This window comes from Staurois parvus, unplaced genomic scaffold, assembly GCF_062004578.1.
Source record: "Staurois parvus isolate SC_StPar_1 unplaced genomic scaffold, SC_StPar_1.0 ptg000874l, whole genome shotgun sequence".
NCBI lineage: Eukaryota > Metazoa > Chordata > Amphibia > Anura > Ranidae > Staurois > Staurois parvus.
Window position 1 is genome coordinate 828793 of NW_028318670.1, and position 58881 is coordinate 887673.

Below are 58881 nucleotides of genomic sequence, written 5' to 3' on the forward strand. Positions count from 1 at the left end.
CGGATGCCGTGGTGTAAAGCACGCCACCACTGGACTCTAGAGCAGAGGAGACGTGTTCTCTGGAGTGGCCAATCATGCTTCTCTGTCTGGCAATCTGTCAGGGCAGGAACGATGGAATGGGCAGGCAGGACTATGGTACGGTCACGCTGCGACTGACGACAGCCACTACCCACAGACCAGAGTCCCTCAGGGCGCGGAGTCTAAGCCCCAGGCTACCCTTCACCAGGGCCCCTGATGGTGGGGATGGACTTGACGCAGCCTGAGACCAGGTCGCGGCCCCCGAGTGACCCCAGCTGCGATAACGACTGCCGCCAATGGCGTACAGCTGGTGGGAGCTAGATGGGATCACGAGTAGAGTAGTCAGACAAGCCGGGTCAATAACAATGGAGCAGACAGTACTAGACGGTAGGCAAAGAAGACTCAGGTCACGGGCCGGGTTCAACAACGGGAGGTCAGATAAAGGGTTAACGCAGAGAGTAGTCTTGTCCAAGCCGAGTCGGTTACCAGGAGAGCAATGGGAACAACACAAGAGCTTGCAACAGGGCAACATACAGGACACAAGTGCAGAGCACACTTGCAGACAGTAGGTTTAAATGTGCTCAACCACACCCTTCTGAGGAGGAGCCGCAGAAGCCTGAAGGCATAAAGGTTCCCACCATGCTTTGCAGAAAACCAAGATGGAGGCCAGCTCATGGAGATGCACAAGCTCTGAAGAAAGGTAGGACCTTGACACAATCCCATGGACGTGTCTGGGTTTGGTGGTTTGCAGAATGGTACTTGCCTGACTGCACTGTGCCAAGTGTAAAGTTTGGTGGAGGGGGGATTATGGTGTGGGGGTGTTTTTCAAGGGTTGGGCTTGGCCCCCTAGTTCCAGTGAAGGGAACTGTTAAGGAGACATTTTGGACAATTTCATGCTCCGAACTTTGTGGGAAGAGTTTGGGGATGGCCCCTTCCTGTTCCAACATGACTGCCCACCAGTGCACAAAGCAAGGTCCATAAAGACATGGAGGAGCCAGTTTGGGGTGGAAGAACTTGACTGGCCTGCACAGAGTCCTGACCTCAACCCCATAGAACTCCTTTGGGATGACTTAGAGCGGAGACTGTGAGCTAGGCCTCCTCCCCCGAAATCAGTGCCTGACCTGACAAATGTGCTTCTGGAAGAATGGTCCAAACTTCCCATAGACACCTTCCTAAACCTTGTGGACGGCCTTCCCAGAAGAGTTGAAGCTGTTATAGCTGCAAAGGGCGGGGCCAACTCAATATTAAACCCTACGGACTAAGACTGGGAGGTCATTAAAGGTCATGTGCGGGGAAAGGCCAGCGGCCCAATACTGCCAGCAATATAGTGTATTTCAACAGTATAGAATAATAATGCGAGAGACATAATTCTTTAGTGACACCTCTATATTAGACTTGTGCAGAAGAGAAGACCACAGAAACAATGGATTCAGGATATACAACCCCGATTATCATAAAGCAGAACACTGGTAAAGTAGAAATAATCAATTAGCAATGTTTATCAGATTATACAGTCATGAATAGTAAGCTTCAACTATTTAATTGCAGCACCAGCAGTGAGAGGCGGCAGAAAAGGTTTGTTGACTTTCTATCTTGCTGTAATGGGGGATGCAGAGAATTATATAAAAGGTATACTCTGGAATGATTAGATATAAGCACTCTGATCTCAATGGCAATGGCATAAAGGGAAGAGATTCCTTTAACTGAAGATTGCAACTTGAGTCCTGTGAGGTCTAAAGTTCCTGATATGGTGGTATCTATTGTCTTCTGCTAGCAATGGTGGGGCCCATAAACATTATTATTATTATACAGGATTTATATAGCGCCAACAGTTTGCTCAGCGCTTTACAATAGAATGGGAGACAAAAGAGCAACAATACAGTTCAATACAAGAGGGTTAAGAGGGCCCTGCTCCTTGGAACTTACAATCTAAGAGGGAGGGGCTAGAGGTATAAAAGTAACTGTGGGGGATGGACTGGTAGAAGGAGTAGAATATTCCATTATTAGCTGAGGGCAGGATAGTCTTCCCTGAAGAGATTGGTATTCAGATATCGCCGAAAAGTAAGCAGAGTAGGCGAATGATAAATTGGGGTAGAGAATTCCAGAGGATGGGGGAAGCTCTGGAGAAGTCCTGGAGATGAGCATGGGAGGAGGAGACAAGGGAGCTAGAGAGCAGAAGGTCATGGGAGGAGCAGAGAGGACGGTTTGGGTGGTATTTGGAGACAAGATTGGTGATGTAATTTGGGGCGGAGTTATAAATGGCTTTATATGTTATTGTTAATGTTTTGAATGTTCTCCATTGGGCAATTGGAAGCCAGTGGAGGGATTGGCAGAGAGGGGTGGAGGACACTGAGTGGAGGCCAGTGGAGGGATTGGCAGAGAGGGGTGGCAGATACGTAACGGTTAGTAAGGTGGATGAGTCTGGAAGCAGCATTCATAATAGACTGAAGCATTGATGAATACTGACAATTCAATGTAATTGATAGTCATGGTACTGCTCAAAGCAAAGATCTCCTGCTACTGAGGTTTAAGGCTACATTCACACTGAGCTGAGCATTTTTAGGTGTTTTTGAGTGTTTTTTTTTAGCAAATTTGCAGCTATTATAGGCGTTTTTCATTTAGGTGTTTTTGTTGTGGCCAACAAAAATAGCTGCTCTTTGACCTGAAAATACGCTTGAAAAAATGCTCACTGCCACTGTTCAGGCATTTTCTATTCAAGTCTATGGGGACAAAACGCTCAGATCCACCTGAAAAGTAGGGCGAGCACTTTTTTGAGCGACAGGCATTTCACCACAGGCGACAGATTGCTCCAGTGCGAACAGGGGCCGTTGGAATTAATAGGATTTTACTTGTACTGGGAGCTGAAAAATGGTTAAGTGTGAACAGAGTCTAAAGGAGTCTGCATGCAGTGTCTCTAGAGTGATGACTGAAAGAGGTTGGGCATTTGCCCGCTCATCAATCCTATAGATAGCACGGCCCCCCAGGAACACAGTCCTTGCTGAGGCTCTAGCCCACGGGTGTCAAACTGGTGGGCTTCCAGCTGTTGCCAAACTACAAGTCCCATACGACATTGCAAGATTGCCACTTACAAGCATGTTTCCCAAAGGCAGAGGCATGATGGTGTGATGGATTTGGTAAAATGCCTATTCAGTTTCCTGTTTAAAATATGCATTTTATATATATATTTACTTTTATACTTTTTCATATTTCTAAATATATGTGTTGAGCGTATATATATATATTTTGTCTGCTGGGCTTTGCAGTCCTCAACTTGTTTGTTCAGAGCGATGTTCTCAACCCCTCCCTTTGAGCTGAGGATCTTATACTTGGGCTTTGAAAATGTGAGGGGGAGTGAATAGATAACGGGCGAGAAGCAAGCATCAAGTTTCTGCACTTCTCCCATATTTCAGCCAAGCAAAATGTGCCTTTTAGAATGTGACTGTATTTACATAATAGTGACGTATACCCTATTGTTCTCCTTGTATAAAAGGTTAAGCACTGCCCTGCAATAAACAGAGATGATGTGAAAGTGGTTGTACTGGACAGTTGTCCGTGTAATTATTTTCTGGCGTGCACGCAATCCATATCTCAAAATTAGGAGCAGCAGCAGACATTCAACCCTGAGCCCAATTGTGGTTCCTGAAACCTTTTTAGCTGGCGCCCACACGGGGCCCCAGGTTCTGACCGACGGGAGACCGCGTGAGGGATTGAGCAGCTGGCTGGGACAGACCAAAGGGCCTGCGCAACCCTACGTACGGTAGGTACTTTTTATACTTACCACTGTACGATTTGTTTCTGTCCAGTCTGGCTGCCAGTCTTGTCGGTTTCCGGAGGCCATCGAGAGGCAGGTAATTTTTATTCCTCGCCTAGGGCTGTTTAACGAACCTGCCACTGGATCTCTGCTGAATGTGTATTTGTTCAGTGTCTGTCGTCCTGTGCGACTGTGATGACTCAGTAGACAGAAAGATAAGTTGCAATCGAGTTTTTGACCAGGTGAGCTGTTGGCCCCTGGAAGACGGAACCTTGCAACAAGCATCTACGGACGGTGACTCGGGGTTGACAGTGTGGGAGACCCCTGAGGGTTTAGCTCAGCTGCTGACGCTTCACGGAGCGAGGGGCAGCAGGTGTAATGTCCTGTTCTGAGTGTATTTGTGGATCACTGTTTGTTCTGAGATAAAACAGAAAGCAGCGGAGGAGGGATATTAACCTATTAGTTGTCCGCGCTGCCCCTGAAGCCATTAGCTGAGACTATGGTGAAAGAACAGAACAGAGCGAGAAAAGCTTGGATACGAGCTGGGTGACCCAGAGAGAGGGGGGGGACAGCCCTACCCTTCGTCTAACACCCACTTTATTCTCACTTCCTGCCCAGCCCAGTACACTTCCTGGTAGCAGCCACCTTTCTGCACCTGTATTGTCGCTTCCTGTCCAGCCCAGTGCACTTCTGCCTGGCAGCCATCTTGGCACACCCAGAAGGCCCAATCAAGACATATACCCAGTTCTCCCTTTTCTAAACCAGAATGGTTCCTACCACACTCCCCTATTTTTGGAGGACTCCTCTGCCTTGTGCTCCTTACCCCTCATGATGACATTACATGAAGCAATAACCCCAGGTGCAATACCACAGGAAGTACTTGATAGAATCCCTACATGCTTATGGTCCACAGGACCCAAAGACATTGGTCACTTGAAGGTGCCACTGGTTTCAGTCAAGCTCAAAGAGGGCGCAACATTGCCCCGAAAGCCACAATATCCACTCAAACTGGCGCAGTCAGAAGCTATATCTAAACATGTAGTTGCTCTAGTCCAGAATGGAGCCTTGGTCCCCTGCACCTTACCATGTAACACACCCCTATTTCCTGTGAAGAAGAATGCACCAAAGGGGGAATCAGACAGGTACAGAATGGTGCAGGATCTGCAAGCAGTTAATGAAGCCACGGTGTTGGATACTCCAATTGTGCCAAGGCTGAGTATTTCACAGTGCTGGACCTGGCCAATGCCTTCTTCAGTGTGCCTCTTGCCCAAGATAGCCAGTACCTTTTCGTCTTCACCCATGAGGACCGTGTAGCTGCAATCCAGGATATTCCCCAACCTAAAGCAGCTAAACAACTGCATGCCTTTCTTTTATCCTACTGCAGGGCATGGATCCCTGATGCATCGGTCCTCAGGCAACCACTCTATGATGCTCTCAAGTCTGTGTAATTTACCTTGTCAAGTGAGGCCATGGACAATTTTATTCTGCTGAAGCAAGCAATATCCACTGCTCCTGCCTTGGGACTTCCAGATTATGAGAAAAGCAAGGCCACACCACAAGGGTCCTAGCTCAAGTATATGGAGGGCAGACCAGACCCATTGGGTACTATTCTTGCCTCTTGGACCCTGTAGCTAGGATTGGCCCTTCTTGTCTCAGAGCTGTCTTCGCTGCTCAAGCACTGTTGGACAAAACTTCAGACCTCGTTTTAGCACACCCCCTGCTTCTTCTGGCACTGCATGACATTGCTGCCATCCTGAATCAGGTACAACCCTGACATCTGTCTACGGCCAGACATCTACGGTTGCAAATCTCCCTCCTCATTCCTGACAATGTGACCCTCCACAGGTGTCTTACCCTCAACCCGGCCATCCTTCTGCCATTTTTCGAGGGGGGAGAAGAAAGTGAAGAAGTAGACCCCTGCACTACTCCACATGACTGCCTCGAAATGATGCGCATGGAAACCACACATCTCTCTACAGTGAGTGAAATTCCTCTGGAAAACCCTGATTACACACTTTTTGTGGATGGCTCCAGATATGCAGATGAAGGAGGCAAGTACCACACAGGTTATGCTGTGACCTCAGAATTTGAAATTCTACAAGCAGGAGCATTACCACCAACTTTATCTGCCCAGGAAGCAGAGCTTCAAGCCCTCACTACAGCGTGTAAGATGGCAGAAGGTAAAATAGCCAATATTTACACAGACTCAAGGTACGCTTTTGGAGTAGCTCATGACTTCGGTATCATCTGGAAAGCCAGAGGGTTTCTGACAGTGGCTGTAACACCGGTGAAACATGGCCCAGCCATCAAGGATTTAATGGAAGCACTGCTCCTGCCTGACCAAGTGACTGTCCTGAAGGTTAAAGCACATGGCAAACTGAATTCCCAGGAGGCCAGAGGGAACCACTTGGCGGATATAGCTGCCAAAGAAGCAGCGAAAAACCAACAAAAAACGTCCGAGGTGGCCGAAGAGGAGAGTGAGGCCTCAGCACAGATACGTTTGGCGGTACATGTGCCATCTGACAAGCAATACCTGATCTCTATGCAAATGGCTGCTTACACAGAAGAAAGATTGGAATAGATTGATAAAGGAGCAGATTACGATGGAGAATTGTATTCGATGAAAGTAAAAACTTGTTTACCAAAACATATGTATCCAGCAGTTGTCCAATGGGCGCATGGACATGCACATCTCTCTAAGAACTTAATGAACTCACTGATCAGCAAGTATTACTGGACTCCAGGGATAACCACCTTAACCAGAAATTACTGCGCCTCGTGTGTAGTATCTGCAAAATGCAACCCGGGGAGGACGGAAAAGACACTGTAGAAACATCTGGCAAAACCCCTCTATCCATTCCAGAGGGTACAGATTGATCATATACAGATGCCAAAAAGTGGCCGATACGAATATGTTCTAGTGGTGGTGGACATGTTCTCTGGTTGGCCGGAAGCCTTTGCTGTTACAAACATGACAGCCAAGACCACGGCTAAGAAACTACTGAGTGAGGTAGTCTGTAGATTTGGGGTCCCAGAGGTGATAGAGAGTGATCAGGGTCCAGCCTTCACAGCAACCCTTACAAAAGAGATTTGGACAGCACTGGGGGTTCAGTTGGCCCTACACACCCCATATCACCCTCAAAGCAGTGGGAAGGTAGAAAGGATGAATGGGACTCTAAAAAACCCCAAAAAAACAGGATGCTAAAGATGGCCCAAGAGACTAACATGAGTTGGCTAGACAGTCTGCCAATTGCCTATTTAGTGTCAGATACACACCAAGGGGAGAACACTCCCTATCCCCTTATGAGATTTTGTTTAGCTCAGCCCCAGACTTGGCTGTTACTTTCCACAACAGTTGCAATTACAATCTGATGTGTTAACTAATTATGTGACTGCATTATCACGTGAATTAACCCGTATCCATGTCCAAGTGTTTTCTACATTCCAGATTCTGAGTCAGATACAGGAACTCACAGCCTATTACCCGGAGATTGGGTATTAGTAAAGACATTTATGAGGAAACATTCCCTTGAGCCAAGATATGATGGTCCATTCCAAGTTTTGCTGACCACAGCCACTTCTGTCAAAGTGGCCGGGAAGAACACTTGGATACACACCTCCCACTGCAAGAAAGTCCCAACCCCTGAGGAAAAGGTGTTATCTACACCATGACAACTATGTTGTATATCCTTTTTCTTATGAGTCTGAGAGAGGCTCAACAGGTGGATATCACTGAAATAGGCAACACCACTATATTTTGGTACAACTCATCCAACACTCATGTAGCTATTTTCACCTTTGATTTCTGTAGTATAGATCCCATGTGGTGCTATGACCATGATCCATATGATCTTGACACAACGAGCATGTTCTGATAGTAGTGACCAGGTATATATATGTGTCATGGATGATTACTGGGGACCAAAAGATTAGAACCAGATTGGAAGGGATTTGGACTGGTGAGTATGCTCTTGCAAAGGCCATTATGCCTCTCCACATCCTAGCAGAAAATACCCCTGACCCAACGCCTGGCCATAGGAGGAAACGAAAAGCTCCTTCTGGTAGTTTTGACCCACATGTGTATATAGATGCCATTGGAGTCCCAAGGGGGGTGGCTAATGAATTTAAAGCCAGAGACCAAGTAAAAGCAGGCTTTGAATACCTGATTCCCATGATAACTGTGAATAAAAATGTAGATAGGGATAACTATACTAATAATTTTGATTCTCCTGGTCCTGGTTGTATGGTGTGTTATACCATGTGTGGGGAAAGTGATGAGCAAAGCTGTAGACAACAGTACACCTATCTTCCTGAACCAGGAGCAAGGGGATCTCCACATGATAGATGAAGAAAAACCTTATACCCCATTACGGTCCCTCCCGGCCAACAGTAATCTCACAATTTTGTAGGGATAGCATCTGACTTCCTTATGTACAAAGTCTGTGGCAAGGGGGGTGATGAAATAGTCATCACCTGTCTAACGTACAGCATAAAAGAGTTCCAAGGTACATAAGGACAGATGAGCTAGGTTTTATAGGGACAGAGGAAAATAGAAATTTTAAGGGGGGACTGTGATGGATTTGGTAAAATGCCTATTCGGTTTCCTGTTTAAAATATACATTTTATATATATATTTACTTTTATACTTTTTCATGTTTTTAAATATATGTGTTGTGCGTATATATATATTTTGTCTGCTGGGCTTTGCAGTCCTCCTTGTTTGTTCAGAGCGATGTTCTCAACCCCTCCCTTCGAGCTGAGGATCTTATACTTGGGCTTTGAAAATGTGAGGGGGAGTGAATAGATAACGGGCGAGAAGCAAGCATCAAGTTTCTGCACTTCTCCCATATTTCAGCCAAGCAAAATGTGCCTTTTAGAATGTGACTGTATTTACATGATAGTGACGTATACCCTATTGTTCTCCTTGTATAAAAGGTTAAGCACTGCCCTGCAATAAACAGAGATGATATGAAAGTGGTTGTACTGGACAGTTGTCCGTGTAATTATTTTCCGGCGTGCACGCAATCCATATCTCAAAATTAGGAGCAGCAGCAGACATTCAACCCTGAGCCCGATTGTGGTTCCCAAAACCTTTTTAATGGGACTTGTAGTTTTGCAACAGCTGGAGGGCCACCAGTTTGACACCCCTGATCTAGACTGTTTGTTCGTCTCCAGAGAACGGCTATAGGACTACAAGTCCCATGATCCTCTGCTGTCAGAATAATGGAATCCACTCTAACAGGAAGTGATGTAGAGGTCCCAGTACTGGGCACTAGGGGGAAAGGGATGAATCATAGTCTCATCTGTAGATGTCTTTGGATTGTAGAATGATAAAACCGGCTCCTGGCTACATTATAATACAAAGAAAACAGGAATGGATTTACAGGTGGAGGCCACTGACATTTTTTCCCTCCTCTTTTCTGTCTTTTCACTGGTTTTGCATTTGGTTAATGTCTGTGTCACTACTGGTAGCATGAGGCCATACCTGGACCCTACAGAGGTTGCACAGGCAGTCCAACTCCTCCAGGATAACACATCAATACATGCCATTGCCAGAAGGTTTGCTGTGTCTCCCAGCACAGTGTCAACAGCATGGAGGAGGTTCCAGGAGACAAGAGCATGGAGGAGATACCAGGAGACAGGCAGTTCCCCTAGGAGAGCTGGACAGGGCCATAGAATTTCCTTAACCCATCAGCAGAACCGGTATCTGCTCCTTTGTACAAGGAGGAACAGGATGATCCCTGCCAGAGCCCTACAATATGACCTCCAGCAGGCCACTGGTGTGAATGTCTCTGACCAATCAGAAACAGACTTCATGAGGGTGGCCTGAGGACCCGACGTCCTCTAGTGGGCCCTGTGTTCACTGCCTGGCACCATAGAGCTAGATTGGCATTTGCCATTGAACCCCAGAATTGGCAGGTCCACCACTGGCACCCTGTGCTTTTCACAGATGAGAGCAGGTTCCCCCTGAGTACATGTGACAGACGTGAAAGGGTCTGGAGAAGCCGTGGAGAACGTTCTGCTGCCTGTAACATGGTTCAGAATGACCGTTTTGGTGGTGGGTCAGTGATGGTCTGGGGAGGCATATCCATGGAGGGACGTACAGACATCTACAGGATAGACAATGGAACCCTGACTGGCATTAGGTATGGGGATGAAATCCTTGGAGCCATTGTCAAACCCTACGCTGGTCCGGGGTTCCTCCTGGTGCAGGGGGTCCTGAGTTCCGGGTTCCTCCTGGTGCAGGGGGTCCTGGGTTCCTCCTGGTGCAGTGGGTCCTGGGTTCCTTCTGGTGCGGTGGGTCCTGGGTTCCTCCGGGTTCAGGACAATGCCTGGCCCTTATGTGGCGAGAGTAGACAGGTAGTTCCTGGAGGATGATGGAATTGATACCACTGAATGGCCCCCACGCTCCCCTGACCTAACTCCAATAGAACCCCTCTGGGATGTCATGTTTCGGTCTATCCGACGCCACCAGGTTGCACCTCAGACTGCCCAGGAGCTCCGTGACGCCCTGGTCCAGATCTGGGAGGAAATCCCCCAGGACACCATCCGTGGTCTCATTAGGAGCCTCCCCCGATGTTGTCAGGCATGCATACAAGCACGTGGGGGCCACACAGACTACTGAGGACCATTCTGAGTTGCTGCAATGACATTTCACCAACATGGACTCACCTGCTGCATCATTTCTTCACTTTGATTTTCGGGGTGTCTTTGAATTCAGTCCTCTGTAGGTCGATCATTTTTATTTCCATCAAACGATGGGGCATCCTTACGTTCCTCACCCATCCCCCCGTCCATGCCAGTATAGAGATCCAGCAGGAGATTTCTCCCCATTGGGATCTGATGGGTTTTCAGAGTCTTTCCCTCATTGGTGGAGCCGTGTATATAGACACTCCTGATGATCCACAACTAAGAATACTGAAACGTTTCGATCTAATGAACTGCACCAGGGGGAGGAGCACAGCCAAAGGTGGGATTTTCCATTTTAGATCATTGGTTGGTTGTTTACTATTGGTTCAATTAATGTTTGTCCTTCAATGTCTGCGGTACTGAAGGTGTATGAAGATGAGCTCAGTGATTTGTAGGAGACCATGCCTGACCAAGGAAAGTAAGAGTTCGATTTTTAAATAATCAGCTGCACCATAGAGAAGTATTCACCCAGCCGTGACAAATTCTGGCCCCATTTTAATAATGACAGCGATTTCCTATGATCACCAGCTGCATCTACTGGCCATAGGGCAGTATTTTTCCTAAAATACCTCAATCAGGAAGAATAGTGCATTATATGGAATCATTGTATGAAATAAAATACTACCAAAATTCGACATGGTCGGCCACATTTCTCTGTGAAATCTTCCAGCCAATGCCAGGTCAGGACACCATTTTTATTCTTCTCCTCCCATCGATGGCCAACTCGGTCCCACACTTCATCCACGTCTTGGTGACCTCTGACCTCCTTATGATGAAGATCAGCCATGGAGTATATCTGAGGTGTATATCAGGGTATGCTTCTTCCCCACATGAGAGCTGGGATGTCCAGCAACATTCATCTAGAAGACATTTCCCGCACTCAAGGCACTAATACACCTCCAGAGTTGTGTGGGACCCTGGGACTTCAGTGAGGAACATTTCCCTAACTTGGGACAGGGAAGAGGCTTCTCCCTTGTGTGTGATCTCTGATGTCGGGAAAGATGGGACTTCAGTGAAAAACATTTCCCACACTCAGGACAGGAATACGGCTTCTCCCCCGTATGAGATCTCTGATGTCTGTAAAGATTGGATTTCTGTGAAAAACATTTCCCGCACTCAAGATAAGAGTACGGCTTCTCCCCTGTGTGCAGTTTCTGATGTTTGTAAAGACTGGAAATATCTGAAAAACATTTCCTGCACTAAGGGCAGAAATATGGCTTCTCTCCTGTGTGTAATGTCTGATGTTTATAAAGACTGGACTTCTCTGAAAAACATTTTCTGCACTCAGAACAAGAATACGCTTTCTCCCCTGTGTGCAATCTCTTATGTCTGTAAAGACTGGACATATCTGAAAAACATTTCCCGCACTCAGGACAGGAATATGGCTTCTCCCCCGTGTGCAATCTCTGATGAGTAACAACTTGAGACTGTAGTAAAAAATATTTCCCGCACTCAGCACAGGGATACGGATTCTCTCCTGTGTGGGATCTCTGATGTATGGAAAGATTGGACTTCTGTGAAAAACATTTCCCGCACTCAGGACAGGAATATGGCTTTTCACCTGTGTGAGTTCTTTTATGCTCATTAAGTTTGTTTTCAAAACGGAAACATTTCCCGCACTCAGTACAGCAGAACCTCTTGTCTGTTGGAAGGCCGGCCCGGTCCCACACAGTCTGAGGTTCCTCAGGATACGAGGAATCCGATGGTCCATCTACACTGGGTGGTGCCGGATGGACATTGGAGGGAGCCAGGTTTTCTCCTGGACTATACTGTGTGATGTCCTCATCTTCTACTTTCCAGTCTGGAGACAAAGTGAGACAATCCTCAGAGGTTTTCCTCATCTCCCGGCCATGGACTAAAATACAAAGACAGAGAGGATTTCTAGACAGGAGCTGATTGGTTCCCCCTAACCAGAAAGACAGAGAGAGACCCAATGAGAACTTTATCATCTGGACCAATCAGTGAGCAGTATGGGTGGAGGAATGGATTTAGTGTTCATGACCCACCTGTGCTGATCTCTGTAGGAATGTCCTCTATAAATGTCCCTGTTATTCCATCCTCCTCCATAGACTGCTGATCATCCCTCACATACGCCTCTTCTTCTTCTTCTGATTTCACCTCAACTTTTATATCTGTCACATCTTCACCCTAAACCAAGAGAAGGATCAACATCAACAAAATCCACATCATCACTCCCCAAGTCCGTGTTCTAGATGCTCCATCCCACCAACCTTGTAACAGTGAGGGTTGGTGTGACCTTCCTGTGTGGAATCCCAGGAATACAGAGGACGGGGACATCTCTCTGGTGGGTTCCTGTAGCTGGATGACTCCACCATGGTGTCCTGGTGCAGTTCTTTGTGTCCTTTTGGATATTCTGACTCCTCCATCACTCCATCCTCATCTTCCTCCTCTTTTATCTCTTCCTTAATATTGACCTGTGTGGAATCCCGGGAATACAGAGGACGGGGACATCTCTCTGGTGGGTTCCCATGACTGGATCCATCTACCTGATGATGGTGAGGGATGGTGTGACCTTCCTGTGTGGAATCCCGGGAATACAGAGGACGGGGACATCTCTCTGGTGGGTTCCCATGACTGAATCCATCTGTAGGAAACACACACACTGACTGAATCCATTGTTTCTATGTGTTTATCAGATGATGGGGGATCTAGGTGGACCCTCCGTACTGCTCTCTCCTTTCCAATAAAGTCTCCTCTTACCCGGTGATGTGAGGGGCGGCTGATTGTCCATCATGACGTCCTTGTAGAGGTCCTTGTGTCCTTCTAAATACTCCCACTCTAGAATCTTCTTCTTCTTTCTCTCTTCTATCGGGGAGGGAGGTGATGTCAGATGATCTCCAGACTTCTCAGGAGGAAAATTCTAGACTGAAACACAAAATTTTAAATTCAAATGATATTCCCAGAATCCTCCTCACCTCCCCAGTCAGGTATCCCTTTTGTCAAAGCCCCACTTCAGGCTGAGGTATAATTTACCCCCACAGGACCCCCCAATCCACAGATTAAATGCTTGTCGTAAGCAATTCTGGTGTTCTTATATACAACACAAGTCCTGCCTTGCCACTGAGAATGGCAACGGTCCACCCACATTCCAAGGGTATCAGAAGAAAAAAAAAGAGCTGGATGGAGGGACATTGGGAGGAGGAGCTGTGAGATCACAGTGATGTCATAGGATTCTCTGACTCTGGTTGGAGGGACATTAGAAGGAGGAGCTGTGAGGTCAGTGTGATGTCATAGGATTCTCTGACTCTGGTTGGAGGGACATTAGGAGATGATCTCAGCAGGACTAAACAATGAAGGGTGTGAGGGTCGGGAAGGAAGACACTTCATGTGTCCATAGATACATCACAATATAGCGGGTGTGGCAGGGATCAGCCGAATTGTGATCCCTATGTGGTCACTGTTGGATAAAAGCCACTCCATCAATGGCTCCATCAGTGATCTGTGTATTCTGAGGCACAGGAGTCCCTCCATTGTTCCAATAAAATAGCACAGCGGAAGGATTCCCCCATCGACCTAAACCGTGTGGATCGGGGAATTATTTTAATTATTTTTCACTCGGCCTGCTGGTTGAACAATAAAACTGAACCATGTATGGCCAGCTTTATACACCAGATACAATAATCATCAATTTATATTCCAACCCCCCCATCCCCCGCCACTAATACAAGTCATATAATGGGTCAGTATAGACCAGCAATGGGCAAACTATGGCCCGCGGGCCGTATACGGCCTGGCGGACCTTTTAATCCGGCCCGTGGAGCGTGATACTGTCAGGATGGCTGTCAGGATGTGTGTAGGCGGGGCAGCGTGACGAACGTGAGGGGAGCTAGTCTCCTCTCACAGTCCGCCCTGCAGACCGGAACGGCACGGGAACACGGCGAGAGGAACGCGCGGAGCAAAGGTAAGTGAATTGAATTACTATAGGGGGGATGAATTACTATGGGGGATGAATTACTATATGGGGGATTAATTACTTTGGGGGATGAATTACTATGGGAGATGAATTACTATGGGGGATGAATTACTATATGGGGGATTAATTACTATGGGGGATGAATTACTATGGGGGATGAATTACTATATGGGGGATGAATTACTATGGGGGATGAATTACTATATGGGGGATGAATTACTATGGGGGATGAATTACTATGGGGGATGAATTACTATGGGGGATGAATTACTATATGGGGGATTAATTACTATGGGTGATGAATTACTATGGAGGATGAATTACTATATGGGGGATTAATTACTATGCTTACTATGGGGGAATATTACTATACTTACTATGGATGACTCATACACATCATTCATCTACTCTTGGTCCGGCCCCCGGGTCCAATATATGAACCCATTGCGGCCCTCAAGTCAAAAAGTTTGCCCACCCCTGGTATAGACTGAGGAGGTGAGAAGGTGATTGGTGGGAAAGGTGACATCTCCACAATGAGGAGAATGTTCCGGCCCCGGAAGTGGGGGAATGTTCTGCCCCTGAAGGGGTTAATCTGGGTTCCCACACTATATATGTGTGTATCATCATCTGCTGAAGATAAAAGACGTCACAGTGACTATGGAGGAAGAGGACGGACGTGACGGTGGGGGAAGAGGACGGGCGCGGCGGTGGGGGAAGAGGATGGACTGTCAGGGATCTCCTCGATCCCCGCCGCGATGGTCCCGGTGCAGGCGCAGTGCACCGCCCTGTGCAGGGACACGGGCACTAGGTCTGGGCCGGCCGCGGCGTTCGAGTTCGCGCATGCGCAGTAGAAGTCGCGGCCGCCCGCTGGGCACCAATTGCAGCGCAGGGCGGGATATTTAAATGGCCCTGAGCTGTCATTCAGTGCCTTCTGGTCTTCCCTGCATCCTGTGAAACCTGTGAACCTGTACCTTGTAAGTTTTTGACCCGGATTGTACCTGACCTTGCTGCTTTCTCCTATTCTGACCCTTGCTTTGCCTGACCTCTCTCCTGAATGCCCCTAATTGGATTTGACCTGCTGTTGCTGACCTGGCGTGTGACCCGACCATTCCATGCCCGCTGCCTTGTACCTTGCCGTCCTCTCTGTTACCGACCCGGCCCGTCTGACCTTGCTCATCCATCCATCCATCCCTTGCAGTGGGGTCTTCTGACCTCCTCACATCAGACTCTTCCCCGTGGGAGCCCTTGGCGCATACCACTACCACTGACGGACGCACCCAGTAGCCACGACCTGGTCTCGGGGGGCTCCAAGTCCATCCCCACCATCAGGGGCCCTGGTGAACAAGCACCCTGGGACTTAGATTCCGTGTGCTGGGGATGCCTATTCAGTGGAGTGCTAGTGGTACTGCCAGGCGGTCCCTTACAGTACCAGAAGGCCATGACTGAGTCTAGAGGAGGGCCCTCGCCGCTTGAGGAGATCTGCAGGCACCTGTCTAATTTGACACAGGCCGTATCGGCCCTGCAGGATAGATGTCAGCAGATTGAAACCCATTTCCAGACCTGCACTATATCCGTTCCTGCCCCACAGGCCGCGGTCCCCGCACCCCCAGCTGTAGCAGCCCCTGTGCTGGTTTCTGGGGCATCCGCACCACTCCCGGCGGCCGAACCCCGAGTACCCTTACCGGAACGTTTTCACGGGGACCGCACACGCTTCAGATCATTCCGCGAGTCCTGTCTTCTCTATTTTGAGTTACAACCCCGGACCTTCGTGACTGAATCCGTGAAGGTGGGGTTCGTCATCTCCCTCCTGCAGGGTGAACCCCAAGACTGGGCCCACCGATTACGGGGAAAAAATGACCCTCACCTTAGTTCGGTTGACAATTTTTTTGATGCAATGGCCATCCTTTATGATGACCCACAGCGGGCAGCTTCTGCTGAAGCTACTTTGTACACACTCTGGCAAGGCCGCCGAGCGGCGGAGGAGTACGCGTCTGAGTTTAGGCGCTGGATGGGGGACACACGCTGGAACGAGTTCGCACTCCTGCATCAGTTCCGTATAGGCCTATCAGAAGGCCTGAAAGATGAGCTCGCCCGGGTGGAGGTGCCTGAGACTTTAGAGGACTTAATAGCACTGACCATTAAAATTGACCGTAGACTGCGGGAACGCAGGTTTGAGAGGTCCGGCCAGGGTCATGGAAATCCCTGGGAGTCATTTCAAGGTCCCAGTCAAGCACCTAGGCCAAACATCCAGAACCGGCCACCTGGAGATATCCCTGAACCCATGCAATTCGGCCTGGCACGGCCTAAACTATCTCCAGAGGAACATCAGCGCAGACGATCCCATAACCTGTGCCTCTACTGTGGTGAAGCTGGTCATATGGTACGATCCTGCCCGCAGAAACTGAGTAAGTGCACCTCTTCGTCCTTATCCATTGGCAATGTTGGTCCATCCCAATACTTAGTGGTGCCCCTTTCCTTTCAGCTTCCAGAAAGGACCGTGGAAGTATCGGCCATAATTGATTCGAGGGCATGCAGCTGCTTCTTGGACATTAATTTTGCTCACCAGCAGGGTATTCCTCTCCAATTTAAACAGAAGGGGTTCAATATTTATTTGGCCGATGGTTCCCGAATAAAATCGGGGGTAGTGAACCAGGAAACCCCCTCCATCACCACTGTCATTGCCGGCCAGCACCAGGAACTCCTCCGCCTGGATGCTATAGCTTCACCCCTCTTCCCAGTCATTCTGGGGCTCCCATGGTTACGGGCCCATAACCCCCAGATTGACTAGGAGACCGGAGTAATCTCGTTCCCTTCCCCATACTGTCGGGTATACTGCCGCACTTCGGGCCCGGGGGTCCCCCAAATCCTCCTGTGCTCTGAGGTGGAAGCTGAATTAAAACAAGTAATCCCTGCAGTCTACCATGAGTTTCTAGATGTGTTCAGCAAACGGGGAGCCGATACTCTACCCCCCCACCGCCCTTATGACTGTACCGTTGACCTGTTACCCGGTTCAGAAATTCCTTTTGGGCGAAATCTTCCCCCTTTCAGAGCTCGAATTGGGGGCCCTAAAGGAATATATCGAGGACAGCCTCCAGAAGGGGTTCATCCGCCCCTCCACTTCACCGGCGGGGGCGGGAATTTTCTTTGTAGAAAAGAAAGACAAAACCTTAAGGCCGTGTATCGATTACAGGGAATTGAACAGGGTCACGATAAAGAACCGTTACCCACTGCCATTGGTACCAGAGTTGTTCCAAAGTTTAAAAACAGCAGTGGTTTTTACAAAGCTGGATCTGAGGGGGGCGTACAACTTGATTCGCATAAGGGAGGGGGACGAGTGGAAGACGGCCTTCCGCACCCGCTTCGGCCATTTTTAATATCTGGTCATGCCGTTCGGGTTGTGTAATGCTCCGGCCACGTTTCAACACTTTGTGAATGATATTTTTAGGGACTTTCTGGATGTCTTTGTTATCGTTTATTTAGACGACATTCTGATTTTCTCCCCGTCTTTGGGGGAACACAGAATACATGTAGCAAAGGTATTGGGGCAATTGCGGCAGCATGGGTTGTACGCCAAGGCAGAGAAATGTTGTTTTGAACAATCCAGCATTGCCTTCTTGGGCCTGATTATCTCCACCGCGGGGGTCGCGATGGATCCCCAGAAAGTCGCCGCAATACTGGATTGGCCTGAACCCACGGACAGGAAAGGCGTCCAACGATTCATCGGTTTTGCAAATTTTTACCAGAAGTTCATCAAGAACTTCTCGGGTCTGGTCTCCCCCATTACTCAGCTAACCAAGCTGGGAACCCGGTTCAGATGGACACCAGAGGCGCAGGAAGCTTTTGAAGCCTTGAAGAAGCTGTTCACCTCGGCACCCATTTTGGGTCACCCAGACGCTGCCCTGCCCTATATCTTGGAAGTAGATGCATCGGAGAATGTGGTAGGTTCCATCCTCTCCCAGCGGAAAGGCACCAAGGAACTGCTCCATCCTGTAGCATTCTTCTCACGGAAGCTTACCCCAGCGGAGAAGAATTATGATATCGGTGATCGAGAGCTACTGGCGATCAAAACGGCGTTAGAGGAATGGAGGTACCTGCTGGAAGGTGCGGTGCACCCCATCTTAATATTTACTGACCACAAGAACTTAGAATATCTGAGAACCGCCAAGCGTCTACGCCCGCGACAGGCAAGATGGGAACTATTCTTTTCAAGATTCAACTTCCACATTACGTACCGGCCTGGATCAAAGAACACTAAGCCAGATGCGTTATCACGTATGTACGAGGACGCCAAGGAGATCCCAGTACCCGACACCATCCTGTCCTCGGGTAACTTCTTGGCCCTTCAGTCGGACCTTCGTTCCAAGCTAATGGAGGCATCCACAACCTTCTCTACCCCAGGCGGAGGGCCGCTCCAGAACAAGGGGGGACTCCTATGGAGGGAAGATCGAATTGTGGTGCCGGAGGAAGCCCGAACCCTGGTCTTGGGGCATTGCCATGACCACCCGATGGCGGGACACTTTGGCCCAGAAAAGACCCTGGAACTTCTCCGACGCTCATTCTGGTGGGCAGACATGGCTAAAGATTGTAAGGGCTATGTAAGGTCCTGTATCACCTGCCAGAAGAACAAGCCAGCAAGAAACAAAGTTTGGGGTCTGCTGCGACCCTTACCTATTCCTGAACGGCCTTGGCAAAAGATCTCGTTAGATTTTATAGTCGAGCTTCCGCCATCGCTAGACCACACGGCAATCCTGGTGGTCGTGGACCGCTTGTCCAAGATGGCCCACTTCATCCCGTTGAAGAAAACCCCCTCGGCGGCCGAGACTGCGCGAGTCTTCATTCGTGAGGTAGTAAGGCTGCATGGGGTCCCCGAAGACATTGTCTCGGACCCGGGGGTCCAGTTCACGTCAAGATTTTGGAGAGCACTGTGCAAAGCCCTGGACATCAAATTGTCTCTCTCCTCTGCGTTCCACCCTCAAACTAACGGTCAAACCGAAAGGACCAATCAGACCCTAGAGCAGGGGTCTGCAACCTTTAAGACATAAAGAGCCACTTGGACCCGTTTCCGAGAGGGAAAAAAAGACTGGGAGCCGCAAAACCATTGCAACATTTAAAACAAATCCGACACTGCATATATTGCAAAAAGCGCTCTGGTCATGAAGGGGGTTTAAGGGCCCGGTAAGCAAAGGGTTAATCAGGGCCACAGTGTATCGTCATAATCACAATCATAGCCTTAGACCAGTGGTGGGCAACCTTTTTTTTCAACTGAGCCAAATCTCGCCAAAACCACGATTGAAATTTATTTTGAGAGCCACATTTTTAAAACTGAAAATACATCCCCCATATAGTAATTCATCCCCCATAGTAATTCATCCCCCATATAGTAATTCATCCCCCATATAGTAATTCATCCCCCCTATAGTAATTCATCCCCCAAATTAATTCATCCCCCATATTAAGTCCCCAAGTCCCCCCTGTGTCAATTCACTTACCTTTGCTCCGCGCGTTCCCGCGCTGTTCCGGTGTAGCATGGAAATCTGTCTCCTATGAGGATCTGTCCCCCTCGACGTATCTGCGCATGTGCCAGTTTCAGGCATTAGCAGCCGATCGGCGATCTCTGGCACATGCGCAGATACGTAGAGGGGGACAGATCCTCATAGGAGACAGATTTTCATGCTACACCGGTCTTCAGGGCGGACTGTGAGAGGAGCCTAGCTCCGCGGGCCGGATTAAAAGGTCCGCCGGGCCGTAGTTTGCCCATTGCTGCCCTATTGCCTGTCACCTGGTGGGCAGTGTGCTCCGGAGCCGCAGCCAAGGTGAAAAAGAGCCGCATGCGGCTCTGGAGCCACGGGTTGCAGACACCCGCCCTAGAGCAATACTTAAGATGCTATACTTTGTTTACTCAAGATGACTGGATGCCACTTCTACCCCTAGCGGAATTTGCGTACAACAACGCCCGCCACTCAGCGACGGGACAGTCCCCGTTCTTTGCCAACTATGGCTTTCACCCAGTCTTCCTCCCGGATTTGGTCTCGGAAAGCCCAGTACCAGCAACGCAAGATGTGGTAACGTTTTTCTCCGCGAACAATAAGAAGCTTCAAGAGGCCATCAGTCGGGCCCAGGAAGACTACAGGAAGGCATTCAACAGGAAACGGAGAGGAGATCTGGTGTTGCGGCCTGGGGAGAAGGTTTGGCTAGCGACGTCCAATTTAAAGATGCTTTGCCCGTCAAAGAAATTGGGACCCAAATTTATAGGCCCCTTCTGCATCAAACGGATGGTTAACGAAGTGGCCTACGAACTCGTCCTTCCTGACACGCTCAAGATCCACCCAGTCTTCCATGTGTCCCTGCTGAAGCCAGTGGTCCCAGATGCCTTCCCTGACCGGGAATCTAGACCCCCGGAAGCCATAACGGTCGAGGGAGAAGAAGAATTTGAGGTTGAGACAATCCTGAAGTGTCGAAGGAGGGGAGGCCAGACCCAATTCCTTATCAAATGGAAGGGCTATGGCCCTGAGGACAATTCTTGGGAACCAGCCCATAATGTCCATGCACCCAGACTTGTCCGGAGGTTTTTTCGCGATCACCCGTGGTGGAGAGATCGGGTGGGCATCCGGAGGCTGCCCGTAGGGGGGGGGGCAATGTCAGGGATCTCCTCGATCCCCGCCGCGATGGTCCCGGCGCAGGCGCAGTGTACCGCCCTGTGCAGGGACACGGGCACTAGGTCCGGGCCGGCCGCGGCGTTCGAGTTCGCGCATGCGCAGTAGAAGCCGCGGCCGCCCGCTGGGCACCATTGGCAGCGCAGGGCGGGATATTTAAATGGCCCTGAGCTGTCATTCAGTGCCTTCTGGTCTTCCCTGCAACCTGTGAAACCTGTGAACCTGTACCTTGTAAGTTTTTGACCCGGATTGTACCTGACCTTGCTGCTTTCTCCTATTCTGACCCTTGCTTTGCCTGACCTCTCTCCTGAATGCCCCTGATTGGATTTGACCTGCTGTTGCTGACCTGGCGTGTGACCCGACCATTCTATGCCCGCTGCCTTGTACCTTGCCGTCCTCTCTGTTACCGACCCGGCCCGTCTGACCTTGCTCATCCATCCATCCCTTGCAGTGGGGTCTTCTGACCTCCTCACATCAGACTCTTCCCCGTGGGAGCCCTTGGCGCATACCACTACCACTGACGGACGCACCCAGTAGCCACGACCTGGTCTCGGGGGGCTCCAAGTCCATCCCCACCATCAGGGGCCCTGGTGAACAAGCACCCTGGGACTTAGATTCCGTGCGCTGGGGACGCCTATTCAGTGGAGTGCTAGTGGTACTGCCAGGTGGTCCCTTACACGGACGTTACGGTGGAAGAAGAGGGCGGACACGACGGTGGAGTGAGATCCCCACCTTGTGGAGCTCAGAGGAACTGCAGCCCCGAGACACGGTAGTGTGGCCCTGGCCGTGTGCTGGGTGTGTATGGATTGTATGTGAAATAAATGGAGAGAGGTTTTTGGATCTCCCTCTACTTCAGGTACAGTTGCAAGAAAAAGTATGTTAACCCCTTGGGATTACGTGGAGTTTTGCATGAATTGGGCATAAAATGTGCTCTGAACGTCATCTAAGTCACAACAATAGAAGAACACAGTCTGCTGAACATAATACTACACAAACATTAGATGTTGCCATGGTTTAATTGCACATAACATGTAAACATTCACAGTGCAGGGAGGAAAAAGTATGTGAACCTTTGGACTTAATAATTGGTTGACCCTCCTTTGGCAGCAATAACCTCAACCAAACGTTTCCTGTAATTGCAGATCAGACCGGCACAACGATCTGGAGTAATTTTGGACCACTCCTCTTCACAAAACTGTTTCAGTGTAGCAATATTCTTGGGATGTCTGGTGTGAATCGCTCTCTTAAGGTCATGCCACAGCATTTCAATCGGGTTGAGGTCAGGACTCTGACTGGGCCACTTCAGAAGGCGTATTCTGTGCTGTTGCAGCCATTGTTTTATTGAATTACTTGTATGCTTTGGGTCATTGTCCTGGTGCATCACCCATCCTCTGCGGAGCTTCAGTTGGCGGACAGATGGTCGTACGTTTTCCTGCAAAATGTCTTGATAAACTCTGGAATTCATTTTCCCATCAATGACAACAATCCGTCCAGACCCTGAGGCAGCAAAGCAGCCCCAAACCATGATGCTCCCTCCACCATGTTTTACAGTGGGGATGAGGTTTTGATGTTGGTGTGCTGTACCTTTTTTTCTCCACACATAGTGTTGTGTGTCCTTCCCAAACAACTCAATCTTGGTTTCATCTGTCCACAGTATATTTTGCCAGTAGTGCTGTGGAACATCCAGGTGCTCTTTTGCAAACTTCAAAGTGCTGCAATATTCTTTTTGGACAGCAATGGCTTCCTCCGTGGTGTCCTCCCATGTACTCCATTCCTGTTTAATGTTTTCCGTACTGTAGATGTGTCAACAAAAATGTTAGCATGTGCCAGAGATTTCTGTAGGTCTTTAACTGACATTCAGGGATTCTTCTTTACCTCATGCAGCATTCTGCGCTGTGCTCTTGCAGTCATTTTTACAGGACAACCACGCCTAGGGAGAGTAGCAACAGTGCTAAACTTTCTCCATTTGTAGACAGTCTGTCTTACCATGGACACATGATCATCAACGCTTTTGGAGATACTTTTGTAACCCTTTCCAGCTTCATGCAAGTCAACAATTCTTGATTGTAGGTCTTCTGAGAGCTCTTTTCTGCGAGGCATGGTTCACATCAGACAGTGCTTCTTGAAACCAGTAAACCCCAAACAGGTGTGTGTTTTTTAAGGGCAGGACAGCTGTCAGCAACACATCCAATATCACACTGATTGGAGTCAAGGTTGGCTCACTCCTGGCTCCAATTAGGTCTGGGAGAAGTCATTAAGCTAAGGCCTCACATACTTTTTCCTCCCTGCACTGTGAATGTTTACATGTTATGTGCAATTAAACCATGGCAACATCTAATGTTTGTGTAGTATTATGTTCAGCAGACTGTGTTCTTCTATTGTTGTGACTTAGATGATGTTCAGAGCACATTTTATGCCCAATTCATGCAAAACTCCACGTAATCCCAAGGGGTTCACATACTTTTTCTTGCAACGGTATATATATGTACTATCTTGTTAGTCCTTATAATTAGCTGGTATAGCATTATGAACACCTTGCACCAAGTGCCAATGTGAGCGCCGCCTGCAGGATCCAATGCCTGAAGCAACATTGCAGGGAATTCTCAGAGCGAGGGGTTCTGGGTATGACTCCCAAGGTTTTATTGAGGTTACACCGATCCGCATACACTGCTTCTATGTAGACAGTAGAAGAAAGTGAAGGCTGATTGGAGAATCAGGAGATAAATAATAAACTAGAGACCATAAACCACAAATATATGCTGTTCTAGGTTGGTCCACATTATTCTGCCCATGAAATCGATGCAAGTCCAGCTGGAGGCATGAAAAAAAAAACTTGAATGGACAACTGCACTCCAGCAAATTACTTCTCTATTACTGTAGCATTACCCCCACAGGGGCCACTTGATAATGGTTGCCCCAACCTTGCAGGCCTCCTGACACTCTGGGTTCAGACATACGCTATATTGCCAAAAGTATTGCCCCGCCCTCCCAATCATGTGATTCCGGTGTTCCAATCTTCTCCCAATCATGTGATTCAAGTGTTCCAATCCCTTCATAATCATGTAATTCAGGTTTTCCAATCCCCTCCATATCATGTGATTCAGGTGTTCCAATCCCCTCCAATCATGTGATTCAGGTGTTCCAATCCCCTCCCAATCATGTGGTTCAGGTGTTCCAATCCCCTCCAATCATGTGATTCAGATGTCCCCGCCCCCTCCCAATCATGTGATTCCGGTGTTCCATTCCCCTCCATATCATGTGATTCAGGTGTTCCAATTCCCTCCATATCATGTGATTCAGGTCTTCCAATCCCCTCCATATCATGTGATTAATGTGTTCCAATCCCCTCCATATCATGTGATTCAGGTGTTCCAATCCCCTCCATATCATGTGATTAATGTGTTCCAATCCCCTCCATACCATGTGATTCAGGTGTTCCAATCCCCTCCTCATAATGTGATTCAGGTCTTCCAATCCCCTCCATATCAAGTGATTCAGGTCTTCCAATCCCCTCCATATCATGTGATTCAGGTGTTCCAATCCCCTCCACATCATGTGATTCAGGTGTTCCAATCCCCTCCATATCATGTGATTCAGGTGTTCCAATCCCCTCCATATCATGTGATTCAGGTGATCCAATCCCCTCCATGGACACAGGTGTATACAATCAAGCCCCTAGGCATGCAGACTGCTTCTACAAACATTGGTGAAAGAATGGGTCGCTCTCAGTGAGCTCAGTGACTCCAAGCGTGGTCCCGTGATAGGTGGCCACTTGGGCAATAAGCCCATCCGTGACATTTCCTGGCTACTAAATATTCCACGCTCACGTGCCAAGTGTAAAGTTTGGTGGAGGGGGGTTGTTCCTCAGGGGTTGGGCTTGACCCCCTAGTTGGGAGCATGAAATTGTCCAAAATGTCACCTTAAGAGGGAACTCTTAAGGTGACATTTTGGACAATTTCATGCTCCCAACTTTGTGGGAAGAGTTTGGGGATGGCCCCTTCCTGTTCCAACATGACTGCCCACCAGTGCACAAAGCAAGGTCCATAAAGACATGCAGGAGCCAGTTTGGGGTGGAGGAACTTGACTGGCCTGCACAGAGTCCTGACCTCACCCCCATAGAACCTCTTTGGGATGAATTAGAGCGGAGACTGCGAGCCAGGCCTCCTCCCCCGACATCAGTGCCTGACCTGACAAATGTGCTTCTGAAAGAATGGTCAACCTTCCCATAGACACCCTCCTAAACCTAGTGGACGGCCTTCCCAGAAGAGTTGAAGCTGTTATAGCTGCAAAGGGCGGGGCCAACTCAATATTGAACCCTACGGACTAAGACTGGGGGGCCATTAAAGGTCATATGTGTGTGGAAAGGGCGGGCCAACTCTATATTGAACCCTAAGGACTAAGACTGGGAGGCCATTAAAGGTCATGTGCATGGAAAGGCCGACGGCTCAATACTTGGGGCAATATAGTGTATTTCAACAGTATAGAATAATAATGCGAGAGACATAATTCTTTAGTGACACCTCTATATTAGACTTGTGCAGAAGAGTAGACCACAGAAACAATGGATTCAGGATATACAACCCCGATTAACATAAAGCAGAACACTGGTAAAGTAGAAATAATCAATTAGCAATGTTTATCAGATTATACAGTCATGAATAGTAAGCTTCAACTATTTAATTGCAGCACCAGCAGTGAGAGGCGGCAGAAAAGGTTTGTTGACTTTTCATCTTGCTGTAATGGGGGATGCAGAGAATTATATAAAAGGTATACTCTGGAATGATTAGATATAAGCACTCTGATCTCAATGGCAATGGCCTTAAAAGAGAAGAGATTCCTTTAACTAAAGATTGCAAGTTGAGTCCTGTGAGGTCAAAAGTTCCTGGTGGTATCCGTTGTCTTCTGATAGCAATGGTGGGGCTCATAAACATTATTATTATTTTACAGGATTTACATAGTACCAACAGTTTTCTCAGCACTTTACAATATAACAGGAAACAATACAGCAACAATAAACGGGATTAGGAGGGCCCTACTCCTTGGAGCTTACAATCTAAGAGGGAGGAGCTAGTGGTACAAAAGGTAGTATCTGTGGGGGATGGACTAGTAGGAGGAATAGAAGATTTCATTATTAGCTGAGGGCAGGATAGGCTTCACTGAAGAGAGATGTTTTCAGAGATTGCGTACTTTTAGGCGGAGTAGTCGATAGTCTGATAAATTGGGGTAGAGAGTTCCAGAGGATGGGGGAAGCTCTGGAGAAGTCCTGGAGATGAGCATGGGAGGAGGAGACAAGGGAGCTAGAGAGCAGGAGGTCGTGGGAGGAGCGGAGAGTACGGTTTGGGTGATATTTGGAGACAAGATTGGTGATGTAATTTGGGGCAGAGTTATAAATGGTTTTATATGTTATTGTTAATGTTTCGAATTTTATCCGTTGGGCAACGGGAAGCCAGTGGAGGGATTGGCAGAGAGGGGTGGAGGACACTGAATGGAAGCCAGTGGAGGGATTGGCAGAGAGGGGTGGAGGACACTGAATGGAGGCCAGTGGAGGGATTGGCAGAGAGGGGTGGAGGACAATGAGTGGAGGGATTAGCAGAGGGGTGGAGGACACTGAATGGGAGCCAGTGGAGATTGGCAGAGAGGGGTGGAGGACACAAAATAGAGGCCAGTGGAGGGATTGGTAGAGAGGGGTGGAGGACACGGAATGGAAGCCAGTGGAGGGATTGGCAGAGAGGGGTGGAGGACACTGAATGGAGGCCAGTGGAGGGATTGGCAGAGAGGGGTGGACACAAAATAGAGGCCAGTGGAGGGATTGGTAGAGAGGGGTGGAGGACACTGAATGGAGGCCAGTGGAGAGATTGGCAGAGAGGGGTGGAGGACACTGAATGGAGGCCAGTGGAGGGATTGGAGGACACTGAATGGAGGCCAGTGGAGGGATTGGCAAAGAGGAGTGGAGGACACTGAATGGAGACCAGTGGAGGGATTGGCAGAGAGGGTGGAGGACACTACACAGAGGCCCGTGGAGGGATTGGCAGAGGAGTGGAGGAAACTGAATGGAGGCCAGTGGAGGGATTGGCAGAGAGGGGTGGAGAACACTGAATGGAGACCAGTGGGGGGATTGGCAGAGAGGGGTGGCAGATACGGAACTATTAGTAAGGTGGATGAGTCTGGCAGCAGCATTCATGATAGACTGGAGAGGGGATAGCCTATGATGAAGTAGGCCAATGAGGAGGGAGTTACAATAGTCTAAAGTTCCTGATATGGTGGTATCTGTTGTCTTCTGCTAGCAATGGTGGGGCCCATAAACATTGATGAATACGGGCAATTCAATGTAATTGATAGCCGTGGTACTGTTCAAAGCAACGATCTCCTGCTACTGAAATTTAAGGCTACATTCACGCTAAGCATTTTTCAGGTGTTTTTTGAGCAAATTTGCAGATATTATAGACCTTTTTTTCTGGCGTTTTTCATTTATGTGTTTTTTTACTGTGGCCAACAAAAATAGCTGCTCTTTGACCTGAAAATACGCTTGAAAAAATTGCTCACTGTTCAGGCATTTTCTATTCAAGTCTCTGGGGACAAAACGCTCAGATCCACCTGAAAAGTAGAGCAAGCACTTGTTTGAGCGACGGCCATTTTGCAACAGGAGACAGAATGCTCAAGTGCGAACAGGGGCCGTTGGAATTAATGGGATTTTACTTGTACTGCGAGCTGAAAAATGCTCAAGTGTGAACAGAGTCTAAAGGAGTCTGCATGCAGTGTCTCTAGAGTGATGACCGAAAGAGGTTGGGCATTTGCCCACTCATCAATCCTATAGATAGCACGGCCCCCCCAAGGAACACAGTCCTTGCTGAGGCTCTAGCCCACGGGTGTCAAACTGGTGGGCCTCCAGCTGTGGCCAAACTACAAGTCCCATGAGGCATTGCAAGATTGACATGTTTTCCAAAGGCAGAAGCATGATGGGACTTAAAGTTTGGCAACAGCTGGAGGGCCGCCACTTTGACACCCGTGCTCTAGAAAGTTTGGAGGGATGTGCTAAGTTACCGCCTGGTGGCCTGTCAGCGCGACAAGCAGAGATGTCTGTGTGAAGACTGGACAGTGACAATCCTGATGCAGAGAAGTCGATGTTATCTCAGTGCAGCGATTGGTGTCCCGGATGTGCTGATGTGCAGAGTCCAGCAGCAGTAGGCCACAATTCATCTCCGGAGGACAGCAGTCCCCGTGTTCAGCTCTGGATCCTGCACCAAGAGAGAGAGACAGTCCCTTGCTGTAGAATATATCTGCTTTCCCAGCATCCTTCTCATCTGTTAGCTCTCTGGCAGTTGTAGTTCAATTAGCACTTAAGAATACAGGATGTATTGGCTATAGGACTACAAGTCCCATGATCCTCTCCTGTCAAAAGCATGGCATCTACTCTAACAGGAAGTGATGTAGAGGTCCCAATACTGGGCACTAGGGGGAAAGGGATGAATCATAGTCTCATCTGTAGATGTCTTTGGATTGTAGAATGACAAAGCCGGCTCCTGGCTACATTATAATGCAAAGATACACGGCTCCAAACATGAAAGGACGACTTTGTAATCCGAGTCTGGAATCGAGTCCATGAACCTCCTGGGATATGGATCTGGTCAGGTAAGTCGCAGAGGGGGTTGTTCATCAGTTTCAGCTGCTTTGGTGTTATTGAAAATTACCAACAGGTGCACTAGATGAGCAACAATGAGACGACCCCCAAAACAGGTATGGTTTTACAGGTGGAGGACACTGACGTTTCTTCCCTCCTCATCTTTTCTGACTGTTTTTCACTCGTTTTGCATAGGGTCAGTGTCACTACTGGTAGCATGAGGCCATACCTGGACCCTACAGAGGTTGCACAGGCAGTCCAACTCCTCCAAGATGGCACATCAATACATGCCATTGCCAGAAGGTTTGCTGTGTCTCCCAGTACAGTCTCAAGAGCATGAAGGAGATTCCAGGAGACAAGAACATGGAGGAGATTCCAGGAGACAGGCAGTTCCTCTAGGAGAGCTGTAGAAGGTCCTTAACCCATCAGCAGGACCGTTATCTGCTCCTTTGTGCAAGGAGGAACAGGACGAGCACTGCCAGAGTCCTACAAAATGACCTCCAGCAGGCCACTGGTATGAATGTCTCTGACCAAACAATCAGAAACAGACTTCATGAGGGCGGCCTGAGGGCCCGACGTCCTCTAGTGGGCCCTGAGCTCACTGCCCGGCACCATAGAGCTAGATTGGCATTGGCCATTGAACACCAGAATTGGCAGGTCTACCACTGGCGCCCTGTGCTTTTCACAGATGAGAGCAGGTTCACCCTGAGCACATGTGACAGACATGAAAGGGTCTGGAGAAGCCATGGAGAACGTTCTGCTGCCTGTGACATGGTTCAGCATGACCAATTTGGGGGTGGGTCAGTGATGGTCTGGGGAGGCATATCCATGGAGGGACGCACAGACCTCTACAGGCTATACAATTGCCCACTGACTGCCATTAGGTATGGGGATGAAATCCTTGGACCCATTGTCAGACCCTACACTGGTGCAGTGGGTCCTGGTTTCCTCCTGGTGCAGTGGGTCCTGGGTTCGTCCTGGTGCAGGGGGTCCTGGGTTCCTCAAGGTGCAGGGGGTCCTGGGCTCCTCCTGGTGCAGGGGGTCCTGGGCTCCTCCTGGTGTAGGGGGTCCTGGGTTCCTTCTGGTGCGGTGGGTCCTGGGTTCCTCCTGGTGCGGTGGGTCCTGGGTTCCTTCTGGTGTGGTGGGTCCTGGGTTCCTCCTGGTGCGGTGGGCCCTGGGTTCCTCCTGGTGCAGACAATGCCCGGCCTCATGTGGTTAGCGTATGCAGGCAGTTCCTGGAGGATGAAGGAATTGATACCATTGAATGGCCCCTTACCTAAATCCAATAGAACCCCTCTGAGATGTCATGTTTTGGTCCATCTAACGCCCCCAGGTTGCACCTCAGACTGTCCAGGAGCTCAGTGATGCCCTGGTCCAGATCTGGGAGGAACTCCTCCAGGACACCATCCGTGATCTCATTAGGAGCCTCCCCCGATGTTTTCAGGGATGCATACAAGCACGTGGGGGCCACACAGACTACTGAGGACCATTCTGAGTTGCTGCAATGACATTTCACCAACATAGAGTCGCCTGCTGCATCATTTCTTCACTTTGATTTTCAGGGTGTCTTTGAATTCAGTCCTCTGTAGGTCGATCATTTCCATCAAATGATGGGGCGTCCTTACGTTCCTCACCCATCCCCCCGTCCATGTCAGTATAGAGATCCAGCAGGAGATTCCTCCCCATTGAGGTCTGATGGGTTCTCAGAGTCTTCCTCTCATTGGTGGAGCCGTGTATATAGACACTCCTGATGATCCAGAACTAAGAATACTGAAACGTTTCGATCTAATGAACTGCACCAGGGGGAGGAGCACAGCCAAAGGCGGGATTTTCCATTTTAGATCAATGGTTGGTTGTTTACTAATGGTTCAATTAATGTTTGTCCTTCAATGTCTGCGGTACTGAAGGTGTATGAAGATGAGCTCAGTGATTTGTAGGAGACCATGCCTGACCAAGGAAAGTAAAGAGTTCGATTTATAAATAATCAGCTGCACCATAGAGAAGTATTCACCCAGCCTTGACAAATTCTGGCCCCATTTTAATAATGACAGCGATTTCCTATGATCGCCGGCTCCATCTAGTGGCCATAGTGCAGTATTTTTCCTAAAATACCTCAATCAGGAGGAATAGTGCATTATATGGAATCATCGTATGAAATAAAATACTACCAAAATTTGTCATGGCCAGCCACAGAGTTTGCGAAATCTTCCAGCCAATGACAGGTGAGGACGCCATTTTTATTCTTCTCCTGCCATCAATGGCCAACCCAGTCCCACACTTCATCCAATTTTTTGGTGATCTCTGACCTCCTTATGAACGGTTTCTTCCATGATGAAGATCAGCCATGGAGTATATCCAAGGTGTATATCAGGGTGTGCTTCTTCCCCACATGAGAGCTGGGATGTCCAGCAACATTCATCTAGAAGACATTTCCCGCACTCAAGGCACTAATAGACCTCCAGCGTTGTGTGGGACCCCAGGAATACAGGACTTCAGTGAGGAACATCTCCCTCACTCAGGACAGGGAAGTGGCTTCTCCCTCGTGTGTGATCTCTGATGTCTGGAAAGATGGGACTTCAGTGAAAAACATTTCCCGCACTCAGGACAGGAATACGGCTTCTCCCCCGTGTGAGATCTCTGATGTCTGTAAAGATTGGATTTCTGTGAAAAGCATTTCCCGCACTCAATACAAGAATACGGCTTCTCCCCAGTGTGCAGTTTCTGATGTTTGTAAAGACTGGAAATATCTGAAAAACATTTCCCGCACTCAGGGCAGGAATACGGCTTCTCTCCTGTGTGTAATTTCTGATGTTTGTAAAGACTGGACTTCTCTGAAAAACATTTTCCGCACTCAGAACAAGAATACGGTTTCTCCCCCGTGTGCAATCTCTTATGTCTGTAAAGACTGGACATATCTGAAAAACATTTCCCACACTCAGGACAGGAATACGGCTTCTCACCAGTGTGCAATCTCTGATGAGTAACAAGTTGAGACTTTAGTAAAAAATATTTCCCGCACTCAGCACAAGGATACGGCTTCTCTCCTGTGTGGGATCTCTGATGTATGGAAAGATTGGACTTCTGTGAAAAACATTTCCCGCACTCAGGACAGGAATATGGCTTTTCACCTGTGTGAGTTCTTTTATGCTCATTAAGTTTGTTTTCAAAACGGAAACATTTCCCGCACTCAGTACAGGAGAACCTCTTGTCTGTTGGAAGGCTGGCTCGGTCCCGCAGAGTCTGAGATTCCTCAGGATACGTGGAATCTGATGGTCCATCTACACTGGGTGGTGCCGGATGGACATTGGAGGGAGCCGGGTTTTCTCCTGGACTATACTGTGTGATGTCCTCATCTTCTACTTTCCAGTCTGGAGACAAAGTGAGACAATCCTCGGAGGTTTTCCTCATCTCCTGGCCATGGACTAAAATACAAAGACAGAGAGGATTACTAGACAGGAGCCGATTGGTTCCCCCAAACCAGAAACACAGTGAGAGATCCAATGAGAACTTTATCATCTGCACCAATCAGTGAGCAGTATGGGTTGAGGAATGGATTTAGTGTTCATGACCCACCTGTGCTGATCTCTGTAGGAGTGTCCTCCTCTATAAATGTCCCCGTTATTCCATCCTCCTCCATAGACAGCTGATCATCCCTCACATACGCCTCTTCTTCTTCTTCTGATTTCACCTCAACTTTTATATCTGTCACATCTTCACCCTAAACCAAGAGAAGGATCAACATCAACAAAATCCACATCATCACTACCCAAGTCCGTGTTCTAGATGCTCCATCCCACCAACCTTGTAATGGTGAGGGATGGTATGACCTTCCTGTGTGGAATCCCGGGAATACAGAGGATGGGGACATCTCTCTGGTGGGTTCCTGTAGCTGGATGACTCCACCATGGTGTCCTGGTACGGATCTTTGTGTTCTTTTGGATATTCGGATTCCTCCATCACTCCATCCTCATCATCCTCCTCTTTTATCTCTTCTTTAATATTGACCTGTGTGGAATCCCGGGAATACAGAGGATGCGGACATCTCTCTGGTGGGTTCCCATGACTGGATCCATCTACCTGATGATGGTGAGGGATGGTGTGACCTTCCTGTGTGGAATCCCAGGAATACAGAGGACGGGGACATCTCTCTGGTGGGTTACCATGACTGGATCCATCTGTAGGAAACACACACACTGACTGAATCCATTGTTTCTATGTGTTTATCAGATGATGGGGGATCTAGGTGGATCCTCCGTACTGCTCTCTCCTTTCCAATAAAGTGTTCTCTTACCCGGTGATGTGAGGGGCGGCTGATTGTCCATCATGACGTCCTTGTAGAGGTCCTTATGTCCTTCTAAATACTCCCACTCTAGAATCTTCTTCTTTCTCTCTTCTATCAGGGAGGGAGGTGGAGGCAATGTGATGTCATACGATCTCCAGACTTCACAGAAGGCAAATTCTAGACTGAAACACAAATATTAAATGCAAATGAAATTCCCAGAATCCTCTTCACCACCCCAGTCAGTTATCCCTTTTGTAAAAGCCCCACTTCAGGCTGAGGTATAATTTACCCCCACAGGACCCCCCAATCCATAGAATAAATGCTTGTCATAAGCAATTCTGGTGTTCTTACATACAAGTCCCACCTTGCTAGTGAGGTTGGCAAAGGTCCACCCACATTCCAAGGGCATCAGAAAAAAAACAGAGTCGGATGGAGGGACATTGGGAGGAGGAGCTGTGAGGTCAGTGTGATGTCATAGGATTCTCTGACTCTGGATGAAGGGACATTGGGAGGAGGAGCTGCAAGGTCAGTGTGATGTTAAAGGATTCTCTCTGATTGGAAGACATTGGGAGAAGCTGTGAGGTCATTGTGATGTCATAGAATTCTCTGACTGGTTGGAAGGACATTGGGAGGAGGAGCTGTGAGGAGAGTGTGATGTCATAGGATTCTCTGACTCTGGATGGAGGACATTGGGAGGAGGAGCTGTGAGGTCATTGTGATGTCATAGGATTCTCTGACCCTTGTTGGAGGGACATTGGGAGGAGGAGCTGTGAGGGGCACTCTGTGAGGTTTCTGTACACTGAATCATTCCTCCTGGGTGCGTCCCACCTCTCCTAGACTGGCAGATGAACGTTGTGTTTGGGCTTTGCCAGGACACATGGTATTCCTATGATCTCTGTGTACTCCGGAGACTTTACTCATCACATTTAGGAGGAATATCTGAGGCTGGGATCATGGTGGACACATTCGTTTTCAGGACATTTACTACAAATGACATTTTCCTTCTTTCTTCCTATTGGAATCTTATAAAATAAAGACATTTATATTCCAATCGCCCTAAATACCCCCCATCCCCCGCCACTAATAATGGTCGTATAATGGGTCAGTATAGACTGAGGAGGTGAGAAGGAGATTGGTGGGAAAGGTAACATCTCCACAATGAGGAGAATGTTCCGGCCCCAGAAGTGGGGGAATGTTCTGCCCCTGAAGGGGTTAATCTGTGTTCCCACACTATATATGTGTGTATCATCATCTGCTGGAGATAAAAGACGTCACAGTGACGGTGGAGGGAGAGGACGGCACGCGACGGTGGAGGGAGAGGACGGCACGCGACGGTGGAGGGAGAGGACGGCACGCGACGGTGGAGGGAGAGGACGGCACGCGACGGTGGAGGGAGAGGACGGCACGCGACGGTGGAGGGAGAGGACGGCACGCGACGGTGGAGGGAGAGGACGGCACGCGACGGTGGAGGGAGAGGACGGACGTGACACGACGGTGGAGGAAAAGGACGGACGTGACACAATGGAGGAAAAGGACGGACGTGACACAATGGAGGAAAAGGACGGACGTGACACAATGGAGGAAAAGGACGGACGTGACACAATGGAGGAGGAGGACGGACGTGACACGACGATGGAGGAAGAGGACGGATGTGACACGACGATGGAGGGAGAGGACAGCACGCGACGGTGAAGGGAGAGGACGGACGTGACACGACGGTGGAGGAAAAGGACATACGTGATGACGATGGAGGGAGAGGACAAATGTGACGATGGAGGAAGAGGACGGACGCGACGATGGAGGAAGAGGACGGACGCGACGATGGAGGAAGAGGACGGACGCGACGATGGAGGAAGAGGACGGACGCGACGATGGAGGAAGAGGACGGACGCGACGATGGAGGAAGAGGACGGACGCGACGATGGAGGAAGAGGACGGACGCGACGATGGAGGAAGAGGACGGACGCGACGATGGAGGAAGAGGACGGACGCGACGATGGAGGCAGAGGACGGATGTGACGATGGAGGAAGAGGACGGATGTGACACGACGGTGGAGGAAGAGGATGGGTGTGACGGTGGAGCAAGAGGACGGACGCGACGATGGAGGAAGAGGATGGACGCGACGATGGAGGAAGAGGACGGATGTGACACAACGGTGGAGGAAGAGGACGGGTGTGACGGTGGAGGAAGAGGACGGGTGTGACGGTGGAGGAAGAGAACGGACCTGACGGTGGAGGAAGAGGATGGACATGACGGTGGAGGAAGAGGACGGAAGTGGTGATGGAGGAAGATCACGGATGTGGCGATGGAGGAAGAGGACAGACATGACGATGGAGGGAGAGGACAGGTGTGTCGGTAGAGGAAGAGGATGGGTGTGCTGGTAGAGGAAGAGGACGGACATGACAATGGAGGAGAAGACGGACGTGACGATGGAGTAAGAGGAAGGATGTGATGGTAGAGGAAGAGGACAGACATGACGGGGGGTTACTGGGTGTAAATAGAAAATAAGATCTTATCACCTCCTCTGCTGCCACTTCCAGTAACATCGCCTCTCAACTTCGTACCTCATGAAACTTCCTGTCTTTATCAGATCACTTCCTGTCTGTACCTGACATCACTTCCTGTCTGTCCCTGACATCACTTCCTGTCTTCCATAGAGACTTCCTGTCTGGGTAGAAGTGAGATCCCCACCTTGTGGAGCTCAGAGGAACTGCAGCCCCGAGAACCGTCTGGTAGTGTGACCCCGGCCTTGTGCTGGGTGTGTATGGACTGTATGTCCTCATAGAGAGGTCACCTCCACTCCCACCAAGGGGGACAGAAATATATGACTGCCTAGTCCAGCCTTTTTCAGCCGGGGGTCCTCCAAAGGGTTCTAGGGGTTCCTCCAAAGGAACTAATATAGAATTACACTCACCGGCCACTTTGTTAGGTCCACCTGTTCAATTGCTTGCTAACACAAATTGCTAATCAGCCAATCACATGGCAGCAACTCACTGCATTTAGGCATCTAGACATGGTAAAGACGACTTGATGAAATTCAAACTGAGCATCATAATGGGGAACAAAGGGGATTTAGGTGACTTTGAATGTGGCGTGGTTGACAATGCCAGATGGACTGGTATTTCAAAAACTGCTTAAGGCAGGATATGATCACAGTGTACAGTCACGTGAAAGGTGATTCCCCAGGAAGTGATTTTAGCTGATTGGTAATGGTATGGTAAATGAGGCAGGTCATTGCTTGCCAAGGACTGATTTTGACTTTTGAGTAGGCTATCTGGACCTGGGCTTTACAGCTGGGTGGGCTAACTGGGTCTGAACTTGACCACTGGGGTGCTAGATAGGTTTGGGCATGACAGTTGAGTGGGCTAGGTGGCTCTGAGTTTGACAGCTGGGTGGGCTAGCTGAGCCTTGGCTTGAAAGTAAATGTGCTATCTGGGACTGGGCAGTTGGGTGGGCTTGCTGGGTCTGAGCTTGACAGTTGAGAGGGCTAGTTGGATCTGAGATGGAAAGCTAGGTGGGTCTAAGCTTGACCGCTGGGTGCACTAGCTGGGTTCTCAGCTTGACAGTTTAGTGGGTAGCTGGGCCTGGGCTTAAAACCTGAGTGGGTTAGTTGGGCCTGAGCCTGACAACAATAGGTGAGCTAACTGAGCCTGGGCTTGACAGCTGGTTGGGTTATCTGGGTCTAAACGTGACAGCTTGGTGGGCTATCTGGGTTTGAGCTTGACAGCTGAGTGGACTAGCAGAACCTGGGCTTGAAAGCTGAGAGGGCTAGCTGGGCCTGAGGCTTTACAATTGGGTGGGCTACCTGACCCTAGGTTTGACAGCTGGGTGGGCTAGCTTTGCCTGGGCTTGAAAGCTGAGAGGACTAGCTGGGCCTGGGGCTTTACAATTGAGTGGGCTACCTGAACCTAGGTTTAACAGCTGAGTGGGCTTCCTGAGTCTGGCCTTGAATGCTGGATGGGCTAGCGTGGTCCGTGCTTGAGAGATGGGTGGGTTAGCTGGATCAGAGCATGACAGCTGGGTGGGCTAGCTGGCTATGGGCTTGACAGCATGGTGGAGTAGCTGGACTGGGGCTTGAGAGCTGAGTGGGATAGTTTGGGTCTGGCTTTTAAGTAGGAGTGGGGTGGCTGAGCCTGGGCGTCATTGCTGGCTGGACAGCCTAGGCATAGAGGCTGTGACTGTGGGCTGTTAATAAGTGACAGTTGGCACTGGCTAAGCACAGACAAGGAAGAGAGACAGAGAAGTTAGTAGATAGGACTGTGATCCACCACGGACCACGTTTTTCTCACTTTGCCACAGGCTCACATTGCTCTTATCCTGACCCACCACCAATGTGGAACCACTCCCAGTAAAGGTCCAGGGGTCAGCCAATGTGGAGAAATCCCCAGGAAAGATTCAGGGTGCGGCCAATGTGGAGCTGCTCCTAGGAAAGGTTCAGGGTGCGGCCAATGTGGAGCTGCTCCTAGGAAAGCTCCAGGGTCAGCCAATTTGGAGCAGCTCCCAGGAAAGGTCCAGGGTGCAGCCAATGTGAAACCACTGCCAGGAAAGGTCCAGGGTGCAGCCAATGTGGAACCACTCCCAGGAAAGGTACATGGTGCAGCCAATGTAAAAGCACTCCCAGGAAAGGTTCAGGCTGCAGCCAATGTGGAACCACTCCCAGGATAAGTCCATGGTGTAGCCAATGTGGAACCACTCTCAGGAAAGGTCCAGGGTGCAGCCAATGTACAGCCACTGCCAAGCACACTCTCACTGAGAAGAGGAACAGTCTAGAGGCAGATCCATACACATAAATGCCTCCATAGGAGGTTGCTCTGGGCACAAATCACCATGTAAACGATGTGACTATCTGGGGCAACTCCAGTTGAATGGCAGCTTGTAACTGCTATGCTGTCCAGAAAAATCTTCTTATTTATTTCAGGCATTTCAATGAGTGCCATTAATTTACTCAGCTCTTCACGTATCCTACAACCACAGCAGTTCCTGCCTCCAAGGAGCTTACAATCTAAGGTCCATATCTCACATTCACAAGAAGGCCAATTTCGACAGGAGCCAGTTAGCTGATCAGAATGTCTATGGAGTGTAGGAGGAAGCCTGCAAGCTCAATGCAGACAGTGTCTTGGCTTGGTTTCAAACCAAAAACCCCAGTGCTGCAAGCTAACCACCAAGCCACATAAAAATGGAAAAGTTTATATAGATAGGAAGTCTGGAGGAGGCTGGAAGGTGGTAGGTGACCCTGAACTGATTCCTGATGACTGGTGGGCTCCTTGTGGATATAGGTGCCGGAGACTGCTTGGACTGGGACCACTCTCATAGGGTTTCAGATACTTGCCATTCCCATCCTCAGCAAGAATCTAAAAAAAGAGCGGCCTCCTTCATTGAGCAGTGTTCCTGGGATTGGACTGGATGCCAATAACTGTGCCATTCTGCAGGGTAACCGGATGCCACAAAGAAACGTGCCTCAAGGTCCCCAGCGGTGAGGGTGTTGACTATCCTCTCATTAATGTTCCTAGCCATTTTGGAGTATCCCAAACCCAAAGTTCTACAAGCAATAAATGACAAACTGCTTATTGGAGCCGGGGTGAATGGACTGTTGCTCGGGTGACTGGTGGCCTCTATACTGCTTGGGAAAGAACCAATCAATATCAGTTGCTCCTGCGATACACAGCACAAGGCCGGGTCATACTACCAGACGGTTCTCAGGGCTGCAGTTCCTCTGAGCTCCACAAGGTGGGGATTTCACTTCTACGCAGACAGGAAGTCTCTATGGAAGACAGGAAGTGATGTCAGGGACAGACAGGAAGTTCTTTGTGATACAAGTTAGAGGTGACGTTGCTAGAAGTGGCAGCAGAGGAGGTAATAAGATCTTATTTTATATTTACACCCAATAACCCCCCGTCATGTCCATCCTATTCCTTCATCGTCATGCCGTCCTCTTCCTCCATCATTGTGCCCATCCTCTTCCTCCATCGTCACATCCATCCTCTTCCTCCATCGTAGTGTCTGCCCTATTTCTCCATCGTCACATCCATCCTCTTCCTCCATTGTCATGCCTGTCCTCTTCCTCCATAGTCACGTCCATACTTTTCCTCCATCATCGTGCCCATCCTCTTCCACCATCGTCACGTCCGTTCTCTTCCTCCATCATCACAACCGTTCTCTTCCTCCATCATCACGTCTGTCCTCTTCCCCCATCGTCACGCCCATCCTCTCCCTCCATTGTCACGCCCGTCCTCTCCCTCCATCGTCACGCACGTCCTCTGGAGGGATTGGTAGAGACGGGTGGAGGACACTGAATGGAAACCAGTGGAGGGATTGGCAGACAGGGGTGGAGGACACTGCATGAAGGTCAGTGGAGGGATTGGCAGAAAGGGGTGGAGGACACTGAATGGAGGCCAGTGGAGGGATTGGCAGAGAGGGGTGGAGGACACTGAATGGAGGCCAGTGGAGGCATTGGCAGAGAGGAATGGAGGACACTGAATGGAGGCCAGTGGGGGGGGGATTGGCAGAGAGAAGTAGCAGACATTGAATGGATGGTAAGGGGTGGAGGACACTGAATGGAGGCAAATGGAGGGATTTGCAGACAGGGTGGAGGACACTGAATGGAGACCAGTGGAGGGATTGGCAGAGAGAGATGGAGGACACTGAATGGAGGCCAGTGGGGGGATTGGCAGAAAGGGGTGGAGGACACTGAATGGAGGCCAATTGGGGGATTGGCAGAGAGAGATGGAGGACACTGAATGGAGGCCAGTAGAGGGATTGGTAGAGATGGTTGGAAGACACTGAATGGAGGCCAGTGGAGGGATTTGCAGAGAGGGGTGGAAGACACTGAATGGAGGCCAGTGGAGGGATTGGCAGAGAGGGGTGGAGGACACTGAATGGAGGCCAGTAGAGGGATTTGCTGACAGGGGTGGAGGACACTGAATGGAGACCAGTGGAGGGATTGACAGAGAGGGGTGGAGGACACTGAGTGGAGTCCAGTGGAGGGATTTGCAGACGGGTGGAGGACACTGAATGGAGACCAGTGCAGGGATTGGCAGAGAGAGAGGGAGGACATTGAATGGAGGCCAGTTGGGGGATTGGCAGAGAGGGGTGGAGGACACTGAATGGAGGCCAGTGGGGAGGGATTGACAGAGAGAAGTATCAGACATTGAAGTATCAGACATTGAATGGATGGTAAAGTGGATGAGTCTGGCAGCAATATTCATAAAGGACTGAAGGGGGGGGTGGCCTATGTAAAGGTAATGTTGGAGATTAGAGATGAGCGAATCGAACTTGGCGAAGTGGAATTCGTTTTGAATATTAGGAAAATTTCGATTCGCAACGAATCCGAAGATTAGCAGACTTCGGATGCGCGAATCGAAATTTTTCCAAAAATGGCGGCGACATGTGCGGCCACGGAGCGGGGATCTCTGGGAAGGCGCGCAGACAAGGCGCGCTGACCCATAATGCATTCATTCATGACATGTAATCGCATTAGCCAATCAGCAGCCAGCCAGCCAGCACTGTGTAATGGTCGAGCTATAAATTGCGGCCATTTTAGAATTCTCCATTTGCCTTCAGTCATTCAAGAGAGGCAGACCTGGCTGTATTGAGGGAGAGAGTTAGGGACACAGAAACGTTACTTAGGGCCACAGAATCGTTACTTAGGGCCACAGAAACGTTACTTAGGGCCACAGAATCGTTACTTAGGGCCACAGAAACGTTACTTAGGGCCACAGAAACGTTACTTAGGGCCACAGAATCGTTACTTAGGGCCACAGAAACGTTACTTAGGGCCACAGAATCGTTACTTAGGGACACAGAACCGTTACTTAGGGCCACAGAAACATTACTTAGGGACACAGAATTGTTACTCAGGGACAGACACAGAATTGTTACTGAGGGACACAGAATTGTTACTCAGGGACAGACACAGAATTGTTACTCAGGGACAGACACAGAATTGTTACTCAGGGACAGACACAGAATTGTTACTCAGGGACAGACACAGAATTGTTACTGAAGGACACAGAATTGTTACTCAGGGACAGACACAGAATTGTTACTCAGGGACAGACACAGAATTGTTACTCAGGGACAGACACAGAATTGTTACTGAGGGACACAGAATTGTTACTGAGGGACACAGAATTGTTACTCAGGGACAGACACAGAATTGTTACTCAGGGACAGACACAGAATTGTTACTGAGGGACACAGAATTGTTACTGAGGGACACAGAATTGTTACTGAGGGACAGACACAGAATTGTTACTGAGGGACACAGAATTGTTACTGAGGGACACAGAATTGTTGCTCAGGGACACAGAATTGTTACTCAGGGACACAGAATTGTTACTCAGGGACAGACACAGAATTGTTACTGAGGGACACAGAATTGTTACTGAGGGACACAGAATTGTTACTCAGGGACAGACACAGAATTGTTACTCAGGGACAGACACAGAATTGTTACTGAGGGACACAGAATTGTTACTGAGGGACACAGAATTGTTACTCAGGGACAGACACAGAATTGTTACTGAGGGACACAGAATTGTTACTGAGGGACACAGAATTGTTACTGAGGGATACAGAATTGTTACTCAGGGACAGACACAGAATTGTTACTGAGGGACACAGAATTGTTACTCAGGGACAGACACAGAATTGTTACTGAGGGACACAGAATTGTTACTCAGGGACACAGAATTGTTACTGAAGGACACAGAATTGTTACTCAGGGACACAGAATTGTTACTCAGGGACAGACACAGAATTGTTACTGAGGGACACAGAATTGTTACTGAGGAACACAGAATTGTTACTGAGGGACACAGAATTGTTACTCAGGGACACAGAATTGTTACTCAGGGACAGACACAGAATTGTTACTGAGGGACAGAGAATTGTTACTGAGGGACACAGAATTGTTACTCAGGGACACAGAATTGTTACTCAGGGACACAGAATTGTTACTCAGGGACAGACACAGAATTGTTACTGAGGGACACAGAATTCTTACTGAGGGACACAGAATTGTTACTCAGGGACACAGAATTGTTACTCAGGGACACAGAATTGTTACTGAGGGACACAGAATTGTTACTGAGGGACACAGAATTGTTACTGAGGGACACAGAATTGTTACTGAGGGACACAGAATTGTTACTCAGGGACACAGAATTGTTACTCAGGGACACAGAATCGTTGAATTAAAGAGTATGTCAGACAACATGCAGAGGAGTGGCAGAGGAGGCAATGTTTTAGGAGCGAGCAGACGTGGCAGCAGAGGAAGGGGTCGAGGCAGCACTAGTCGCAGCCAGAGGCCAGTGCTCCCGGTGTCATCCAGCGGTCGTGTCTCCACCGACAACCCTGCCGTCATCGATTGGTTGGCTCGGTCGTCTTCCTCTTCCCAGGTCACCTCTGACACCTACAGCCAACGATCGGTGGGTACGTCAGACACAACCGTTAGTTGGCATGGCCCGGGAGCAAGCCCACTGAAATCACGTGTCCTCTACCTGCCCCTGTCCTTTGGTGTTCCCTCACCAAGCGAAGTATCGCATGCTGTGGGCTCAGCCCCACTGTACAGTGAGGAAGAGCTAACAGAGGGCGGTCAGGAACGGGGGGAGACATCCGCCTCTTCAGCAGCCAGGCGAAGTAGTGGCGAGGAGAGTGGCTCGGTAGCCGGTCTAGAGACAGGTCTGTCTCCTGACCCACACGCAGCCGAGGGGGCTAGTAGTGAGGCGGAGACCCTAATTGATGATGATGAGGCTGATCGCACTTGGCAGCCTCGTCGTCATCAGGCTATTGCTTCCGCATCATCAGGAGAAGAGGGTGGCAGCTTGGCAGCGAGCAAAACAGTCGGTGGGTTGCCCAGGAGGCAGCAGGGTCACAGCAGTGTCAGTGGAGGCAAACGGCCACGGAGTAGAGCACCAGCTCCACTGCAGCCTACCACCACGGCCAGTAGTGGTGCCGGTGTGCACGGAAGAAGTAGCAGTCAGCCAGTGAGGAGTATCGGGGGCAAAGTTTCCTACTCGGCGGTGTGGCAATTTTTCGTCAAGCTGCCCGAGGAAGTAAACGTAGCCGTATGTCGACTATGTGGCCAGAAAGTCAAGCGTGGCCAGGGGGCCCATGTTGGGACTACAGCGTTGCGTCAGCATATGCAGCGTCGCCATTTGGTGGCCTGGGAAAACCGTGATAAAGATACGGCGGTTCTGCCTGCCCCAGCCCCCGCTCCATCACCCGCTCCGTCACCCGACGTCAATCGCCCTCTATCAGCCAGACAAGGCTCCAACACCTCTGCTGAGGGGAGTTGTCGCTCGTTGGCATCTTCCGCTCGTTCAGATGCTCCTTCTCCTGCTACTCCTCTTCACGGATTCCGTCAGCAGTCTTTCTTGGAATCCGTTTCAAAGAGACAACAGTTTGCGAGCACACACCCGACGGTGCAAAAGCTGAACGTCCTCCTGTCCAAGTTGCTGGTGCTGCAGTCCCTCCCTTTCCAAGTGGTGGACTCAGCACCTTTCCGAGAAATGATGGCTTGTGCCGCGCCGCGGTGGAGAGTGCCAAGCCGTCATTTCTTCGCCAAAAAGGCAGTGCCAGCCCTGCATTCACATGTAGAAGAGATGGTGGGCCAGTCTTTGAGCATGTCGGTCTCTGCCAAAGTGCACGGCAGCGCCGACGTGTGGAGCTGTAACTACGGTCAGGGACAGTACATGTCATTTACGGCCCACTGGGTGAACGTGGTGCCGGCACAGCCGCACCAGCAACTTGGACAGGTCACGCCGCTTTTGCCTCCACGTTTGCACGTCCTTGGTCCACAAAAGATGTCCGCCTCTACCACCTCTTCTTCCGCCGTGTCCTCAGCCGCCACCCCCGTGCCAAGTCCCATTACCCGACCGGCATATCACATGTGCAGGGCGCAACGGTGTCACGCTGTGCTGCACCTGGTATGCCTTGGCGAACGTAGTCACACAGGGGAGGAACTTCTGAGTGTAATGAACAGAGAAATCGACAGATGGCTGTCTCCGCGCAAACTGAAAATCAGAACCATGTTGACCGACAACGGAAAGAACATGGTGTCTGCTCTGCGTCAAGGAAGGTTGTGCCATGCGCCATGCATGGCTCACGTGTTCAATCTGGTTGTCAAGCGGTTCCTAAAATCCACCATCCCACTGCAAGACATCCTTAAAATGTCACGTAAACTTTGCATGCATTTCAGCCATTCCTATACCGCAAAGCACACCCTCCTTGAGCTGCAGCGGCAGAACAGAATTCCACAGCATCGCCTGATCTGCGACGTTGCAACAAGGTGGAATTCAACCCTACACATGTTAGACCGCCTTTACGAACAGCGAAAGGCCATCACCGATTCCTGATGTTACAAGCGGATAAAGGTACTCCCCTGTGTAACTTAGATGTCAGTCATTGGCAGCTCATGCGTGACACCTGCCGCTTGCTCAGGCCCTTTGAGGAGGCCACGCTATTCGTGAGTCGGCAGGACTATGGGATGCACGACGTCATTTCTCTGTTGCATGTCCTGGAACAAATGCTGTTAACAATAGCTGGTCAGGGTGCGGTAGACGTGGCGCACAGATCTCAACGCCACATGACCCCTGTGGGGGCAGGACAGGAAGAAGAGGAAGAGGTAGAGGAGGACATTGGTGCTCAGGAATTATTGAGTGAAATGGGTGGTTTTTCCACTCAGCGGACAGGAGTGGAGGAGCAGGAACATCTGGTAGAGGAGGAGGAGGAGGAGACAGAGGACCCAGACGCACCGTGGCAGTATGCTGTGGAGATGGAGGCAGGGAGTCCCTCGCATTCCTTGGCACAAATGGCCCATAGCATGCTCGGTTGCTTGTGTAGCAACAGCCGAATAATAACCATCAGGCAGAGGGATGACTTTTGGCTGTCCACCTTGTTGGACCCTCGCTACCGTTCAAAAATGGTGGCCTTTTTCACACCTGCTGAGAGGGAGGCCAAAATAACGTACTATAAAAACCACCTATGTAGTCAGTTGGTCTCTGCCTTTCTGCGCCAACGTCCATCCTCAGACACTGTGGGCCCTGTGCGCTCGCGTTCCGCTGCCATGGCAGCAGGGGAGGGGTGGGGTGGGGTGGTAGGAGCAGTGGCAGCTCCACCAGCAGCGGCTGCCTCAGTCTGCAGTCGATGATGAGTAGCTTTCTTCACCAGCGCAGTGAGGAAACTACTAACCAGCCGCAGCAGCAGCAGCATCAGGTGGACCTGGAGCAGGACCTCAAACAACAGGCTTGGGCCTACTTGGACAGCACCCTGCCAACCGAGGTAGACAATCCCCTTGACTACTGGGCAACGAAACTTGACCTTTGGCCCCAACTAGCTGAATTTGCCCTTGAAAGGCTGTCATGCCCGGCCAGTAGCGTGGCATCGGAGCGCGTGTTTAGTGCGGCAGGTGGTATTGTAACTCCGCGGAGGACACGACTGTCCACCCAAAGTGTGGAGAGACTCACGTTTGTGAAAATGAATCAGGCGTGGATTAGTCTGGATTTCAAACCACCAGTTCCTGACACAACTGACTAAATCCGCCATGAATCATGCCCCAAACATGTGCCACTTTCAGGTCTCCTTACACTGCTGGTGTGTTCCATTTCTTGTCATAGGGTGCTGGCAGATTACGGGCCTCCCATTGCTGCTGCCAGGCCCGTAATCTGCCATGGGCCCCCGTACCGCCTCCTCATGCTGCTGCCAGGTCCAGAGTGTGTCATGGGTCCCTGTACGGCCTCCCATTGCTGCTGTCTCCATCGCCACACTCTGTCATGTGCCACTTTCAGGTCTCCTCACACTGCTGGTGGGTTCCATTTTTGTCATAGGGTGCTGTATGGCCTCCCATTGCTGCTGCCTCCACCGCCACACTGTGGCTCCAGACTCTGGTTTTGGCCCCGTGACTGCCCAAATGAGTGAAGTGTGCGGTGATTCTAAGATCGACGGCACTCATCTGCATGTCATACTGACTGACAGTATTATTTCTCTTCCCCAGCAGACTCCAAGGGCATTTAAATTAAAGGTACAGTGTTCTGCACTAATATGAAGGCTCTCTGAAGCCTAGAAACACCCTTTTATAAGTTAAATTCGCAGCGAATATATTCGCATCGAATCGAATTTATTCCTCGAATTCGCCGAATTAGCCGAATCGAATTTTTGAATACTTCGCTCATCTCTATTGGAGATGTTTCGGAGGCATGCAGGGATGGGTTGATGATTGTGCCTTCAATCTTTACAGAGAAGCCAGGGGAAGGAATATTATGGGCTCAGTTCTGGATAGACTGAGATTGAGGAAGTGGTGTGACATCCAGGCTGATATGTCTGTTAGTAGAATAGTGATACGTGAGGAGACTGATAGGGGTGAGCTAAAGGATAGAGAGATAGATTTGGGTGTCATCTGAATAGAAATGGTATTAGAAAGCCATGGGAGGCAATCAGCTGGCCCAGGGAGGAGGTGTAGATCGAGAATAGGAGGGGTCCAAGAACAGAACTTTGGGGGATCCCAACGGAGAAAGGAAGAGGAGAGGAGGAAGTAAAGTTGAGACACTGAAGGTGCGGTGGGATAGGTAGGATGAGAGCCAACGAAGAGCACAGTCATGGAAACCAAAGGAGTGGAGTTTTTTGAGGAGGAGGAGGAAGTGGTCCTCTGTGTCAAAGGCAACAGAGAGGTCCAGGAGTAGGAGTACAGAATAGTGTCCATTGGTTTTTAGCTGTTAGTAGATCGTTTGTGAGATTTAGGAGAGCAGTTTCCGTGGAGTGTTGAGAGCGAAATCCAGACTGAAGGGGATCAAGAAGGTTGTCCTCGGTGAGATGTTTGCTCAGGAGTTCAAGGAGTCTGGAGGAAAAGGGGAGCAAGGCGATAGAGCGCAAGTTGTTAGGATTGGTGGGATCCAGTGAGGGCTTTTGAAGTATGGGGGTGACTAGTGCATGTTTTAGAGAACTGGGAAGATGCCAGAAGAGAGGAAGAGTTTGAAGATGTGGGTTAGAGAGTGTAGGATAGAGCCAGAGGGTGACTGCAGTATTTGAGAGGGAACAGGGTCCAGGAAACAGGTGGTTAGGTGACGTTAGAAAAAGATTTATCAACCTCGTCTATAATGGCGGGGTTTGAATGAAGGAAGTGTTGATTGTGCCTGTGGATTTGGAGTGGTACGTGTGTAGTGGTGGTGGTGGTGCGGGGGTGGTATCTGCACAGCTAAGCTCTTCTCACAAATTGTATCTGTGACGGGAGTCACGTTGGGTGGGGGGCCCATGGAACACAGCTCACTTTGGAGGGGTGGGGAGACCCCTGTCTCAGCTCCCCATATCCCTCTTATGTGTAAGTCGCCCTTGTGCTTGTTAGGGGTACAGGGTGAAATGTTCTAATATTGGTGTGGTGGGTTGTTCATTGTTTACTGCCATGTGGTCCCATTGTTCTATTGTGTCCTGCTTGGGAGCAAACTATTATGGGATGTATATTTGTGTATTGGCTTGGTGGTGGGGTGTCTCCAGCAGCCCTCCTGATGGGACTGTCTGTTGGTGTGTGTTTCTTGTTGCTAAGTATAGATTGCCTCGTCCTGTGTCATTATGCAGGGAGGGGGGATTTGTCCCCTGAGTGTATAAAAAGCCAGTTCGAGTTTCAAATAAAGAGTTCCATGTTTATACAGACTGGTGTCTTGTAGTCTTGTGGTGTCCGTGGATCTGTGTTCGGACAGGGAAGCGGGAGTCTAACGGAAATACCTTAGCGCAGTCCGGGTCCGGTTCCGTTACATTGGTGGCAAGTGGTGGGATTGTGCTTCCTGGCTGTGAACACATCCAAACCACCACCAGGATTCAAGATCAGGAAAGGAGACATCGGTCACCCCAGTGGAGATATGGACCTGGCATCAGAGTTCCCAGGGCTGCTGCAGACCGTTCTTGCAACATACCCTAGGACTGTCTACGGATGAGTACCTGGAGCTCAGGCAGCGGATTTGGGGGGTGCTTTGGAGAGGAGCCCTCCAGGTTGCTGGTATGGGCAAGGGCAAGTGCTATCCAACATGCAAATAAAAATGGCCACCTGCCCAAGTCTATAACTAGCTTATGAAGCAAGGACACATAAACAGGCATCACATAGTGAATAAAGGGGAGAGAACAATGTTCTTGGACAACTTGCCAGCCAGCTTGCTAACAACCGAATTAACCTGTCTAACAGTATGCGTTTACAACAGGGGTTTAGTTAGCACACATTTGCAAATACATACGTAAGCCACAGAGCCACGTCACGGCTCCCTGTTAATCTGTGGTCCTAACTGTACAATTGGATGTGTCCTAGTGCACCCACGTACCCTGGCTGCCATTGTGCTACATGCTGGGGTCCTGTGCACTCCTTTGCCTTTAAGAGGGGTGGGCTCCCTCAGGTTCACCTGCCCTTGATCTATCCATTAAATGCATGTGCCTCTACTATGGGGACTCTCAAATTGTACAGTTAGGACCACAGATTATCAGGGTGCCGTGACGTGGCTCTGTGCCTTATGTATGTATTTGCAAATGTGTGCTAACTAAACCTCTGTTATAAACGCATACTGTTAGACAGATTTATGCGGTTGTTAGCAAGCTGGCTGGCAAGTTGTCCAAGAACATTGTTCTCTCCACTTTATTCACCAAGTGCTATCCAACCCCAGGGGAACGGGTCAGGGACCATTGGAAGTTACGGATGCCATTCTTGGGATAGCAACCCCAGGAGAAATGGGTGACTGAGTTGGACAGGCTGGTCCAGCAGGAGATAGAGCTGGACAACCAATATTGGGCTCTGCAATGGTACGCAGAGCAGGAATATTTAGGGGTGACAACAGAATGCTCTCCTGAGGGATATGACTTTGGTGGACTGTTACAGTATCAATCTCATTTTTGAAGTGATTGGCGATCTCCTGGGCAGTGAGTGAATTAGTAGGTGGAGGCAGTGGAGGACGAAGTAGAGAGTTGAAGGTAGAGAAGCGTTGACGGGGACTGGATGAGAAGGTGAGAGTGATAAAATAGGTCTGCTTGGTGGTGTGGAGGCAAGAATTGTATTTTGGAGGGCAGATTTATATTGGTTGAATTGTTTTTGAGACTTAGTCTTATACCACAGAAGCTCAAGAGCGCGGCTATGTTATTTGAGACTTCTGGTGTCACCTGTTTACTAGGGTTGTAGGGGTCGGAGCCTGATTCTGTGTGTAGTGAGGGGGGTGGAGGACGGATCTATTATAGATAGAATCAGCTAGATTGCGGCAGGACAGGGTTTAGATTTTGTCATAGAGATGGTCAGTAGCAGAGAAGAGAAGGGTTAAAGTCGTGGATGTGTCTAAGGGTAACTGTTGGAGGGAGAGGAGGTGGAAGACTGGGAGAGAGTGAAACTAATAAGGAGGTGATCAGAGAGTGGGAGAGGATTGTTGGAGAGGTTGAAAAAAGTGCATAGGTAGGAGAAAACAAGGACAAGGGTGTTGCCATCAGAGTGAGTAGAAGATTGTGTCCATTGCTTCAGGTCAAAGGAGGAGGTTAGACTTAGAAGTTTAGAAGTAGCAGGGGTGTTGGTATTAACAGGGACGTTGAAGTCACTGAGAATGATTGTGGGGCTTTCAGAAGAGAGAAAGTAGGGCTAGCCAGGCAGAGAAGTCGAGGAAGGTGGATACTGGTTCAGGAGGCTGTGACGGGAGTGACTTTGGGTGGGGGGCCCATGGAACACAGCCCCCTTTGGAAAGGTGGGGAGACCGCTGTCTCAGCTTCCCATATCCCTATTATGTGTAAGTCACCCTGTGCCTGTTAGGGGTACAGGGTAGAATGTCCTGCACCCCCCACCAAGCCAATACACAAACACATACATCCCATATTTTGCTCCCAAGCAAGACACACAATAGAACAATGGGATGAACCACATGGCATTAAACAATGAACAATCCCCACACCCCACCTATACATGTCTACACAATATCAGGACATTCCACCCTGTACCCCTAACAGGCACAGGGTGACTTACACATAGGAGGGATATGGGGAGCTGAGACAGGGGTCTCCCCACCTCTCCAAAGGGGGCTGTGTTCCATGGGCCCCCACCCAAAGTCACTCCCATCACAGAGGCCTATAGCACAGCACTGGAGAAAATAGATGAATGCAATGTGCCTCAAATGATTTGAGTGACAGAGAGGGAGGTGGGTGAAGCACCTGAAAGATGCTATATGGGGCTAGAAGGATTCCCATTCCACCTCCCTTCCATCCATTGGGTCTGGGGGAGTGAGTCTAGAGAAGGCCGCCATGGGAGAGGGAAGCAAGAGAAGCAGTGTCAGGTTCATGAAGCCAGGTTTCAGTAACAGCAAGTAGTTGGTGATAAAGAGTTCATGGACAGAAGTGAGTTTGTTGCATTCCTGAGGGCACAGGAGAAAGTTAGGCTGGTTTTGGGAAGAAGAATTGAAACTAAATTTTGTGGACTTTGGCTGCTGCCAGAGTATGTGGGGTGATGGGAGAGTTGTGCACAGTTAAATGATGGAGGCCCGGGGTTTGGGGATATATCCCCAGAGGTTAAGAGATGCAGAAGAGTGAGGGAAGTAATATGGGAGTGTTATTTATATAAAGGGACATGCCTGGAGGTTTCATTAGCATGTGGGTTTGGAGTTAACAGGAGTTGGTGAGTGCAGCAATAAGGAGAGGACAGATGAGAGGGGGATATATACAGGCTGTGGGGTGGAGAAGAGGGGTGAAGGAAAGAGAGACTAAGGAGAGAGGACACAACTGTCAGAAGGAGAGGTAGAGAGCACATGTTACAGAGTGGAAGGAGAGCTGAATGGGGAAACAAGGTCACCTGCAGTCTGTTTGGCGTTTCTCAAAGTAGTTGCTGAAGTGCAGAGCCGAAGTGCACCCACTTAAATAAAGAACCCACTTATGGAAGGAACCCCAGTTATGTGCCACCCAGCCATATATAGTGTGGACATGAGGAATGAGAGCAGAATGGGGAAACAAGGTCACCTGCAGTCTGTTTGGTGTTTTTCAAAGTATTACTCTGTATATTCATCAATGGCTGAAGTGCAGAGCCGAAGTGTGCCCACTTAAAGAAACCCTGAGCCAAGTGCCTCCCAGCCATATATAGTATGGAAACCTAGATGAACCCCTTCAGGGTCAGAGCATTGCCCCACTTACAGGGCCTGAACATTTCTTTCATTTTGGAGATGTCACCTTTCCCACCAATCACCTTCTCCCCTCACTGTGTCTATTGTAGAACTTCTACATCTATACTAACTAGGTCACGCGTACTCCTAATGTTGATGGTCAGACTCTATAGTTGGCTTCTGTGTTCCTCACCTATAGCAGCCCCCTTTTTCATAAGGCAAGCAGGCCTACCAGTACTCGGTTTCCCCCAGGACTAATACACAATGCTATAGTGTCCGGCCACCACAACTGAGCACAGCAAACAGGTACTTGCGGTTGGCAGACAGGCAGAGTGGTTCAATGACTGTCCAGGTACAAGGCAGGTGAGGTTCAAAATAGTCAGGGTCAATCCATAGTCAAAAGGTAGGAAGAGTTGAGAGAATAGTTGATATCCGATCTGAGGTCTTCAACAAGGGAATCCAAACAGTAGAGCAGGTGTGTTGCATTATATATATATATATATATATATATATATATATATATATATATATACATACATACAGTGTATGTGTACTGATTTCCTCAGACTGTTTGTTTTGGAGACCTCAAGTTTCTTGGAGTTTGAGTAGATACTTCTCAAACAAATGCAGCTGGATACAATGGTAACTATCACGTACCTGGTGATGGAGGCCAATGGAGAGAGGGCTTCCCTTGCGGCTAAGTTCCGGACTCCCCTGAGAGTGGAACAGGGGGAGTCAGGCCCAAAGTTGCACAGGTCGCCTGTAGGAGTGCTGGTTGGTGGTCCCCTCAGAAGCACAGCTGGTGCATGGAGATAGGTCTGCAGACAGGAGGCGCATGTGCGTGGTATGCAAGCCCTTTCGGGATTTGGATGTTTACTGGGTAGTCAGTTCAAGCCAAGGTCAGGTACCAGGTGGGAATCAGAGCAGACGTAGTCAGATGGGAAAGCTGAGGTCATTCACAGAGGAGAGAGAGAAAGTATCCGTAAGCCAGGGATAAATCAGAGTAGACAGGTCCAGGAACAAGCTGAGTCGGTAACAGGAAATCACAAGTCAGAACCACAGGAAGCAGGAAACAGGAACCAGGAACAGGGCATGGGGAGCTAGAGATCATTCAGCAACCAGAGGAAGTGATGAGCCTCCTTATAAAGGCCGTCTGGCACCAGACTGAGGCTGATGTGTCCTTCTGCGGCCATGTAGAGTATTGGCAGAAACGCCAGATCTTCCAGAACTCCTGCCGTGGACAGGACCCTGACAGTAACATAGATACCATTGCTGTATTTCAGTTGACAGTTGGCTATTGTTCTGTAACCATAGCCAAGCACAGCTTGACTTTTGACATATATGACCTATGGCATGTATCATACCACAGTGCCAGCTTGAGGTCCAACTGGAGAATGTTTCTGGCACTTACACCCCAGTCACACTGGGTGTGACTCGGCTTACGATTTGCCATGCCATGCCAAAATCGCATCAGTGTGACCGGGGTGTGAAATACTGTATTGTGAAAGGGGCTACACCCATGTGGGGATGGTAACTTTTCAAATAAAAGGTCAGCAGGTTAAACTGACAAGGAGGACTCTAAGATGACTTCAAGGAAGATCTCTGACAGAAGAAGTCTTTCGGGCGATTTCCTGCAATTGCTGTAGAGTAAGCCTGGGTCCTGGTGTTGCCTATGGAGATGGTGAACCCACTCTAACCTGAGTTAGGTCACCTTTTCAGCGTATTCCTGTTGTATACAGCACATGGATTGGCTAGGAAGGAGGCAGCATTTTGCTTGGTATAGGTAGATCTGTCAGTCTCGTGTTGTATTCCTAATTGTAATGGTTTCTATGTTCAGCATTTTCATTTAGTAAGAGCACGCCGATACACTATGGAGGTCTACGTCACGCCGATACACTACGGAGGTCTACGTCACGCCGATACACTACGGAGGTCTACGTCACGCCAATACACTACGGAGGTCTACGTCACGCCGATACACTACGGAGGTCTACGTCACGCCGATACACTACGGAGGTCTACGTCACGCCGATACACTACGGAGGTCTACGTCACACCGATACACTACGGAGGTCTACGTCACACCGATACACTACGGAAGTCTACTTCACACCGATACACTACGGAGGTCTACGTCACACCGATACACTACGGAGGTCTACTTCACACCGATACACTACGGAGGTCTACTTCACACCGATACACTACAGAGGTCTACGTCACACCGATACACTATGGAGGTCTACGTTACACTGATACTCTACTTCACGCCGATACACTACGGAGGTCTACGTCACGCCGATACTCTACGGAGGTCTACGTCATGCCGATACTCTACGGAGGTCTACGTCACGCCGATACACTACGGAGGTCTACGTCATGCCGATACTCTAAGGAGGTCTACGTCACGCCGATACTCTAAGGAGGTCTACGTCACGCCGTTACGCTATGGAGGTCTACGTCACACCGATACACTACAGAGGTCTACGTCACACCGATACACTATGGAGGTCTACGTCACACTGATACTCTACGTCACGCCGATACACTACGGAGGTCTACGTCACGCCGATACTCTACGGAGGTCTACGTCACACCGATACTCTACGGAGGTCTACGTCATGCCGATACTCTACGTAGGTCTACGTCACGCCGATACGCTACGGAGGTCTACGTCACGCCGATACACTACTGAGGTCTACGTCACGCCGATACTCTACGGAGGTCTACGTCACACCGATACTCTACGGAGGTCTACGTCACACCGATACTCTACGGAGGTCTACGTCACACCGATACTCTACGGAGGTCTATGTCACACCGATACACTACGGAGGTCTACGTCTCCTCGCTTACAACGCAAAGTCACCTTTACTAGACACCAAAGCAAAACAGCAGGACAGACAGAGAGCTTGGAGCACGCATTATAAACACAATATCACAAGCATGAGACTGCAGGCTTGGCTGGCTTAAATCAGGTTTGGTCTCTGCCCACTCAATCACCTTGCAGATGGACAATGCATCATAGCTAAAACCAGGATGATATAATGAGGAGCAGGAGTGCAACACGCTCCTGACAAATGGATTATACCACTTTTATTAGTGGCGGGGGATGGGGGGTATATTTAGGGGAGTTGGAATAAAAATGTCTTTATTCTATAAGATTCAAATAGGAAGAAAGAGGGAAAATGTCATTTGTAGTAAATGTCCTGAAAAAGAAATTTCCACAATGATCAGTTTCACCCTAAAATGTGATGAGTAAAGTCTCTGGAGTACACGGAGATCACAGGAATACCATGTGTCCTGGCAAAGCCCAAAGACAATGTTCATCTTCCAGTCTAGGAGAGGTGGGACGCACCCAGGAGGAATGATTCTGTGTACAGAACCCTCATAGAGCGCCCCTACAGCTCCTCCTCCCAATGTCCTCCAACCAGAGTCAGAGAATTTTACATCATCACAATGACCTCACAGCTCCTCCTCCCAATGTCCCTCCATCCAGAGTCAGAGAATCCTATGACATCACACTGACCTCACAGCTCCTCCTCCCAATGTCCCTCCATCCAGAGTCAGAGAATACTATGACATCACACTGACCTCACAGCTCCTCCTCCCAATATCCCTCCATCCAGAGAATCCTATGACATCACACTGACCTCACAGCTCCTCCTCCCAATGTCCCTCCAACCAGGGTCAGAGAATCCTATGACATCACACTGACTTCACAGCTCCTCCATGTGGAGGAAAAATGGAGACCTGACCGGGAAGGTGAGGAGGATTCTGAGAATATCATTTGATTTCACTATTTGTGTTTCAGATCTAGAGTTTTCTTCCTGTGAAGTCTGTCCCATGACATCACATTGCCTCCACCTCCCTCCCTGATAGAAGAGAGAAAGAAGAAGAAGATTCTAGAGTGGGAGTATTTAGAAGGACACAAGGACCTCTACAAGGACGTCATGATGGACAATCAGCCGCCTCTCACATCACCGGGTAAGAGGAGACTTTATTGGAAAGGAGAGAGCAGTACGGAGGCTCCACCTAGATCCCCCATCATCTGATAAACACATAGAAACAATGGATTCAGTCAGTGTGTGTGTTTCCTACAGATGGATCCAGTCATGGGAACCCACCAGAGAGATGTCTTCTGTATTCTCGGGATTCCACACAGGAAGGTCACACCATCCCTCACCGTCATCAGGTAGGTGGATCCAGTCATGGGAACCCACCAGAGAGATGTCCCCATCCTCTGTATTCCCAGGATTCCACACAGGAAGGTCACACCACCCCCCACCATCATCAGGTAGGTGGATCCAGTCATGGGAACCCACCAGAGAGATGTCCCTGTCCTCTGTATTCCCAGAATTCCACACAGGAAGGTCACACCATCCCTCACCATCATCCGGTAGATGGATCCAGTCATGGGAACCCACCAGAGAGATGTCCTCTTTATTTCCGGGATTCCACACAGGAAGGTCATACCATCCCGCACCATCATCAGGTAGATGAGGAACAATCACTGATAGCTAAAATGACAAGCATGTTTGTTACATTGAATATCTTTTTGAATGTTCAGAGTGGAATCCTCGGGGATGATAATATTGTCGTAAAAGAAGAGTATAAAGAGGAGGATGAGGAGCATGGAGAGATGGAGGAGGTTTCAGAAGAACCCAATGAAATGATGGAGCCACCTAATACCAGGAACCCACCAGAGAGATGTCCCCGTCCTCTGTATTCCCAGGATTCCACACAGGAAGGTCACACCATCCCTCACCATCATCAGGTAGATGAGGAACAATTATTGGTAGTTGTGATTTATACACAGCATGTTTGTTACATTGAATGTTTTATTATATATTCAGAGTGGAATCCTTGGGGATGATAATATTGATGTGAAAGAAGAGTATAAAGAGGAGGATGAGGAGTATGGAGTGATGGAGGAGTTTTCAGAAGGACACAAGGATATGATGGAGCCACCTAATACCAGCAACCCACCAGAGAGATGTCCCCTCCCTCTGTATTCCCGGGATTCCACACAGGAAGGTCACACCATCCCTCACTATTACAAGGTTGGTGGGACGGAGAATCTAGAACATGGACTCATGGAGACGATGTGCGGATTCTCTATGTGATGTCACAATAATAAATCTTCTATCTTACAGATGATATTTTCTCTCCTTCTCTTGATGTAGAGTGGAGATCCAATCGATATAGAATTTGAGGTGAAATCAGAAGAAGAAGAGGCGTATGTGAGGGATGATCAGCAGTCTATGGAGGAGGATGGAATAACGGGGACATTTATAGAGGAGGACACTCCTACAGAGATCAGCACAGGTGGGTCAGGAACACTAAATCCATTCCTCCACCCATACTGCTCACTGATTGGTCCAGATGATAAGGTTCTCATTGGATCTCTCTCTGTCTTTCTGGTTTGGGGGAACCAATCAGCTCCTGTCTAGTAATCCTCTTTGTCTTTGTATTTTAGTCCATGGCCGGGAGATGAGGAAAACCTCCGAGGATTGTCTCACTTTGTCTCCAGACTGGAAAGTAGAAGATGAGGACATCACACAGTATAGTCCAGGAGAAAACCCGGCTCCCTCCAATGTCCATCCGGCACCACCCAGTGTAGATGGACCATCGGATTCCTCGTATCCTGAGGAACCTCAGACTGTGCGGGACGGGGCCAGCCTTCCAACAGACAAGAGGTTCTCCTGTACTGAGTGCGGGAAGTGTTTCCGTTTTCAATACAAACTTAATGAGCATCTAAAATATCACATAGGTGCGAAACCATATTCCTGTCCTGAGTGTGGGAAGTGTTTCCGTTTTAAATCCAAACTTGAGGTGCATAAAAGATCTCACACAGGAGAGAAGCCATATTCTTGTCTGGAGTGCGGGAAATGTTTTACACAGAAGTCTGTTCTTAACAAACATCAGAGGTCACACACAGGAGAGAAGCCATATTCCTGTTCTGAGTGCTGGAAATCTTTTGTAGAAAAATCAGAACTTGTCGCACATCAGAGATCTCACACAGGGGAAAAGCCATATTGTTGCCCTGAGTGCGGGAAATGTTTTTCAAAGAAGTCTAATCTTTACACACATCAGAGACTGCATACGGGAGAAAAGCCATATTCTTGTTCTAATTGCGGGAAATGTTTTGTAAAAAATGCAGAACTTGTTACACATCTGAGATCTCACACAGGCGAAAAGCCGTATTGTTGTTCTGAGTGTGGGAAATGTTTCTCAGATAAGTACAGTTTTTTTAAACACCAGAGATCTCACACAGGGGAGAAGCCGTATTCTTGTCCTGAGTGCGGGAAATGTTTTTCACACAAATCAAGTCTTTGTAAACATCAGAGATTGCACATGAGGGAGAAGCCATATCCCTGTTCTGAGTGCGGGAAATGTTTTTCAGATCAGTCCAGTTTTTATAAACACCAGAGACTGCACACGGGGGAGAAGCCGTATTCCTGTCCTGAGTGTGGGAAATGTTTTTCAAAGAAGTTTAATCTTGACAAACATCAGAGGTGTCACACGGGGGAGAAGCCGTATTCCTGTCCTGAGTGCGGGAAATGTTTTTCACAGAAGTCCACTCTTCACACACATCAGAGATCTCACACGGGGGAGAAGCCATATCCCTGTCCTGAGTGCGGGAGATGTTTTTCAGTGAAGTCCACTCTTTACAGACATCAGAGATCTCACAGGGGGGAGAAGCCGTATTCCTGTTCTGAGTGCGGGAAATGTTTTTCAGTGAAGTCCAGTCTTCTCAGCCATCAGAAATTGCACATGGGGGAGAAGTCACGTTCCTGTCCTGAGTGAAGGAAATGTTCCTCACTGAAGTCCTGTCTTCCTGGGGTCCCACACAACCCTGGAGGTGTATGAGAGCCTTGAGTGTGGGAAATGTCTTCTAAATGAATGTTGCTGGACATCCCAGTTCTCATGTGGGGAAGAAGCACACCCTGATATACACCTCAGATATACTCCATGGCTGATCTTCATCATAAGGAGGTTAGAGGTCACCAAAGACGTGGATGAAGTGTGGGAGCGGGTTGGTCATTGATAGCAGGAGAAGAATATGAATGGCGTCCTCACCTGTCATTGGCTGAGTACATTTTGTGGTGGGAGATTTCACAAACACTATTAGTGAAAAATTCATTAAACGAATGTGCAACACATTCCCCTGACCATGACAAGTATTTTATTTTGTACAATGATTTCCTATGATCCTTGGTGCACTCTTGTGGCCATATTGCCATATCACACTATTTGTATTGGTGGAGATACAGTGGATATAAAAAGTCTTCACGCCCCGGGTAAAATGTCAGGTTTCTGTGATGTAAAAAAATGAGACAAAGATGAATCATTTCAGAACTTTTTCCACCTTTAATGTGACCTATAAACTGTATAACTCGGCTGAACAACAAACTGAAATCTTTTAGGGGGGGAGTAAACATAAAAAACTATAATAATGCGGTTGCATAAGTGGGCACACCCTTTTATAACTGGTGATGTCGCTAGGTTCAGAATGAAGCAATCACATTCACAATCATGGTAAATAGGAATCAGTACACACCCGCCATCATTTACAGTGCCTCTGATGAACCATTAACAAAGTTCAGCTGTTCTAGTCGGTCTTTCCTGACATTTTCTTAGTCGCATCCTACAGCAAAGATCATGGTCTGCAGAGAGCTTCCAAAGCATCAGAGGGATCTCACTGGTAAAAGGTATCAGGAGAAGGGTACAGAAGAATTTCCAAGGCATTAGATATATCATGGAACACAATGAAGACAGTCATCATCAAGTGGAGGAAATATGGCGCAACAGTGACATCAACAGTGACGTTACCAACAG

The 58881-nt window shown here is 49.1% G+C and overlaps 3 protein-coding genes and 1 pseudogene across 4 annotated transcripts; 2 read left to right on the forward strand and 2 right to left on the reverse strand.

Annotated features, from left to right (window-relative positions):
- Positions 1 to 5238: 5238 nt before the first annotated feature.
- LOC149443141 (uncharacterized) lies at positions 5239 to 7571 on the forward strand (annotated as a pseudogene).
- A 4818-nt stretch (positions 7572 to 12389) lies between these two features.
- On the reverse strand, positions 12390 to 13341 carry LOC149443142 (uncharacterized). Of its 2 annotated transcripts, none has more exons than XM_089655899.1 (3): positions 13181 to 13341; positions 12691 to 12962; positions 12390 to 12607 (listed from the first exon to the last, which is right to left on the reverse strand). In XM_089655899.1, exons 1-3 carry the CDS (start codon positions 13212 to 13214, stop codon positions 12455 to 12457), a joined length of 459 nt encoding a protein of 152 aa, XP_089512025.1. In that variant the 5' UTR covers positions 13215 to 13341; the 3' UTR covers positions 12390 to 12454. The 2 variants fall into 2 exon arrangements, with proteins under 2 accessions (XP_089512025.1, XP_089512024.1); XM_089655898.1 differs by having other exon boundaries at positions 12691 to 13064.
- Positions 13342 to 25552: 12211 nt separating this feature from the next.
- On the reverse strand, positions 25553 to 35674 carry LOC149443143 (uncharacterized). The gene is made up of 5 exons (XM_089655877.1): positions 35467 to 35674; positions 32956 to 33128; positions 32466 to 32839; positions 32238 to 32382; positions 25553 to 32086 (listed from the first exon to the last, which is right to left on the reverse strand). Exons 1-5 carry the CDS (start codon positions 35514 to 35516, stop codon positions 31176 to 31178), a joined length of 1653 nt encoding a protein of 550 aa, XP_089512003.1. The 5' UTR covers positions 35517 to 35674; the 3' UTR covers positions 25553 to 31175.
- Positions 35675 to 38703: 3029 nt separating this feature from the next.
- LOC149443144 (uncharacterized) lies at positions 38704 to 58205 on the forward strand. Its single transcript, XM_089655802.1, has 7 exons — positions 38704 to 38800; positions 54854 to 55026; positions 55143 to 55534; positions 55610 to 55816; positions 55896 to 56102; positions 56226 to 56462; positions 56524 to 58205. The coding sequence occupies exons 2-7, from the start codon at positions 54993 to 54995 to the stop codon at positions 57847 to 57849; spliced, it is 2403 nt and encodes an 800-aa protein (XP_089511928.1). The 5' UTR covers positions 38704 to 38800; positions 54854 to 54992; the 3' UTR covers positions 57850 to 58205.
- Positions 58206 to 58881: the final 676 nt, after the last annotated feature.

Coding starts and splice junctions, on each gene's coding strand:
- LOC149443144 (XM_089655802.1), top strand. CDS start 54,993: ATGATGGACAATCAGCCGCCTCTCACATCACCGG. Junction 55,817..55,895: donor CCATCCCTCACCATCATCAG/GTAGATGAGGAA, acceptor TTATATATTCAG/AGTGGAATCCTTGGGGATGA. Junction 56,103..56,225: donor CCATCCCTCACTATTACAAG/GTTGGTGGGACG, acceptor CTCTTGATGTAG/AGTGGAGATCCAATCGATAT.
- LOC149443143 (XM_089655877.1), bottom strand. CDS start 35,516: ATGAGGTACGAAGTTGAGAGGCGATGTTACTGGAAGTGGCAGCAGAGG. Junction 32,840..32,955: donor GCCGCCCCTCACATCACCGG/GTAAGAGAACAC, acceptor TGTTTCCTACAG/ATGGATCCAGTCATGGTAAC. Junction 32,087..32,237: donor TCCTACAGAGATCAGCACAG/GTGGGTCATGAA, acceptor TTTGTATTTTAG/TCCATGGCCAGGAGATGAGG.
- LOC149443142 (XM_089655898.1), bottom strand. CDS start 13,214: ATGATGGACAATCAGCCGCCCCTCACATCACCGG. Junction 13,065..13,180: donor GCCGCCCCTCACATCACCGG/GTAAGAGGAGAC, acceptor TGTTTCCTACAG/ATGGATTCAGTCATGGGAAC. Junction 12,608..12,690: donor CCAACCCTCACTGTTACAAG/GTTGGTGGGATG, acceptor CTCTTGGTTTAG/GGTGAAGATGTGACAGATAT.